The sequence below is a fragment of the Amblyomma americanum genome, chromosome 3 (assembly GCF_052857255.1).
Source record: "Amblyomma americanum isolate KBUSLIRL-KWMA chromosome 3, ASM5285725v1, whole genome shotgun sequence".
NCBI classification, from domain to species: domain Eukaryota; kingdom Metazoa; phylum Arthropoda; class Arachnida; order Ixodida; family Ixodidae; genus Amblyomma; species Amblyomma americanum.
In genome coordinates, this window is record NC_135499.1 from 61,299,706 (window position 1) to 61,370,547 (window position 70,842).

At 50.0% G+C, this 70,842-nt stretch overlaps 3 protein-coding genes across 3 annotated transcripts in view; 1 reads left to right on the forward strand and 2 right to left on the reverse strand.

Annotated features, from left to right (window-relative positions):
- Positions 1-11,454: 11,454 nt before the first annotated feature.
- Positions 11,455-16,924, reverse strand: LOC144122997 (uncharacterized). The gene is made up of 2 exons (XM_077655926.1): positions 15,650-16,924; positions 11,455-11,646 (listed from the first exon to the last, which is right to left on the reverse strand). The coding sequence occupies exons 1-2, from the start codon at positions 16,820-16,822 to the stop codon at positions 11,503-11,505; spliced, it is 1,317 nt and encodes a 438-aa protein (XP_077512052.1). The 5' UTR covers positions 16,823-16,924; the 3' UTR covers positions 11,455-11,502.
- Positions 16,925-23,108: 6,184 nt separating this feature from the next.
- On the forward strand, positions 23,109-31,496 carry LOC144123770 (uncharacterized). Its single transcript, XM_077656527.1, has 4 exons — positions 23,109-23,148; positions 24,023-24,436; positions 24,951-25,197; positions 31,334-31,496. The coding sequence occupies exons 1-4, from the start codon at positions 23,109-23,111 to the stop codon at positions 31,494-31,496; spliced, it is 864 nt and encodes a 287-aa protein (XP_077512653.1).
- Positions 31,497-61,839: 30,343 nt separating this feature from the next.
- Positions 61,840-70,842, reverse strand: part of LOC144123771 (uncharacterized) — a 29,385-nt gene continuing 20,382 nt past the window's right edge. Inside the window, exons 5-7 of the mRNA XM_077656528.1 lie at positions 63,614-63,826; positions 62,080-62,428; positions 61,840-61,955 (exon numbers count right to left, since the gene is read on the reverse strand). Of these exons, the coding sequence (XP_077512654.1) occupies positions 61,840-61,955; positions 62,080-62,428; positions 63,614-63,826 (678 nt within the window). The remainder of the gene's footprint in view (positions 61,956-62,079; positions 62,429-63,613; positions 63,827-70,842) is intronic.

Consider the following 70,842-nt stretch of genomic DNA (forward strand, 5'->3'; position numbering starts at 1 on the left):
GACCTAGAATTGTTCTGCTTTCGCCCACATGTTTTTTGCACACTATACTGCAAACATTGGAAGGGGCAGGCGCAGCTGATAATCATGCCAACACGTCGACAATCACGTTTGTGACGAACGATACAACTAAATTATTTTTATAACAAATCTGCATAGTAGCCTAGGTAAGGAAACAACGATATATACGTTATAAACTAGCGGAGCCTCAATAGTGCATGTCTGAAGCATGTAAGGGAACTTTTCCTTCAACGCCCATGCAGCGCGAATGGGAGTACAAAATGCAGCAGCTGACAAAACACTCAAATGTGCAACAACGCGCACAGTAGTCGCGAGTCCTACAGTAGCTGCCGGCCGTGAGCTGGCAACCAACAATATCATAGCAAAGGCTGAAGGCAGGCGCAGATGGTTTTCATGTCTTAATGACCTGCTATATATATATAGTGATTAACCAACGCATGCCGGTTGAACCTTGCATAAGACTTCACGGTTGCCGTGGAACGCACTAGAAAAAGCGCTATCAAGGGACCTTTTTATATACCTAGCAAGCACAAATTTACCTCATAATTCTGCCTTCATACAGAATAGAAAAGGCTTAAAGCAGTGCCTTGAGGCAGCTAGATTTTCCCCCTGCATGCGCATCGTATTGAAAGGCACATAGACAGTGATAACAATGTGTATGCCTGAAGCGGCTCTGGGCGACCGCCCCGTAAGAACATGGTCTCAATTCAATACTCACTAATTCAAAATGTGATGAAGTGCCACCTATATTTTAAATCACTTCGAAGTGAAAGTTACGCAGAAAGGGCTATTCACACTCAGATGGGATGAGCCCAAAGCAGAAGCGGAAGCATTGGATAGCACGGCACACGAACTCCCCAAGCTTGGCCCAAAGCTGCGTGTACAGATTGCTGCACAGCCGCACAACGATACCACAAACTACACAACGGCGCCTGCCTGTCCAATGCACCTACGCACTGGGGAGCACATCCATGTTTTTGTGCGCAACGCTTCATCGTCTAACGTTACACAAGTGGCTGGCACCGTCATAAAAGAAATACCAGCTCTGCGCCCAAACCGGTACCACCTGATGCTGGCTGGCGCGCCTAAGTCTAAGTACACAACCGCCACCCCCTTAAAGCGGTGATAAGTAACATGTCACCGCTGCTACCGTTCAAAAAGATACTGCGCCTTAATAAAGGAAGCGCGTCTTAATAAAGCAAGAGGCGCTCAGGCGCCCACGGGCGATCGGCCGTTGTTGCAACATTCCAGAGCGTTTTAAAACCGATAAGAACAAACAAAATAAGCATTCCTAGTATGGTTGGCTAGCTCATTTACCACCCAGACACAAAAACGCTATTTGTTTTCAGGCACAGACTCACCTTGTAGCACGATGGCGCCGAATTCTCAAAACAATTCTAAAAGCAGCACATGTTGAAGCGAGCGTGCTTCTTCGGCGCGTGGGCGCATGGATACCTTTCTGCATCTAATCTTGAGCCACGACCAGAAAAACTGCCATCGTGGCTTCGAGCCAAAAGAGCTTGATAATAGCGCTGGCAAAAGATTGTTTTTTAAACTTCGATGTAAAACCACGAAAGGAACTTTATGTATATATCGCCAACAGTCATGAATGGAACCAAAGCGCAGTGTCTAGGTGCCGTTGCAAATGTAGCCTGGAGGTGCATATAGGCTCTACATCGGGCCATCTGTTTGTGTTCAGCTTTTTGAGGGACTGCTCGTTTTACGTCAGGGCTGAAGTTTGGCCCGACCTTTGACGGCAGCCTTCAGCCAAGCAGCGTGGCATATGTTCGCGGCCTAATCAGTTTGTGAGATTGTTTTACCGATCTAGTCGGCTGCCGACCAGGAACCACTGAACAGCCGATGTTCGGCAGTCCTCCAGCACCACTTGGGGCAAAGGGGCAGTGTCATACTGGTTGGAGTATTGTAGAGGGGCAGCCAGCAGACATTATGAGGGATGTCCAGTTAGATTACATGCACCTCGTTTGCCTAGGTGCGGGCACAAATTGCTTTTGTTGTGGTTCTGTGGCCCGAAAGCTTTAAAGCTTGGCAGCAAAGATTGCATGGAACTCTCAGAGAGAAATGTCAAAGACGTACAGTTTGTTCTTTGTGAATTAAACAGAAGACCGCGTAGTCTCTCGCATGTGGATTGGCGGAAGCCCACAGAGATTGGTTTCTTCTTGCTATAAGGGGGTGTGTGCTGCTGTCATCAGAGCTTCTGTCAGAGATGTATGAAAATTTTATAGCTTTCCTTTCAGTGTTACCTTTCTTTCAATGCCTAATGGAACAAAAAAGTGAAGCGCAGTATGCAGGGGAGCTTTTGAATCATTTCACTAATGTCGTCACTAACGTATATGGCAAGCTACATGCTTCGCACAGTGTAAATAGATTATGGCCTATGGCATCCTATGTTGAACTCCTGGGACCAATGGATTCATGGAGCGTGTTCTCATTTGTGTTCGCATGTGTACACTGAAAAGGCTGCTCGGAAAACCAGAGCGTCCACTTGAGCAGCTGCCTAACAGTCCATTGGAGCGAGGAGCTGTACGGAAGGAGGCTCAGAAGGCGCCAAATTTCCCACTGCTCACTGGAACACAAGAGTCTGGGCCCCTTATTGCTCCATGTCAAGGGCCCTAGTTAAAAAAAGTGAAGCTTCCAGGCAACGTTCTTCTTTGGCCTGTCAAGAACAATTGCTACATTCTGAAAGACGGATCTATAATTGGTGATCGAGACTTTGCTAATCTGCCAAATGGAACACCTTGTATTGTAGAAAACAAGTTCATTCAGATCGAGGACCTGTACTCCTCTTTATGCCCAGCATCAATGCTTTGCATGCTTCACAGCTGCCTAGCATGCGCAGCTGGCATTAGAAAATGTTTCATGCAAAGCTTCGAAACAGTTTTTATACGAGACGGCGTTATTTTTCTCCTCCTTCATGCAGAATTATTAGCGTAACAGACTGCATAAAGCATCAGTTTATGCGATAGTGGCTGAGGATGAAGGATTAATCTATGGCTGGTGGCATGTTATTGTTGTCCAGCTCTAAATGTATGCATTTAAACCGTATCTCTCGTGATAGCATTTCAACTTGGCCAGTACTATTTGTGAGCTTCAGAGTTATAAATGCGGGAGTTCATTAACTTTACTGAGGACTTTCTCAATTTCCTGGTTCTTGTAAGTGGGGCACTTGTACACAGAAAAAGGAGAAGTGGTCTCCTTACTGGAGGAAATATTGCGCCAGACAGAAATGTAATACTTGTCGAGGGGCTAGCTGATGCATATTTTTGTAAAAGGACTTAGCACAGAAACAGACAGTACTTCACTTTAATTTAATACCTTAAAGAACCACGTTAGAGGGTATTACTTAAGGAGTGGGGGAGAACAGCAGTAAGAGAGAAGGGATAAGCGCTTGTGCTTTCTCTCGTACTATGTGCTGTCTGTTTTGGCACTAAATCTTTTTAAGGAAACAGAAATTTAAACACAAAGGGAGGGAATAGGTTACGAAATGATCGACTAAGCAGTTCAGGTATGGGTGGATGTTTTCTGCAGTACGTTATGGTATGGTATGGTATGGTGCATGCTGCTTAGCATCCCAAAGCGACACGTGGGCTACAATGAACATGGTCGTGGAAGGCTTAGTTTATTCCTTACTGTCTGGAGTTTTTAGTTCGAAAGCACTTCTAGGCGCACTCCACCGGGTTTCAGCGGTGTGAGTCTATGTATGTGGGTATGTGGGTAAAGCCTTGAACAGCAAGTGTGACTGGTTTACTGGGCTAGCGGACACTTCAAGAGCGCTTTGAGTAAGCGGTGGTGGCCTCCTTCAAACTTCCATTCCTTTTCTCAAAAACAGGATAACTGGCTCTTCGAGTCAGTGGACACCTCAGTCACGCTTTGGGGTACCTGACGGTGGTGCTGACCTGCAAAAAAGTGGCTTCCTACAATATTTAGGATCCGGTGTTCCCGGGTTAGAACCCGAACACGGCGGCTGCGTTTTTGTGGAGGCAAATCGCTAAGGCGACCGTGTGCTATGCGATGTCAGTGCACGTTGAAGATCCCCAGGTGGCCGAAATTACTCCGGAGCCCTCTACTACGGCACCTCTTTCTTCCTTTCTTCTTTCACTACCTCCTGTCCTATCACCATTTCTGTTTAATGTGGCCATGTCGGTGGTGCCGGCCTCCCTCCCCACGAGCGGGCGACACCATGTGTACATGTCCATATATGCAGACGACATAGCTCTGTGGGGCCGGGGGCCACAGGGCGAGGCGTTCCGCGTGCGGGGGTGCCTTCAGGGAGCCCTGACCGCAATCGATGCCAGCTTGCGCGGCCTTGGTCTGTCGCTGAGCGCGGACAAATCGGTGGCCATGGCCTGCGTTTCGCGCTCGCGCGCGCACCTTGCGCCACTGTCACTGGACGGGACTCCGATTCCTTGGCGTAAATCGGTGCGGTACCTTGGCCTGGACATCGACTGGCGCCTTTCCTTCCGCCCCGCGGCGACCAAGGCCTGTCTGCAGATGAAGAGGATCACCGCCGCCGTGTACAAGCTCACCGCTCGAGGCCAGGGCATCTCCCAGCAAGCCGCGCTGCGTCTATACAATGCCGCAGCTTTGGGGGCGGAGCTCTATGCGCTGCCGCTCGTCACGGTGCGCAAGCCGTGCTGGAAGAAGCTCGAGCTTCAGCACCGCAAGTCCCTGCGCGTGTGCCTAGGCCTGCCCAAAAGCTCGCAGTGCGCCGCAACGTTGGCCGAGGCAGGAGCGTGGCCCCTTGAGCTCCAAGCAGCGCGCAGGGCACTGAATCACATCGACCGGCTTCACCGCGCACCGGACGGCGGCTCGCTGCTGCAGCGTATGCGCTCGCACCCGCGCTCACGAATGGGGGCGGCGCTGCTCGAGTATGAGCAATTGACCCAAGGCCCACCCCCCTACGGCTCCTGCGCGCCCTGGCCTGCTGCCTCGGAGGTACAGCGAGAGATCGTCGGCATCGCGGGAAAGCGGAGCACACCCCTCTGTGCTGTGCAGCAGCTGGCCAGAGCCGTCATACACGAGGAGCTCCAGGACCATCTCCTCGTGTACACCGACGGCTCAGTGGCCCGCGACAGCTGCTCCCTTGCTGCGGCGGCCACCATCCCCGCCCTGCGACTGCACAGCCAGCAACACGCAACCTTCCTGGGCTCCTCCACCACGGCGGAGTTGATGGGGATCCGGCTCGGGCTGGACCTGCTGCTCACCTTCGTCCCTCTGCCGCCCAGGAGTGCTCTGCTGTGCGACTCCCGCGCCGCCCTCAGCCGCCTGCAATCTAACGGCCGCGGTACCCCACTAGTGCGGGAAATTCGCTCGCGCATCGAGCGCCTCGCGCAGAGAGGTTGTGCCGTGCGTGCACAGTGGGTGCCCGGTCACTGCGGCATCGCCGGCAACGAAGAAGCTGACGACCTCGCGACCGCTGCACACCAACTACCTGCCAGCGATCTGCCCCTTGCGCTGGAGGACGTGCGTGCGGCCATTCACGACCATCTCCGAAAGCAGCACCCCGACCCACGCATCGCGGGAGGTGAGCGCATCGACAGTGTCACCGGCTGTCGCGCACTTACACGGTCGCAACGTGCAATGATCCTCCGTGCGCACATTGGCTGCGTGTGGCCCGGGGAACGACGGGTGCGTCACGGAATCGCGACGAGTGATGTGTGTGACAGATGCGGTGCAGTGGAAACACTAGAACATCTGCTCCTTCGCTGCTCCGCGTTCGCCGATGCTCGTCGCGATATGCTCGCGGCCTATAGGGCGCAGGGCATACTACCAGACTCCATCAAGACGCTATTGTGGCCGCAGGGCAGTGGGCGCACTCGTGAGCGAACTTTGGTGAGCCTCTGTGCATTCCTCGAACACACGGGCTTGACGTCCCCTCTGTTCTCCGTCAGGTAGTAACACGCAGTGACCGAACGCTCCGCGAGTTCTACCTTGAACGATTAATAACTGGACGCCCCACTCCAGTTATAACCTACACAGTGCTGTGCGCGTATGTGATTTAATTCCTCTTAAATGAACTAATCACGCACACAACCTGGACACATTACTTATTGTGTAAATAGTTTGTACATATTACTTCTCCCCCTGTCCTCTATTCCTGTCTCCTCACCTCTTTCATTTCATTTCTCCATTCTGCCTGCGGTCCTTTATTTCCGCTGCCCCAGCTCAGGTGCTTCAGTATCGATGGCAGATGCCGGGGCTAGCAAAAATCTTTTCCTTTTTTTTACTATTATTTTTAATAAAACCACTACCACCACCTACCTCCTTTTTCTTTAGGAAAGGAAATGGAGCAGTATTAGTCTCAATTCTCGGCGAACAGCTGAACCGAGTCGTAAGGAAAGGAATAAAAGAGGGAGTGAGAGAAGAAAGGAAAGAGGTGCTGTAGTGGAGGTCTCCGGAATATTTTCTACCACCTGTTGATCTTAACGTGTACTAACATCGCAGAGCGCCCATTTTCTTTAATTGGTTTTGGGGGAAAGGAAATGGCGCAGTATCTGTCTCATATATCGTTGGACACCTGAACCGCGCCGTAAGGGAAGGGTAAAGGAGGGAGTTAAAGAAGAAAGGAAGAGAGAGGTGCCGTAGTGGAGGGCTCCGGAATAATTACGACCACCTGGGGATCTTTAACGTGCACTGACATCGCACAGCACACGGGCGCCTTAGCGTTGTCAGTACTTTATTATTTCCACGATGAAAAACAATTAGTCACAAAGTAGAACTTATTGTTCTTGCTTGGTCTCTGTGCTGCAGACTAGGTCTAACCACATAATTAGCAACATCGAGCAGCTTTTTTATCGTAACAACAGGTTCCTAAGAATATTTGGGACAGTGTTTTGTAAATCGTTATAGCTGTTGTTCATTTTGATGTTTATTTTGTCAACAACTGCCCAACGAGAAGACGATGAGGAACGGAGTATTGCCAGATTCCTAGTGCACTTGCCTAAGTCACAGGCGGTGTGTTTCTCGCCTCTTCATACACAGTAGTTGACTCTGCGGAAACGCAACCACGGCGGAAAAGAGATTGCCTGCACGTCGCTTCCTCTGAGCACCTGCTTTAGTCTGACCTGGTGAGTACCGGCCAGGTACATCAAAACGTCTAGAAACCCATAGTATGTGATGTTCCCCAGAAGCTAACCTGCATGTCAAGCAAAAGGCTACGGCTCTTGCGTACCCAGCAATTGCGGGGGGAAAAAATTGTGTATAACGTTTCATTCGGCCTCACTAAAAAACTGAAGCTGACTGAAGGGCTCTGCTTCTTGAGTGCTTATTTGAGACCTTGGCCCATCAGTCTATTAATAACAGCAGTGAGGTCAATCATCCGTGTTTATGGGGGTCGTTTCTCTGCGCGTGTTGCTTAGACCCACACTTTGAAATCTGGATAGGGGGGCCAGGCATCCATGGGAATCCGTATTGTGTATCTTAGAAAAAAATTGCAGTATAATTCGCTCTTAGAGAATTGTTGCAGATTTTACTTATGTTTGGCCCCACGGTTAATGGTTCGTTGACTTTCCTTTCATGCATTTACACTCTATCGCTGATTAAAATGCTAACGAACTTGACCCAGGTCGCTGACCAAACTCGCCTATTAGTGAGCGGCCGTCACTGGAGATGTTGGGACAGTCTAAAGGGGCTCGGAACGCGCACTTCCCATGCCGCCACGTGTTCTTAATTAGTTCTTAAGAGCAGTCCAAGTGTGAATATCGACTTACGAACATCTTCACATAGCGGCGGGAGTGAGCTTTACGAAAATATTTAGAGCCCCTTAGGTGTATTTTTGGCACGTTTCATCAGGCCCATGTTGTGGGTCGGTTTAGGAGCCTCTGAAATTTTTTTCAATAGTTTCGCTTAAAAACATGCTGACAGGAAACCTTTGGGGTGTAAACCACTCAGATAATATATCCGCTTGCACTAGAGTTTTTGTTTTGTCTCTATGCGTTCCAGAGTATAGCACGGTGGTCTGAGGAAAGCTGTATAGAGCATCAAACTGCATGGATTTCTCTCTCGTGGTATGCTTTAATCAACAGCAAAACTAATAAACTCTTCCACCAGCTTTCCGGGCATTGTGACTCCAACTCACGTGTCGAACATACGACCTGTTCAACACTACCATGCCTAAGCTGCTTAGTCATCGAGGCATCCGTAGTATTCAAGTTTAAATGAAAACCAGGACCAGCACGAGCGATATTGTCTGGCTCTAAGTTATCGGAAAAAGTTCCAGCAGACCATTTCAGATAATTATAATTAAAATAATAATTGGTTTTGGGGGAAAAAAAATGGCGCAGTATCTGTTCCGTATATCGTTGGACATTTGATCCACGCCGTAAGAGAAGGGATAAAGGAGAGAGTGCAAGAAATGAAGGAGCAGGTGCCGTAGTGGAGGGCTCCGGAATAATTTCGACCACATGGGGATCTTTAACGTGCACTGACATCGCACAGCACACGGGCGCCTTAGCGTTTTTCCTCCATAAAAACGCAGCCGCCGCGGTCGGGTTCGATCCCGGGAACTCCGGATCAGTAGTCGAGCGCCCTGACAACTGGGCCACCGCGGCGGGGAGACCATTTCAGATCAGTCTTCAATTTGTCTCGCATACTTGTTACAGCAACGCCCGAGAAACCAGTCCGCCTTCAAGGTAGCAAAAGGCACTCGAGACCTCCGTCAGTGCTGAGATGGGCACTTGCGCCAGCATCGCCGCTGCTCTTCACGTGGTCTACCACATGAAAGAATGCCTCCCTCCCGGGTCCCTCATCATCATTGTTCCCGTCTTGCTGAGCCTGATCTTGACCAGGTGTGGTATGGTGTCAATTGCGCGCGGTCCTGTTTCCAAATGTGCCCGTGTCGGAAAACGTGCTCAGTGTATTCCTGAGATTTTGTTGTAAACGCAAAGCAGAAAGTCCGACACTGAGTGATTGATTTGCTGAACTTTGACGCAAAGGAATGGTTGATATTCCGTGCTGTCATTCTTAGGCGTTGATCACGTAATCTTGAAAACGCACCTTTCAGAAATCGCAGCTCGTGCGGCCCGCCGCAGCGCGTGTATCTGCCCAACGAGCAGAGGTAAGGGCAGGGCAGCCCACACCTGATATGAAGCTGCTCAATCTGCGAGAGAAGAGAGATCGCGCAGAGCGACGGGCGCGACGGACTGACAGAGCCGCCGACTGGACTGTCTACAACCGCTTGGACGCAGCAGCGCGCCGCCGCGCCAACAAGCAATACCGCCGGCAGTGGGCTGCACTATGCCAAAGGATGGAGGAAGATGTCAGCTCGCGGAGGCTGTTTGACACCCTGCGGCGCATCACCGAACCACAGGCAAACCGTCAGCCGCTGGCCGCCCTCGCAATCTCCAGCGGGCTCAGCTTTGTAGAATTGGCAGAGCGGTTTGCCGATCGATTCGCGCCGCCCAGCCCTGCAAACGCCGCTAACATAGCTGCTCCTGAGAGCCCCAGAAGCGACGCCAATCCCTCGCCCGTCGCCTCGGAAGGTCCATGTGATGCGCCGTTCACCGCGGCGGAATTGTACAATGCGCTGCAGCGCTGCCGCCGCCGCTCGGCCCCCGGACCGGACGGGGTGACATACCAGATGCTGCGAAACCTGGATGCGCAGCAACGACAGATCCTCCTGCAGCAGATCAACCTGGTGTGGGAACGCGGGGAACTACCGGAGGATTGGCGAACCGCGGTCCTTTGTCCCATCCGAAAGGCAGGGCGCCCACCTACGGAGCTGAGCGGATACCGGCCAGTGGCATTAACCTCGGCGGCAGGTAAGCTCATGGAGCATATGGCGTTCCAGCGTCTGAACGAGCGGGCTGCGGAGGCTGATTTGTTTGGCGAGCGGCTGACGGGTTTCCATGGGATGCGGTGCACGGCTGATTCTATATCTGACGTTGTTACAGCGCTGAAGCATGCCAGGGTGGCAGGCCAGGTTGCGCTGCTGCTACTACTGGACGTCTCGGGCGCTTTTGACAACGTTCACCGCGCACCAATTCTCGCGGTGCTTGAGTGGGCTGGTGTGAGCGGGCGCCTTTTGCGATACATTCATGGCTTCCTGAGCGGGCGGACCATGCGCATACGAGTAGGGGGTAAGCTCTCCAAGCCTCGCCCGGTCGACATGGGCGTGCCACAGAGCTCTGTCCTATCACCATTTCTGTTTAATGTGGCTATGTCGGTGGTGCCGGCCTCCCTCCCCACGAGCGGCCGACACCATGTGTACATGTCCATATATGCAGACGACATAGGTCTGTGGTGCTGGGGACCACCGGGCGAGGCGTTCCGCGTGCGGGGGTGCCTTCAGGGGGCCCTGACCGCAATCGATGCCAGCTTGCGCGGCCTTGGTCTGTCGCTGCGCGCGGACAAATCGGTAGCCATGGCCTGCGTTTCGCGCTCGCGCGCGCACCTTGCGCCACTGCAACTGGATGGGACTCCGATTCCTTGGCGTAACTCGGTGCGGTACCTTGGCCTGGACATCGACTGGCGCCTTTCCTTCCGCCCCGCGGCGACCAAGGCCTGTCCTTAGATGAAGAGGATCACCGCCGCCGTGCACAAGCTCACCGCTCGAGGCCAGGGCATCTCCCAACAAGCCGCGCTGCGTCTATACAATGCCGCAGCTTTGGGGGCGGAGCTCTATGCGCTGCCGCTCGTCACGGTGCGCAAGCCGTGCTGGAAGAAGCTCGAGCTTCAGCACCGCAAGTCCCTGCGCGTGTGCCTAGGCCTGCCCAAAAGCTCGCAGTGCGCCGCAACGTTGGCCGAGGCAGGAGCGTGGCCCCTTGAGCTCCAAGCAGCGCGCAGGGCATTGAATCACATCGACCGGCTTCACCGCGCACCGGACGGCGGCTCGCTGCTGCAGCGTATGCGCTCGCACCCGCGCTCACGAATGGGCGCGGCGCTGCTAGAGTATGAGCAAATGACCCAAGGCCCCCCCCCCCCCCCCCTACTACGGCTCCTGCGCGCCCTGGCCTGCTGCCCCGGAGGTACAGCGAGAGATCGTCGGCATCGCGGGAAAGCTGAGCACACCCCTCTGTGCTGTGCAGCAGCTGGCCAGAGCCGTCATACACGAGGAGCTCCAGGACCATCTCCTCGTGTACACCGACGGCTCAGTCGATTGCGACAAGCTGCTCCCTTGCTGCGGCGGCCACCATCCCCGCCCTGCGACTGCACAGCCAGCAACACGCAGTCTTCCTGGGCTCCTCCACCACGGCGGAGTTGATGGGGATCCGGCTCGGGCTGGACCTGCTGCTCACCCTCGTCCCTCTGCCGCCCAGGAGTGCTCTGCTGTGCGACTCCCGCGCCGCCCTCAGCCGCCTGCAATCTAACGGCCGCGGTACCCCACTAGTGCGGGAAATTCGCTCGCGCATCGAGCGCCTCGCGCAGAGAGGTTGTGCCGTGCGTGCACAGTGGGTGCCCGGTGGTGGTGGTGGTGAAAAACATTTATAAGCAATAAATTTTTTACAGAAAGGTGATTGGGGTAGGACCCTATTGGCCCTTTCCCCTCACAGTACTAGGTGGAGCCCCTATTCCGGGGCCCCATTGGCAAGCAACGCCGCCCGCGTCCGTTGAACCAAGGCCTTTTGGCTCTTCAGGTCTTGACAGCCGAGCAGGGCCGCCTCCCAGTCCTCTCTGGTGGGGTTGGGGTTGGGGGGGATAGATGGGTTAGATTGACACGCCCAAACCATGTGGAAGGTGTCAGACACCTCCCCACAGAACTGGCACGTGCCATCAAAGGATGTATTGAAGTGTTTAAGCACCGCCGGGCACAGTACAGTGTTAGTGAGAATTTTGATGAGGAGGCGCTCGTCAGCGCGATCCAGACCCTCACAAGGGGCCGGGTAGCGCCGGTGCTCCTCCTTGTAGTAATCGGTGATTTGTTTGAATGTAATGGCCAGATTGTCTGATTGGGAGTACCCTTCCAAGGACAGGGAGATAGCCCGGGGAGAGAGTGCGCGGGCGGCCTGATCGGCCTGTTCGTTTCCCTGGAGGCCCTGGTGACCGGGGGCCCAAATCAGGTTGCGTGGAGTTGGATCTTCAGATCGACAGCGATATTCCAGTATGCGCCAGGCAAGCGGGGGAGCCCAGCCCAACTCGTAGTTCCGACAGGCCCCTCGCGAGTCGGTGATGATGTGTTTTGACTTGGGATTCGTGAGAGCCAGAGCAATGGCAATCTCCTCCGCGTGTGTTGCGCTGTAGGCTTTGAAAGTGAGCCCGTTAACTGTGTTTGTGTTGTGTACGACTGCGGCCGTGTACCACCCCCGTGGTGTGGGCCGGCAACGTCTACGTAATACACATGTTCTTGGTTACCATAGTATCGCGCCAACGCTTCCGCGCGCGCCTGGCGACGACCGCTATGGTCTTCACTGGACATGTTGCGGGGAAGGGGTCGGACCCGGAGGGCGCGTCTCCAGGGTTCTGGCACTCTCTCCCTTTCCTCAATGTGGTAGTCGTGTTTGATGTGTAGCCGGTCCAAGAGGCGGCGACCGGACGTGGTCTGTGCAAGACGCGTGTATTGGTTGCATAAGTGGGCCTCTCGAAGCTCCCGAAATGTGTTCACCACGCCCAAGGCCAGAAGCCTCTGGTTGGACGTGGCGATCGGAAGATCGAGAGCCCGCTTGATGACTTTCCGCAGGATGACCTCCAGTTGGTCATCATCATGTTTGCGCAGGTGCAAGTAGGGAGTTGAGTAGAGGATTCTACTCGTTACGAAAGCATGGGCAAGCCGCAGTGCATCCTTGCTTCGTAATCCGCCCCGCTTGTTTGAGACCCGGCGGACCATTCGGCCCACCTGGTCTCCCACCGTGCGAAGTTTGGCTATGGTGGTGTCGACTCTGCGTTGGTGGTGTATGAAGAGGCCAAGGACGCGGATCTCCTTGGCCTCCCGGATCGGTCCCGAGGGGAGACTGATGCGAAGCGGAGTTGTGTCCCGGGGGGAGGGACGTAAGTGCACAAATTCTGATTTAGCTGGGGCGCACTGGAGTCCGCAGTAGGCCGCGTAGTCGTCGACTAGGGTCGCTGCTGCTTGCAGGCAGGACTCCATGTGGCCCAGGTTGCCTTGCGTGGCCCAGATTGTAATGTCATCCGCATAAAGAGCGTGATGTATCCCGGGCAGAGAAGACAATTTTGAGGGAAGGCGAAGCAGTGCCAAATTGAAGAGCAGGGGAGACAGGACCGCGCCTTGAGGTGTTCCCCTCGAGCCGATGGTGTATGGCCCGTGTTCCGCATCTTGTATGCGTATATAGGCTTGACGGTCTGTAAGAAATTGACTTATGTAATGGAATGTTTTGTGGCCACAGTTGGTGTTACTGAGGTGGTCCAGGATTACTGCATGTTTGACGTTGTCGAATGCGCCTTTAAGATCCAAGGCCAGGACCACCTTGTCGTTTGGGGACATTCGACAGGATCTAAGATGTCGTGGTGGAGCTGCAGAAGTATATCCTGTGCTGACTTGTGAGGACGAAAACCGAACATGGTGTCCGCGAAAATGTGCTGTGTTTCGAGATAATCGGAGAGTCTGTCGCGCACCATCGTCTCCATCAGCTTGCCGACACAAGACGTCAGAGAGATGGGGCGAAGGTTCTCCACATCGATAGGTTTGCCGGCCTTCGGAATGAAGGTCACGAGAGCCGATTTTCAATCGAGAGGGAGAGGAGTCTCTCCGTCCCAAATGCTATTGATGTATTTGAGGAGCGCGGTGTAGGCTGCGTCGGGAAGGTTGGCCAAAAGCTTGACCGTAACCTTGTCGCGCCCAGGTGCAGTGCCCCGCTTCATCTTGCTTAAGGCCGCCCGGAGGTCGTGGAGCTGGAACGGCTTGTCCAGCTCCGCGTTCTCTTCGCCTGCATACGAGTACGCCGCCTGCCGGGGGTCCTTAGTGGTACAAAGGTATCGATCCCTGAGCGTGTGCGCTAGCTGTGTTGTCGTTCCTGTAAAGTTGTGCAATGCCCTATGTAAGTGGCGTTGGGTTTCCGTGCGTGTTTGTATTGGATCGATGAGAGCGCGGAATAGGCGCCACGTGTTGCGGCCAGACATCTGGCGCGCAGCCGCGTTGCACCGGTCCACCCAGTTAGTGTCGGCTAGCTGAGTAGCATATTCCGCTGCTTGTTGTGTGAGTTCAAGGATGCGTTTCTTTAGGCGTCTGTTATGTTTCTGTTTCTTCCATCGTTTGGTGAGGCTGCGGCGGGCCTCCCAAAGGTGGAGCAAGTGGTTGTCCACGTCCGTTTGTGTTTCTGTGAGCTGTATCTGCTTCTCGTGTTGCGTGAGTGTAGACGTGAGCGATTTGGACCATGCGTCGTATCCCGACTGGAGGGGATCTACGATAGGTAGAGATGTGCGGAAAGTCGTCCAGTCCGGTACACGAGCTTGTGTTAGTGGGCGTTTCAGGGGACGCATGTAAATGGTGGTGTTGATTATACAGTGATCACTACCCAGAGTGTCCTCTGTATTCAGCCAGTCGGCATGGCGTATGTTGCGTGTAAATGTGAGGTCCGGGCAAGTATCTCGTTGAATCGAATTTCCGACTCGTGTTGGGTTGGCGGGATCAGTGTGTAAAGTAAGTCCAAGTGTGGAAAGAAGTTCCGCAAGCTTCCGCCCACGTCTGTCCTCCCGGGGGTACCCCCATAGCCTGCTCGGGGCGTTGAAGTCGCCGACGATCAGAAGGGGATCCCTTCCCGCCACCTGCATTGCTTGGGTGAAAATTTCATTGAACGTGACGTTCTTAAGTGTAGGTGGGCAGTAAATGTTTAGAATGTGTACAGGTGGGTCAGACCGCTTTAGGGGCAGCACGGACACCATCGTGTATGGGAAAGGCGGTGTTGTGGGGAGCGTGACTTCCTGCGCAGTATACTGCTTGTGAACAAGTATACATGTCTGCGGGTTGTGTTGAAATGTAGTGTAGTTTGTGAGTTTGGCACCGGCGCCGGGTTCCTGAAGGGCAACCACGGCGACGAGAAACTCAAAGGTCTCAAGATAGATGCGCAGATGAGTCCGCTTCGTGCGGTTCTTGAGACCTCGGCAGTTCCACTGCGTTATTGTAAGCGGCTGAGTTGCTCTTGCTCGCGACTTAGGGTTGGGGGCCATGGTCGGAGGCAGAGGGTGGGGTTACGTTGTTAAGACTCCCCAGTCCGCTAGTGCCCGGCGCAGACGTGGAGGAGTCTTCCGAGAAGTCAAATTCATCGGGAATAACTCTGTTGAATTTGGAGGGGCGGTTATCGTCCCTGATGGGCCCTACGCGTTTAAGGACGCGCGGATTGTCTTTTATCCATTTTTGGATAATGTGAGTTACTGCTTGGGTCACCTGTGCGATGACACTCTCCACCTGACGCGCAATGGTATCGTGGATAATTTGGGGGAGGTCAGCCAATTGTGTTTCAATTGCGGTCACCCGGCCCTCCAGGGCCGCGGCGCGACTCTCCACATTAGTAGGAATCTCCCTGTCTGTGATATTTTCTTCCTCTTCGCTCGACGCGGGCTGAGTAGGGAATTTGGCTTTGAGCGAGTTAAGCTCGCTGGCTAGTTTTTCGTTTTGAGCTCGCAAGAGGGCGAGCTCGCGCTTGAGTTCTTGCGTCTCGGCGGTGCTGGTGGGGGAGGAGGGAGGAGGGGAAGAAGAGGAGGCGACCCTCGCCCAGCTGCCTACCTTGGGTTGGTTGCAGGCGGCTCCGCCAGGTGAAGCGCCGAGAGCTGGGAACTCCGCTGCTCCGGGTGGTGGCGTTACCGTTGCTGTCTTGCCTGGGGGAGGCATCACGCCACGTCGTGGCGTCTTCTGGTTGTTTTGCTGCCGCCCTCCCCGTGTAGCGCCGGAATTGGCTCCCTTGGATGGCGTCCTGGGCCCTGGCTGCGGCAGCTTGATGAATTTGGCGGTGCATTCGCGGGAGCTGGTGAGGTGCGGGCCCCCGCAGATTAAGCACATAGGGTTGCAGACGTGGGGGGCCATCCCCTCAGTACCAAGCCCCACGTTTTGACCACAAAGGCCGCATCTTTCCTTGACCGGGGTGGGACAGTTGTCCACCCGGTGCCCCAGTGTGCCGCAACGGTAGCACGCTGGCACCGTTTTTTTATACTCCTTGACGGGAGTCAGTTCTGCATTATAATGGACGTAACGCGGAACGCTGCGTCCCTCGAAAGTCAACACAGCTACATTCGATTTTCCCAGCTTGCGCACATGGACTAAATCACCACCACGCCACTGCACACTATGTTTCAAGGATTCGCTGGTTTCAAGGTTATGCACATAAATCACACCACGACACACATCACCGGTGAGCTTGAGGTGTCCGTGAAGCGGGAGCGATCCTTTGCTGGTTGTAATTTGGATGTCCGTCAGAAGCTTTTGAGCTACCTCGGGGTTCTGCGTGCCGCAGACGATAATGTTTTGCTCCCAATTGGGAGAAATTGTAATCGCATTCATATGCTGTCTGCCGATGAGTTCCGAAATGGCAGCGCCGAGCTCACCTTGCTGGAATGCTGTCTTGAGGGCGACCGTACTGCGTGGCCGCAGCACGATCACGTAATCGTCAGGGTTCATCCTGACCGTCGGCTTCGGCGTCCACTTGGAGACTGGTGAAAATGACTTTTGTGGACCTTTAGAAGACGGAGCGCGAGCGTCTCCCGTTGCTGATTTGTCGAGAGGAGTCTTGGGCGTTGCAGCTCCTCGTGCGTTCTGCCGGCGGCGGCGCCGGCTTTCAACGACTTGAAAAAGGGCAGCTTGCTGCGCCGAAATGGTGGATGGGCCATCCTCTGGTTGGCTTGCAGGGACAGACGACCACGACAGAGTCGTGGGGTCGTATCCGCGTTGTTCAGGCAGAGCCATGTTGAGCGGTTGACCGGCGGGCGTCTCCGCAGCCAGCGGCGGGGGAGCCGAAGCCGTTAGGCTTAGCTCGACCGCTACGTGGTGATGCGGAGGGTTGCTCGAAATGGCCGAAACTTGGGCGTACCTGGGTCAGATCGGTGTCTCCAGGATCCTGCTGACTTCACAGATGCAGTCGTACAGGTTTGATAGTTGTTACACCAGATTGCCGCGGTTCCAGTCGAAAATCGACGGAGCCGATGTGCAACGCGTCCGATCGCTGCGTCTCAATGTTTTTTTCGGGTGCCCGGTCACTGCGGCATCGCCGGCAACGAAGAAGCTGACGACCTCGCGACCGCTGCACACCAATTACCTGCCAGCGATCTGCCCCTTGCGCTGGATGACGTGCGTGCGGCCATCCACGACCATCTCCGAAAGCAGCACCCCGACCCACGCATCGCGGGAGGCGAGCGCATCGACAGTGTCACCGGCTGTCGCGCACTTACACGGTCAGAACATGCAATGATCCTCCGCGCGCGCATTGGCTGCGTGTGGCCCGGGGAACGACGGGTGCTTCACGGAATCGCGACGAGTGATGTGTGTGACGGATGCGGTGCAGTGGAAACACTAGAACACCTGCTCCTTCGCTGTTCCGCGTTCGCCGATGCTCGTCGCGATTTGCTCGCGGCCTATAGGGCGCAGGGCATACTACCAGACTCCATCAAGACGCTATTGTGGCCGCAGGGCAGTGCGCGCACTCGTGAGCGAACTTTGGTGAGCCTCTATGCATTCCTCGAACAGACGGGCTTGACGTCCCGTCAGTTCTCGGTCAGGTAGTTACACGCAGTGACCGAACGCTCCGCGAGTTCTACCTTGAACGATTAATAACTGGACGCCTCACTCCAGTTGTAACCAACACAGTGCTGTGCGCGTGTGTGATTTAATTCCTCTAAAATGAACTAATCACTCGCACAACCTGGACACATTTCTTATTGTGTAAATAGATTGTACATATTACTTCTCCCCCTAACCTTTATTCCTGTCCCCTTACCTCTTTCATTTCATTTCTCCATTCTGCCTGCTGTCCTTTATTTCCGCTGCCCCAGGTCAGGTGCTTCAGTATCGATGGCAGATGCCGGGGCTAGCAAAAATCTTTTCCTTCCTTTTAACTATTATTTTTAATAAAACCACTACCACCACCACCAAATCGCACGGCATTGGCAGTCGTTGGGCACCTCTAGAACGTGAGACAAGTTTAATGACTCCAGCTAAAATATAGCAATTTGGACTTCATTCACAAAAGAGAAAAACTAATCCATCAAGACGAAAACAATAAAAGTTTATAGTGCATATAAAGAAAAAGTATGCAATGCGGTCACAAGATGTTTTTCTTTCAGTTCCCGAGAACTATGCTCGGTCAGATAGTTGGAGCAAGCATAAACCTACCGTTTTCTCTGTTGTGTGTCGCTCCCCTTAATTGCGATGGATCAAGGAAGCCGCTGCTCGTACTGAACAAAGTGCTCTGGAACTTGGAAGTGCGACAAAAGTTACGTCTGAGTTCTTTTAAGTAGAAGGTACTCGAGGGAAGTAGCCTCAGCGCTTGAGTGTTTGATCCAATTACTTGTATAAAGCATCTACTCTGAAGTAAACGCCAGACGCATCTGGAAACTCTCCACAGGGAAAATGAAGGTGAATAAAAATCTTATCGAGCAGAAACTCTTGGTCTCTCTGCACCAAAATAGCGCGCACAAGTTGGCATGTTACCGGCTACGATGCTTGAGATGTAATTTAACTTGAGTGTTTGCCTGGATTCTCTGAAATCGTTGAGAAATTGCTGCGGATTTTAGCTTTGTTTTGCGTCATAGTAAGCAGGGCAGCAAAGTTTACAAGCGATGCCATCTGCCCGTCCAAAAGGCAGCCGACGCAAAGAACAGGCGGCACACGTGGATAAGCAATTTGCATTGTTGCTTCACCATCCTGCAGGTGGTTCCACCCGTTGAATTCGCGACTCAGCTCTCTTCTCTCCAAAAGAAAACCCCAGTCAACACTCGATTTTCAATTATTCAAGCCATTGCCAATGATGATTTAGTTATTTACCAACATCAATAATTATATGCTACCGCAGCGGTGCCGAGTGAATGAGCATCTACCTCGCATGCGGAAGGTGCGGGGTTCGATCCCCAGTGCCACCGGGTACCCATCGGTGATACAATGGGCACAAGCTTTCCCCTCGTCTGATGCCAAGCTTATTTAGGTTGAAATGCTTGGGAAACGGGTCATTGACCCAATCTTGACATGTTGATAATACCTTGTGCCATGGCGCTCTTTTGCCATAGATGCCCTTGCGCCATAAAAATCCATAAACATCATCAATTATAGGCTTTTTTGTGCAGAACACCTTGGCGCAGATGAGGCCGTGTTTGTAAGAGTGGAAATTTTATTTGAACTCGCCTTTTAAATAAGAACTTTCCATGCGGGCCTAGCACATGTAGCCGCATTAACATGAATGCGACCGAAGTCGACTCCAGCCCACGTTTTGAGGGACAGTGCAAAAACGTCAAAAAAGAGAGTAGATGATGAATCACGCCTGACACCTTTCCTTTTCAAAATCGGCTCTTTCTCTCAGACAGTCACCTCAGGACGCAATCTGTGGCATTCCTTTGAACGCGGCTGATGAGGCCTGCGTGTGAGCGTTCTCATATCAGGAGGGAGTAGAACAATAGGCTTGTCGCCATTTCTTCATTGCATCACAGCTAGCGCGAATTTGCAATGCCTGAATACCAATTAAACTTGCGAGTTTTCTATTGCGGCGTCCTACAACGCTGCCGCCGCCGTTAATCTCAGAGAACGCTCACGTGCAGCCATTTCCTGAAATAAGGAGCGGCAAATGATGACAAAGAAGTGAGCGTGCCATACTACGCTAGCTTCCGCCATCCACAAAGAATGGCGCCAAGGCCCGTCCTAAGTGCGCAATCCTCCATGCTGCGAGTGACCTTTCCCCAGGCTTCGCCGTACTCAGGAGTCCAGCCGTCCTGCCTCCCCCATGGCGTGCTGAACGTTTGTTACGCCGTTCCGGGACGATGTCCGGTGGGCCAGAAGTCGCACCGAAGAGGACGCAGCGATAGGCCGTAAGTTGTGCTCATGCGTTATGCGGCAGATGGAAATGCTTGCTGGCATCGCTAGTCATGTTTGCCTATGAATGGGCTAAATTTGATGCTCCATTTTGTTCCGCAGTGCAGAGCGGAAAGAATATGATGTCAAGCGAGGCATCAGCATTAACGTGGCGCTGTTTGTGCCAATTTCTCCCTTTCTTCCCCATTAATTGCCGCTTTGTTTTGTTTGTAAATAATAACCAAGGTAAATTATACCACCTGGCCCTCATATAAATCCGTAATTGATTGCAGTGATACGAAAGGTCCTGTAGAAAGCTCAGGGACAATAAATGATAATGCACGCCGTAAGCTGTAGAGAAGCTGAATAAAACCGTAACTCAGGTAAATTCAATGAGATAATATGATTTTATTCGCGCACTAGTGTCATTTTTCTGTAAGAGTAGGATGAACAAATGCCCCTGCGAAACGGAAATCGGTTGCGTAAAATTGTTACCTTCCGCGCCCACAGTGTCAGTTCAGGATGGTGTACGGCATGGGCTATCGGTCCCAGCCCCTCCCGTGGGTAGGACAGTAAATGCACTCTTTCTTCAGCCCTGGGCCGGTTCTTGGCTTGGAAGTTGCGGGCCCAGCTGCGCTGAGACCCGCACATGGACGGGCCTGTGCGGGCTTTCGATTCACTGTTGTCGGATTGTGTACACTTCCGGTCTTTTCACGGCAAACAGGACCCATGATGCGAGCTAAGAAAATAATGTTATCATTTATCGATATTTGTTCGTTTGGTTCCTGTCATAGTTGCGTTGTCCTCACGTGAGGAATGTTACGGAGGTTGCTTTTGATTGCTCATTTTTATTTTGGATTGGAGCTGGAACGTGGCGAAAAAGGAAAATGCTAGCTCTAAAATCTGAGTTGAGTACTTCGTTCAATCAGAGGGAGGGAAGGTTTAACCTCATCACTTGTAACCAGAGTTTATGCAGAGTGATTATGAGTGCAATAAACATGTAACACCGGAAACGCCCGCTTGGCCGCGTTGAACGATAAATAGGCAGAAGTTTAATGGCACTTTCTAGCTGTAGAAGAGCAGCAGCGATAGATCGCTCTCCCCTTATCTGAAATGCAAAATAAAGCGGCCGTCCGGCGGCCTCTGTGCCGTTAGAAAATAATATTAAATCGCAAGAAATTAAGAAATTAGAGCAAATTAATTTCTCTCACTCGCCTTGCCATGAAGGCAGTCTGAAAGGTTTCATCTGAAGCCATTTTATATATTACATTTTTGTATTCTCGGCCGCCATATCACTGAACTGCTTGCATTTACACTCATGAAAAACAACCTGTTTGCCTCTTCTGCGCTCAGCAATTTATATTAGATTACATTCTCCCTTACGTTCGCCTGCATTCTTGCTCCCTAATTTCTCTGTTGCCTAAACCAGCTAACTGGAGCTCGCCTAGGTGAGGCCTAGTTAACCTGTGAAGTATCCTCAATACCTACTAGCACATCTTTTGCCATGTTACATGTTTTACCGCCTTGCACGCGTAGAGATTCCATAAGTAGTTTTTTTAACCTGCTCGTAAGCTTAAACGGACGAGTAAATATATCTACAAAGTAACGTAAGGCACAATTTTTTTGATGGAACGCCTTTAATGCTCAGCGAACTTCCTGAACCCGCGACGTTTTCGGAGAGAGGGTCACATGGTGCCAGCCTTTCCCGCCGAGTGGCAACACAGTCGCAGAACAGTGTTTTTACCTCGCGTTTGGGGCTGATAGCCTTGCCCACTTATGAATCATGAAGCCCAACCCAGCAGCATCCTATTGCGGGGAGGTAGAAGACGCCGCAGGACTGTCAAAAGCTAGTCGGATGAGTGTCACCAACCTTATAAGACGGGGAAGTTGTCTTCATTACGTCTCAGCAGAATCAATTCTTCGGCTTCGGCCCTCAGAGCTACGGACTGACCAGATTATTGCTCAAGAAAAGAGATGGGCGAACCCTCCTCATGTTGTCCCATTTTCTCCATGATATAACAATTTCTTGATGCGTACCTCCGATCAGAGCGCCTTTGGCAGCCCGCTTTTACTTGTGTTATTTGTGCATCGGTGCAATGAGCAATTCACCTATTTAGTTGCTTCTTAAAGCGGGTCCAGGAAGAGAACAGGTCCGGGCCGGCCACTGGCTCTGGTGGGTAGGGCTGGGATTATAAAAAATTTAATTCAGCGAGTCCGGTCCGTGCCCGTGCTTGAAGCCGCAAGCCAGGGCCGTGAGTTATTTTGGGCCTCAGCTGCGGACCTCGCAACAAGTCCCTGCACTGCACTGTTCAGGATCCGTCTGAGAAAATGAAGATTTCTTCCAGAGGATCTCTGATTGGTTCATAAAACTGCCGTGAGGGTTTTTGTTGAAATAAAATAATACTCGTTGGTGATGTAAATAACCTCCTGACAGGAAACAGCGCGGTAGTCCAACAAGGACGCACGAAAGAAACAGACGAGACCAACCCCTACTTCCACTCAAAATAAATACATGCACCGGAAAAACGTTCGTTGTGCAAAGGTGTACAGTACATTCCCTTCATTCTCCATCCGCGCAGGACACGTTTGCGAATGCTTCCAGTGTTTTCCTCGCCTCCAGAGACAGCTACATCGACTTGCCTTTCTTCCGGAAAAAACAGGCGCGGTACAATACCGAAATATATCTGCGTGCGCTGCACCACTTTTCTGTCTTCATAAGTTCTTCCTGCATGCATTGTTGCCGCGTGGCTCGGACAAGGACTAAAATGGCCAGCATCCAGTTGCCACAGTGTCAGTTGCCACACCTTTCATTTCCCTATAACCTCCCGTCTCCTTCATCCCGACACATGGTGTCGCTGAAAGGCGACCCGGTATCCTATTGGTTACGTTCGGTTGCAGGACGGGAAGAAGAGGGATCAAATGGCTCGTGCGGCGGCGGCGGCGTTCAGGAGGAGACGAAACGCAAAAAGGCGCTTGTGTGCTCTGCGGTGTCAGCGCGCGAAAAGAACCCCAGGTGTTCGAAACATATCCAGAGCCCTCCACTACAGCGCCCTTTTTTCTTTAATCTTCCACTTCTTTCTTTCGCTACGTTCATTCCTTTCCTCAATAGCTGACAGAGTTGTCGACGGAACATGAGCAAAGAAAACATTAGTTTCTTTCCTCGAATAAAAAAGGCGGTGTGATTTGCGTGGCAGGACCCATGGCCGATGATAAATCAAGTGAAGTAGTCATGGAGGATGGTACGCCCTGCCGGAAAGAACAATTAGAAAAATTTGCAGGCGGTCTCATATCTGCACAATCTGCATGCTGGCTTCAACACCACTAATTCAAGTTTTCTTCTTTCGATGGAAATAATGATAATGTAAACATTACGAATTCTCAGCTATGGACCATTTTCCTCATAAGCCAAGTTCCATCTATGCATATCATGTAATTTTGTCCTTAACCAAACTGGTATGGTGGAATTGGTCCATTGGTGTCTTACTAAGGCAGCCTTGAATGGTTCAAGCTAGCACTTCTAGTGACTGCGAATTAGTGGTTGTTTTATTACGCGGCTGCAAATCGTAAGTGCGAGCCTTTATGTCTTTACATTAGGGTAAGTATTACATTGCGGCTACGAACGTGTCATGCTGTAACCAATAATTTCCGGTATGGTTTAACCATCAATATAAATTTGGTATCAATATGATAAATGGACCAGATTTGAAAGCACCATTATTTAGTGCTGTATCATTGCTTTTTTTTTTGAGCCTCTGTGCACATGTCAATTTCATGCTTTCTGTGTTCTTGAACAGACCTTCTCGTTGTTACTTATTTTTTCTCACGTATTGTCTGCTCATGTACGAATGTAATCCTTTTGTCCGTGTAAATCATGGCAGAATTTGGTAGATATTTCGAGATATGGGCCTCCTTTTCCTATTATTGATGTATTGAAACCAACCAGAAATAAGCTCCTTAATTACGAGCCGTGTTAGGAAGTGTGCATACTAAGTACCTGGCAGCTTGAGTACAACCGGTGTTACTCTTGAGTAATTATTTTCTGCCTCCAGTCAAAAGCAGTCCTTCCGCCTAAACGGCATTAATGCAGGCCTAACCGTTTCCTCTTTTGCGCAGCGCCCCTCGTGCCGACGGAGAAGCGAGAGCTTGAAGACTCTCGGAAGGCACAGCGTTGTTCCTTGCATAAGTTAAACAGGCATCGCCCCAGACGAAACAAGAAGGAGTCGGCTCGGACTGGCAGCTCCGGAAACCATGGCGCCAGTGGAATCCAGGAGCAACAACGACCACACTCCGCACTAGCGGGAGAATGGTTGGCAAGCTGCGATGGAGGAAAGGAGAGCAGGTTGCTTTCGACAGAAACTGTCGGCAACGGGTTTCACGGACGGTCAGGCCACGGAAGAAGTGCTAGTCAAGAGAGCGTAGAAGTCGCCAGACGCCAGTGCAACGATGACGACGAAGAGATAACAGACCTGCCCTCGGACTCGTTTCACGTCGCTGACGACAGCCACCCGTCCGAAACAGCAGACAGCTGTGAGCCCAATCAAAGCCTCCTTGATTCCACTGCCAGCGCAATCAGTCAGTTTTGGTGAATAAGGCCTTGTTGCTAACCATTCCTTCGTATTACCATTTGTTAGCCTTCATGACTGCTCCATAATTGCGGCCAAGGCACAACACCCCTTAATATACTAGTGGCATACCAAAGGAAATGGGCAAAGAAATTTTCGCTCTCTTTCTTCGCGAGGCAGCGTTTTGCAGAGTAGCTTTTGCTAGAGATACTACCAGCTAGGTCGCTGATGAAAGCCACTGTTTCCTATGAGTGGTACCATATTGTGACTGGTAAATCAAGCGAGGCTTCTGAACTGGGGCTATTGCGAGGCGATCTACGTCGCATTCAATGAAGGTAGGAAGACGTCGTTTCAACGGGGTACAGGTGTATACGGGTTAGTGGCTTAATCATAATGTTCTACGGCACAAAACGCCAGCAATATCTTCTGTAAATTATTGTATTCGCAATTTTTTACGTACACACTCTCGGGAACCGCAGGGCTGATGGCCATCAAGACCCACTTTCCTGAGCGGATGAGCGCCATGCCAGCCGAGCCACACGCTGTCGCCGATGGTGATGGAGAAGAATTATCTGGCGGCCTTCCCGGAGACCGCTGCTTGACAGCAGTTGCGAAGCCCGAGGTCGGGACCACTGCCGAGACCATTGGTGGCAGGGCGTTCGATGAAGTGCTCACACTATGCGGGCAGAAAAAGGCGGCTACGTTCAGCGATCTCTTGAAGGAACTGTAAGCGCACTTCTATGATGTTCGATGCTGCTATGCCCTTAAAGCGGCACTGAGGGCAATATCGTGTTTGTCTTTATCAATCTTTTACCCCTTCGTTACAAAAAAGGCTGTTTGTGCCAAAAAAAAAACTTATTACGTGTTAGAAGAGGTTAATAAACCGAAAAAATGTCTCTCGGCCACCAGCCGTTAACGCTACGACCATGCAGTGGGTGCAGAAAACGTTTTGGCACGTATCCGTGACACAGGCCTACACTGCAATTCACTTCCAAACTGCGATCACGGAGTACTTCTCAGTCCTGCCGTACCGAGTTTGCATCGATCGCAATGAAAAAATGCGATAGGTTTGAAAGGGTCAGCAAACACGATTGTAGCACATTTGGTCTCGCTCTATAGGATTAACGTCCAAAGTTACTTACGCTATTGGGGACTCCATAGTGAAGGGCTCCGGACAATTTCGACCACATGGGGTTCTTTAACGTGCACTGACATCGTACAGTACACGGTCCTCTAGCATTGCGTGTCCATAAAAATGCGACCGCCGCGGCCGGAGTCGAATCCGACCCTGCACTGTGCTTTGCGATTTCAGTGCTTGTTAAAGAACCCCGGGCTGTCGAAATTACTGGGAGCCCTGCACTACGGGGTCGCTCATAGCCTGAGTCGCTTTGGAACCATAATCACCTTAATCTTACAGAGTCAAGCCGAATCTGCCATAATTCTATTTTCTCACCAATTCAAGCCTCTATAAATTTTACAATAGGGCAGTGGCAGGAAAAACAATTTGAATCAGATTTTTTCATCTATGTAAGCATCTTTTTAGTTGGCGGAAAAACATGGCTGTAGAGACAAGCGGGCTCACCCCTGTGTTCCCGCGAGGTCGATTTACACGACGCGCCAAATCGCTGACCGCGTCGGTGTGCTTAAGGGCTACCGTGTGGTGTCCCACCCTAATGAACCGTCCCAGGACGTTTTGGCTCCGCAGAGACAGACGATTCTTGTTGAGTCTAAGGACGTGCACGGTGATTCCGTCTGCCGTCTACTGTATTTGCCTGGCTTCACGATTATCCGTCTCGGCTTTCTTTTCTCAGCAAGGCTAGCCTTTCGCTTTCGCTGAGTTTTCGCGGAAAATCGGTGTTTTTGGGGCAGGTCATTGGGCAACATTTCGAGTACCGAAGGCTTGCAAGCCACAGATGGGGAAATATTGCGTTCGTCAATATTGGAACAATCCCACCAGGTTGCATGACTTCAGAATTCATGCCTAACCCGGGTACAGAGTACGAAAAGGCAATTAATCCTGCATGAGCAGAAAATACAACACATTTTCGCCAGTCTTGGTAACACTCTACGCGGTCTAATATTACAAACGCCTGTAGAACGCTTCAGCTATGAGCTGACGTCCGCTACACATCACCATACATGCACTGACAACAGGCAGGGCGCTGTATATTTTTGTATTTTTTATGTGTGCATTTATTTGTTTATTCAGAATGCCTACGTCGCCATTAAGGTCATATTCTAGCTGTTTTTGAATGCAGGGGGCTCGCACAATAGTAGTACAGTTCGCGGTAAACCACACAAATTATTCAGGTTATGTGGCAACGAATAAAGACTACCTTTTTAGCCCAGCGTGCTCTTCAGAAAAAAGACATACGCAGTTTAACAAATGTGAAACGGGAAGTCTGAAGCGGTGAAAACCATTGAAAGAAGGAACTGGCGCTTTTCACACCATAGCAATATGGTGGCGTTATGGAGGACAGCTTTTGTATGCAGCCAAGTTATACGATCACGCTTCAGGCGCTTTATCCTCAACACAATGACTATCTCGCCATATTCTGCTGATGGTGGTAACCTCCTATATTCCAAATTTTTAAGTTGCACGCAGTGTGAAGGAAAAAAACAGCCACAAGAGAGAAATCCTTGGCTATTGTTTGAAACAACCGAGCGCGAAGGCGTTGGAGCGTCAGCGGGCGCTTTAGGGAAAATTTAAACGCAATGACAATGGCTACAATGACGTCTCTTGTGCAGCAAGTGAGTTGTAAAACATGCCGCACAATTGTTGGGATTTATACCTTAAGAAAAACAGCAGCATACATCTATCATCGCTCGGCATGCGGAGAAAGCAAGTTTGATTACAAGTTGGCCAATCAGTGTCGCTAATACTGTAAATTGTAAAGGTCCGTAGTCATGAATATTATTGTCCGCGTGTGACTATAAATGTGAGATTTCTACTCCTGCATGCAAAGGCAAAAAACAAGGTCGCCTTTTTCCCCGCACTGTCAACTAGAAGCAACCGCTCCTTCTAGGCACACATTGTTCATAAGAAGTGTAAGGAATGTGTGTAACAACTGTTAGGCTGCTATTATAGCATTGTCTGCGTGCGGGTCTATACGACACATAACATTTTGCAATCCGAACGTCTCAGCCTATACTGACTGCGAGTTTATGGGACAATGAAGAAATATAAAATAATAAGCATGGAAAAGAAGTTGTGTCAAGCTAACCACTTCCCACCCCCACTGCAAACGGAGCACTATATCACCTTGCACTATCGGCATACTGTACAATTCCAGGTGGTCAAAAATAATTCGGAGCTCTATAGGGCGGCACATGTGCCGCGTCGAGGCGTTAAGCCCCATAATTTACCATTTATTTTATGACATGTTTTATGTCATAAGCGCTCCCACTTCTGGGACAGTCAAGGACAATGCTACTGGTATTTGAGATGCGCCCGTCAGCCATGTGTTCCCAGCTCTTTTTCAGCAAACAACACTTCTTACTTACATAGAACCGTCTTGTCCGGCGGAATCGTACGTTTAACATTGGCTTGGTACCTGACGAGAACGGCGCGGCTATGTGGAATTCCAGCACAAATTAGGTTCCATATCTGAAAACAACAAAGGAACAAAACGTTTGTGTCTTGTCCCCTGGTTGTTTTGCGCTATCGAACCTAAGGGGCATTACCCACAAGCCCCGACTCCTATCCTTTCAAGACGTTAAAGTCGCCCACAGACTTGTCTAGACCACTCGAAACAACGTCCTCTGTTGTACATTTGTAACAGCTTCCGTTGTCGGGCGGGCCCCGGAACAAGGTTCAAAAGTCATGAGGATTACACGCGATCCATAGGGATGTGCCTGTAAGATAAAGTCAGTTTTGGAGAACTAGGCCACTTGTAACTGACACAAGTGCACTCTCAGTTGGCAAAGCTCAAGCGCTCTAGACAGATGTGTGGACGACTGTAGAAAAATTTATACTTGCTCAATGCTTATACAGGATATCATGACGCTTTTAAGGCAGGGCGCTCTGGGTTAGACTCAAACCCCTTGGGTTTTTTTTACTCGCTGCGAGATATCTGAACGAGATAGGTTTTTACTTCTCGCATAGACTGTGTTGCTGCTTCAGCAGTCGAAATCGAACCCACGACCTCCTGTTTAGTGTAAGTCAGCTACTGAGCCATCACGGTGCCTTTGGCTGGACGAAAGTGCATAAAGGCATTCATGAGGCCTATTCAGGCGCTGTCTCCAAGTGCCACGTATATTCTTCTTTAACCGTACCGAAAACGAACAAGGTGCTGACGTAACTATCATGGATGGTAGCGCCGAGTGGCGATCTGCAGAAAACGGGAACCAGGTCCCAGATCAGGTTATGAGTAGATAATTCTAATTACCTCGTTTTATAATTGTTAAATGCATCTCGGTTCACCAAGTGCTGCTTCTTCTTGCTGGTCCAGACTAGCCCGTAGAGTCTGACGGCGTTGCGGAAAGCGAAGACGCCACTCAATGCGACACTGATAATGAACTTGATTATAAAATACAAAACAAATAGATACAATACATGATTTATTTCATTTATCATTGAATTATGATGGAAGGGGAGAATAAACACGGTTACAGCTTAACGAGGTTCTTGACCCCCTGTACAGTTAGGAGTGGCATGCGACGGCGTATCTATCACTTTGGTATACACATTTCTAATATACTTGCACGCTTAATTCTGCGATGGAAAGAGAAAAAGTGACAAAGAAGAGCCGAGACAAAACGCATCAGCATAATATCAATCATCATCATCATCATCATCATCATCAGCCTTACTACACCCACTGCAGGGCAAAGGCCTCTCCCATGTCTCTCCAAGTAATCCTGTCCTTTGCCAGCTGCATCCACCCTTTGCCTGCAAACTTCGTAATCTCATCCGCCCACTCAACCTTCTGCCGGCCCCTGCTACGCTTACTTTCTCATGGAATCCACTCCGTTACCCTTAAGGACCAGCGGTAATCTTGCCTTCGCATTACATGCCCTGCCCAAGCCCATTTCTTTCTCTTGATTTCGACTAGGATGTCATTAACCCGTGTTTGTTCCCTCACCCACTCTGCCCGCTTCCGGTCTCTTAACGTTACACCTATCATTTTTCTTTCCATGGCTCGCTGCGCTGTCCTTAACTTAAGCTGAACTCTTTTCGTAAGCCTCCACGTTTCTGCCCCGTAGGTGAGCACCGGTAAGATTATGCTGCTGTACACTTTCCTCTTGAGGGAAATTGGTAAACTGCCACTCTTGATCTGCGAGAACTTGCCATATGCGCTCCACCCCATTCTTATCCTTCTTGTTATCTCCCTCTCATGATCCAGATCAGCGGTCACTACCTGACCTATGTAGACGTATTCCGTCACAACTTCTAGGCTCTCGCTGCCAATTGTGAACTGTTGTTCCCTTGCTAGGCTGTTAAACATTACCTTGGTTTTCTGCATGGTAATTTTTAGACTCATCGTTCTGCTCTGCCTGTCTAACTCATTGATCATGATTTGCAGTTCACCTCCTGAGTGACTCAGCAAGGCAATGTCATCAGCGAATCGCAGATTATTTAGGTATTCTCCATTTATTCTTATTCCCAACTGTTCCAAATTCAGGCCTCGAAATACCTCCTGTAAACATGCGGTGAACAGCATTGGCGAGGTCGTGTCTCCTTGCCTGACGCCCTTCATTATTGGAATTTTATGATATCCATACAAAGACAAAAGCGCCACTGTGTACAAGGAAAAGAACAGAGAAAGCGCGCTTATAACATGGTTGCTCTACATGAGAAGGTTTATGGGCGCATAAAAGTGAATAGCCAGAAAAGAGGGTTTCATGGAGAAAAAACCTGAGCTAGATTGAGTGGCTAATGCTCTCTATGTCATTATTTCTATCAATGAATTGATAACAGAGTGATGAAAATTGATATGTTGCCATAAGACTGGAATTACTGCAAATGCCATTGGGGCAGAACTCTCAGCATTGCGGTAAAGTTGGGCATGCTGTCTTCTGTCGGTGAAAATTGTATAAAAATCTTCCTAAGCGTAACTATAGCTCATGCGGTGACATTTAGCGGTTCTCCTGTTTCATTACTGTGCAAAAAAGTGTGAAATAACAGTTAGAAAATTAAATCCCGCCGGGAAACGGTGGCAAAAACGCATAATTTCGCCACCGAACCACTCTCGCAACAACACTAATGCCACGGATCCGCACGCAGCGATCTTTTATTACCCCGCCGCAGTGGCTCAGTGGTTAGGGCGCTCGACTACTGATCCGGAGTTCCCGGGTTCGAACCCGACCACGGCGGCTGCGTTTTTATGGAGCAAAAACGCTAAGGCGCCCGTGTGCTGTGTGATGTTAGTGCACATTAAAGTTCCCCAGGTGGTCGAAATTATTCCGGAGCCCTCCACTGTGGCACCTCTTTCTTCCTTTCTTCTGCCACAATGCGGCGCCCAATTCATGAAAATCACCACTGTACTAACCTGTACCCAGCGCACTATATCAGGGCAGTGTTTAACAGGTGAAATGAAAACAGCGGGTCGTCTGTTCATTCTGGGTGAAACATTGAAATTCTCTGGCTGAGAGGGGTGCACCATGAGCGGCACTCTATAAATATACCCCCTATTACCATTCAACACGCCGTGGTAAAGCGAAAAATCTCAATGCCGTCATTCACTAGGCATTTCTAAGCTGATTTTGTTGCAATTTTGCCATGCACTGCAAGTTTGTCCGACTGCCTTTTGAACTCTCGACGTTCTTTCGACTATAGTCTTGTGACGTAATGAACTAGTCATACGTAAATAGTATGTAACGCTCTAGTAACGTAGTGATGTTTGCTTCGTGAACAATGCAGTGGCGTAGAGAAATGCCTGAAACTCCGAGAGGGGGAGGGCGAGGAGATCATCCGCGTGAGCACAGGCCGCGGAGATGCCCTGCTGATGGTGCTTCATGACGACTGCGTCATCCGGCATTGGAAGCACACCCTGGACGACATAATGGCGCATTCTGGACCGTAAGTGAGCGACCGGCTTCGCCATTCAGATTTCGGCCTTTTCACGATTATATCATGCCAGAAAACTTATGTTACACAGCCTAGAAATCGTCTACACTAAACACGAATTTTCTGTTGCTACGCGAGTAGGCATGAGAGCGCTCCGTAAAAACGACATGCGCTGATAAATACATGAGTAGTTTAAAGCGTCCTCTCGTCAGATGCAAATCAACACTATCATTAAGATAACGCCCTGGCAGTTAAACTTGGTATTATAGAAATCTGTGGGCGAATCAAAATTAGAACAATGCATTCGCCGTAAAACCCGGCACACAAAGAAAGAAAACAGGGCCTCGTTATTCACAAATTTACAATCAGCAGTTGTGGCATATATAAAATGACGCCGTGCTGTCGGAAGAATGGTGTTACTAATTCCTCACATAATTTATATTTTGTCTTGAGTCGTACGAAGACAAATTTTTAAGCATTGTGTCGCCCAGAACAAGTACAATCAGCGCCGATGATTTCGATTTTTTGAGTTTTCATTTGGAGGTGCTTAGTGCAGGCACACTTGATGCTAACCATTGTTGATCTCAGAAAAATTGTTAGCAAGGGTCGGAGCAACTATGGAACGAAAATTCTGCGGTTTTTTTTATTAATAGCAAAATAACAGAATACAGAGTGTCTCTTAAATAATGGTTTTGGAATCATAACAATATTTTAGTTCATTTAATAAGGGTTAGACTATTGAAAATTGAGGAAAGCGAAATTGTCTTAGTTGCTTTGAACAGGCAGTAACGTTAGCATTTTGGACTGTACAAAAAACCTCTTTTATTTGTTTCATAGGGGGGATGACGTGAACTTAGAATAACGTTAAGCATATTGTTAAGTACTCTATAAAGTTTCTTGCACACCGAAATGAAACTGTCAGGAAGCAGAGGGCTTGGGTAAAGAAATTATCATTCTAAAGCACAATATAAGCCATTGAAAGGGCAAGAGAACAAACTTAAAATGGTATTTCCGTGTCTCGTTACTCTTAAGAGAAGTTAGTGGCAGGGCAGGAATATATTGTTCGGAAAAGGTCGCGCATTTATGAAGATTTCTCAAGAAGATTTGGGCGGCAACTTTCACCCTTATATTTATTAAAAAACAAGACATAAGTCTGCCGACGGTTCTGTTCCTTTCTATAAATTCAAGGGCAGTGAAGTGTAGCACTGTCTTACATGCCAGATGTTAATTTGTCCGAAAAAGGTACATTTTGTATAATCATTATTGAGACAGGAATGTCTGGTACTCTGGACTCAATTCCAAATGAGTCCCTGAGGCGATACGCAATATAGCTGGCTAAATATTGATCATGATATTTAAGGCATCCGTGGAGCAAGATTCGTTGCCATCTGAGTGGCTATGGGCCACGCTACCACCATGCACGCAAGTCTGGGAGCAAGAACAGTTCTGATATATACAGGGGGTTCACGGTAAGACTTTATGGAGTTTTCGAAAATAGGTTTTATGCGATAATATGCTAGTTCCTGGCGGGCAATGCGACGGCACTGGCGGACGCCTTTAAACGTGGGAGATTTGTTTATTCCAAAAGTAACTAAATAAAATCTACTAAATAACTTTGAAGTTTACGATTCCGGCGGTTGATTGCAACTGTAGAATTGTAGCGGCCAACTGTGCACCCAATATCAACTACCAGATGTGGAAAAATGTAATTTCTCTTGGCGCTACGATGCAAGAATTTTATGCTGTCCAGACGTATCGAAAGCGCTTGCGGAGACTGCTCGGCCAGCAGAGTCATGCTCATGTAGTGACGCTGTCAGAAGGGATGCATTCCACTCCTTTCGATCTTTCCGTCGGCGGAATGCAGTCCACTTTTTGCGCTGTATTTGCACCTGGTGGCTGTGTTTGCGCATCAGGTACAACTGTGTCACTCTACTCCTGTTCAATTATATTTGATTATGCAACGTTTTGTATAATATACATGCTTGTGCATATGAACAGTTGTTGAGGCTTATTCACGTTTTGTATTTTTATCTCACCCGGTATAAGCCATACAGCTGCCAGTATCAATGTCAATGAATAAAATAGTTGCGTATGGCAGGAAGGAAATACAACTGCTTCATAAGTTACGTCTCTAAATTTTCACAGCTATCAAAGGGAAGCGTACCTTTCTAGGCACGCGTAATATCTGACACTGTTTGCTCCATAAAATGATACCTAAGCCGGTTTATCTATTTTTTTTCTTTTTTGTTCAAAAGATCAGCTGAAATCACTGCAGGCAGCTTCAATAACGAAGCGGGTTTAGATCACATCCGAAACTAAGTTTTTCACTTTTTTTTTCGACACTGTGGCATTGACGTCCGCGTTAACTAATTAGACGTTTTTCCTTGTAACAATTTTTCCAGGTTTTACTGCGTGCAGGACAAGTACAGTGAAGTCTTGAAAAAAGCCTGCATCAATTACTTTTACCTGAAAGGATGCACTATGTTCGGAGAGGGTACGAGCACTATCACCGTACTTAATTTCATTCTCCTCCACCTGTATTTTATGTAAAAATTACTGATCAGCCTTCGTGAATCCTTATAACGCTTGTGCATTGTAATAGCACGCATAGATGTTGTTTCTCTCATTCTCTCACTACTCCACGCACTCGGCAAATATTTATTGCTGGTGCGCCGCCTTTCACGCTTAAAAATTCCAAAATTCAGCTTATTTTGAATGCCATGTCACTCACTTCCTACTACCAGACATTCGATAAAAATTACATTCATTGTCGACTTGATTCGATTAAAACGTTCGGCTTTGTTTTGGTTTCGAATGTGTTCTCTAGACGGTGAGGCTCTAGAAGGAAACGAAACGCTAATCCATGAAATATTTTGATTTGTACCTATACTAACTGCATACCTTTGGATATTATAAGCTGTAACCTCTTCTTAGGCTTGTCCCCAGCGCCATGCAGTTACACCCGACGTTGTAGCTTTCTGCGGGATGCCTCTATGAACTCCTGTTAATCATAGGAAAATCAAACGGCCCCTGGCGGAGCAAATGTCACATTTTGCAAGAAAGATGCCGTTGCGCTCTCCTGGCTTCGGCTATTCGAAGTTAATGACTGATGGCATTGTGTTTACATTCGTCAACGGCTGTGCAGTTTTGATTTTTCATAGTAATTCCATCGGATTTCTTAGCCCCTTTATATAATAAGTTGTTTTCAACCATGTAAAGTTCTTGCGTTCGTTTTCCAAAATATTTTAAGCGTAGTAACATTCGCTTTGCAGCACTTCATTTTTGCTGTGCACACATTTGTCGCAAGCGGTATTTTTCCCATCGTTCGTGCCATTATTCGCAGATGACAATATTTTCGTGGTGAGGCACTGTACAGAGCTAATGGGGTTATGTTTGGCGCTCGTTAGTTCGTCACTGGAAATCAAAAAATAATGAAACAACATTAAGCTCATTACATACGACGGGCAACAGCCTTTCACTTTAGAACAAGCCCGCTTCTCACAATTTTCTTCTTTTCTTTTCATTTCGAATTTCAGAAGGATTGCGTCCTACATTAAATTAATTTGAACGTAATTGCTCGTTAATTGTGTTTTTGGCGAAAACTCATGTCGGAGCTTAAAAGCAAATACTGATAATATGACTGGTATAAATGTGTTTATAAATGTATTTATCGGTGAAGACTGGGATGCACGTGGTATTTCGCACATGAACGAGGAATGATCTGCCCATACATCGTTGTCGTCAAGCCCATCCCTGGACATGCTTCTCACTACTTTTAAAGGTAGGTGTAGTCTTTCATTTGCAAATTACTCTAATGTAACGATGGCCAAATTCCTATGAGCTACCCACAGCACGCTTCGGTGCCGTTTTCTATTTATTTTCCGGTTTTCCTCGGAAGTACTTGCGGTCCGCTGTGCCGTCAGACCCCCAAGACGAAGGAGTCAATTCTGCAATGTGGTTCACCTTCCCGTGTAACCTCTTTTCTATTAGCGGCCCGTAAGCTAGTACTGCAGTGCGCTATGCCTCGTAAACAACTTATACACGAGAAGGCTTATCTGGAAAGTGTCCTCGAACACATCTGTCACGCTCTTGCTTTATCACAGCATACTGGACAGTGTCCCCAGTCTTAGTTCGCACACTGTGCATTACCTTGACGAAAATTCTCCGTCATGCCCGTGAATGCTGGACGAGGCAGATAGGTACGAAAAAACTTTATTTGTTCATGAAGTAACCAAGTGAGGGGGGGGGGTGAAGAGGAAGCAGGACGACGATGATTCCACGGGCCGCTCTAGATGGCCGGGCATTGTTGAGCTTCGTTGACCCCTCGGGCCCAGACCACTGTCAGAATCTGTATCTCCGGCAGCGAGCTGCGCAGAGTAGCCTCCCATCGCTCCATATGTCCTAACCCTTGTCACGGGGGCTTGGGTTTGGGCAGTTCAGAGAGGTGTGATTAAATTCGGCTCTGGTGCTAGGACACAAGTTGCAGCGAGGAAACAGAAGAAAAGAATGCGTTTCTCCCTTCTCGTCCTCACGAAACGTAACTATCCTCAAGTTCCCCACGGTGCAGTTAACAATACGCGCCAGGTTTACCGCGCCTTTCCCCCTTCTTCGTAAGGCAACTGACTTCAAGTTCATTTATTCTATTGATGCTTCGGATGATGCTGAAATCGACTAACATTTCCGCTCGAACTCCAGTAATAAATGAGTGTTTTAATTTGTCCCCTGCAGCATACTTAAAAGTTTCCAGCTATCTTTAAGTTTAATTCAGGGTACTACTTGATTGAAGGCAAATTGTTGTCAACGCCGATGTCGGTGAAGAGATCGTCGTGTCTGCAGTAACTGCCAAAATACACTATTTTCACTGCTAATAACTTCCTCCCGAAGCCGAATTCGTGAATTTCCGAAAACGGACACCGCCACAGAGTGTTGGTCACGGAAGATATCACTGTTGTGTATCATGAACCCTTTGTGAAAAAAAGAACTGCGCAGCATACTGATGTCATGCCCGGATTCATGCCATGCTTGATTAGCTGAGATTAAATGCGATTCATAATTCTTGCCTTCATTCCCTTCAGTTTTGGACGCCTGATGCGTCCGCAGGAACCCCTCTGCACAAGAGTTATTTACCCCTTCGAGTTAAGCAGCTCTGAACCAAGGTCCGGTCGTGACCACTGGCAGTTTCATAGAGGTTAACGGATCGTGGCGTCGCCTATGAGCTGGCAGATCCAATACTGAGAGTGGCCTGCCAGTTTTGTGTCTGTCCTGAAGTCGGCAGTTTAGTAGCGCTGAGCAGTTCCTCTGAATGCGGCAGGTGGCGTTCACGTCTGCTAACCTCCGAGGTTGATGCCAGCACCAGGGCCAGTTTTGGTACATGGACACTGTTTACAACTGGCATTGGTGAATAACTCAGCACTGGTTTGCCTAGCGCCGGCTTTCGCCATGCTCGAAGTGGGCTCTGCAGAGAACACTCGACTGCTGCTGTCCTTCCTTCGCAGGCTCAAAGCGCAGAGACCGCGAATGGCGAGTTCCCTCACCACGACCTGAACATCAGACAGCTTGCGACGGAAGTTAGGACATCACGTTTTTCTCGGCGCCCAGGAATATCGAGGAGAAAGCGTCAAGAGATCGCATACAGTGGTCATGCTGTTTGGACGCGGTGTGTTTTAATGAACTGTTATGTGTTCTAATTCTGCCTATGTGTCTGTTTGTGCATGCCAATAAAAATAATGAATGAATAACACCTTTCATGCAAGGGAGGGATGCCTCTTTGTCGCTGTTCGGGAGTTAGGCGGGATAAGGGTGCATTTGCAGAAGTGGCATCTTGTCGGGACTAGAACACGGATATTTGTGCACACGCATACTCGCCTCGGTATCACAAGAATGCCTGCATAATAAATTCGCCATATCGAATGCGTATTTAGGTTTCGTATGAAAGAGTGAATAAAATTGAAAGGCTGTGCAGACTGACTTACAGTACCTTAACGGGCAGGGAAGCTTATTTTTCCAGTAGTTCGCGACAAGACCTGCCATCTAAAAAATGTCACCGCTCGACCACGTTCTGGTCAAAGACGTTCATTACGTGGCACATATACTTGTATCAAAGATAACTACTGCGATGTTATATTGAAAACTCTCATTCCGTTTTTCTTTGAATCCTCATCCAATGCTATATTTCGTCATGCCAAACGTCGCCAGTAGCCCGTGAGCGGAGACGGTACGTAAAGAAAGGAAAATGAAATGAGGCTGGATCGTCAGCGGGTGTGAATTTAGCTGGACCACACGTCCACAAATAGCAATTACTTGAGATGTACGATTTTTCAATCAGAAGTACAGCAAGTGAACGCAGGGTTTCCAATGGCGATGCACAAAACCGAAATCGACGACAAGCGGTTGTCCCAGAGGAAGTCTCTCACGCAACCATCGGTGCAAAAATGTTCTTAATTGTTTTTTCTTTCTTCCACGGCTGAAAGAAGTGACCGTAGCTCTACCGCGGAGAAATTACGCTCTGCCGACTCCATGGATTGATAACTTTGCCTCACAGCTCGCCTTGCCGCGTTGTATACGCGGCAATTTTGCCTTCAAATAATCTTTTCTTGACCAAAACGCAAAACATGCTCATGAGACATAGCAAATAATTTGCTAAAGACGGGGTTTTGGGCGGAACATAAAGGGTTAATTCGGTCAAGGAGATTCCAGCTTCCATCCATCGCGTGTTATATGTGTTTTATGTGTTGTGTCGTGTTACCCATTTTCATCAAATGCTTCTGTATAGAAACTATGCAGCGCAGCCTATCCGGATATTGGGATTTTAGTCCAACGTGTTTAAGGGTGGTCCCTAAAGGGAAGTTAAATTCGTAAATTATATAGCAAATACTCATTATAATCCATCCAAGCGAAGCCATACGGCCCCAAAGAAAAGATATGTAGAGCTTTCACAGAACTTTCACAGTAGGAGAAAAATTCGTCCTGATCCGAGGACCAACACGACCAGGACCTTATTACAAGTTGTGGCTCTATGCCACTGACAGAATGGCAGCAAGCTGCAGTGCCCGCCGCCACGCCCACACGGCGCCTGTCACGTGCTCTCTGTCCTGTCGCCGCTCTCAGTCGGGCGCTGCGAACGTAACCCCCGTGAAAGCCAAAGCGAAAGCGAAGAGCACGAGCCTGCCTACTGGCTCAAGCCGAGCCACGCGCGCTGCCGCGTGCTGAAAGTAGGAGGTGTAAAGGATAGGAGAGCAAAGATAGAAAGAAAAGGCGCGTGCTATTATGCCCCAGGAGGGAGAGAGAGAGAGAGAGAAAAACTTTATTGTTGGAGAGGACGTCGGGGCACGCACCTGGGTCTCCGCACGACCCCACTGCACTCAAGTGTTTATGTCCCTAAGGTCCATAACACTGGCAGACCGGCCGGTGGCGATTGTCTGCACGGCCGGGTCCTCCGAGCGCAGCAGGGTCTCCCAGTCCTCCCCGGTCTTGAGGTCCTCTAGGCCGCGCGGGGGAGGGTCCGCCGGGCAGAGGGAGAGGATGTGGAGGGAAGAGGCGAATGGTTCTGGGCGCAGGGTGCAGGCAAGAGTGGGGAAGGAGGGGAGATAGTGGGCTAGCGTCAGGGGGGAGGGGAGTGTGTGTGTCTGTAGTTTGCGCCAGAGTGTTGCGTGTTTATTATCTAGGGAGGGGTGGGGAGGGGGGTAGAGCTGGCGCGAGGCTCTGCAGGCCTGTGTCATCTCGCTGAACGAGTGCATTCGCTCCCTCGCGAATCCCCGATCCGAGGCCACCTGAACCGGGTTTAAAGAACCTCGGGCTAAAAGGTTGGCGGCCTCGTTTCCGGGATTTCCGGAGTGCGCAGGCACCCATATAAGCTCTACATGGCGGGGGGGGGTGCATAGGGCGAGCCCAGTATGCCAAAAGCAGGGACGTGGACTCGGCCTCACGCAAAATTTAGAATTGCAGTTTTAGAGTCTGTTAAAATGTACTGGGCTTCCGTGCGGGTGATGGCAATTGCGATGGCGGCTTCCTCTGCAGCCTCTGGGGTGGTGTCAGGGGGGGAGAGGTATTGTGAGGAGGGCGGATGAAGAGCAGTCCACCACGGCTGCGGTTGCTTCGTCACCCGTGCAGGCGTTATCCACCCATACGGCGTCCGGCTCGGAGCCGTACACTCGGTGGATTGCCTTCGCACGGGCTCTGCGGCGCTGCTCATGGTGGGAGGGGTCATATTTTTTGGCAGTGGCTTGATGACCAGCTCTCGGTGCAGGGATCGAGGAATGGGGAGGAGGGTTGGGTCGTTGGTCGGTATTCTGATTCCGAGGGAGTCCAGGATATACCGGCCTGTGGAGGTTTGTGTAAGCCTTATGTATTAGGCCTGTCGATGGGTCTCCACGAGTTCCCCGATCGTGTTGTGGAGGCCCAGGCCTAGTATTCTGTCTGTGGGGGTGTTGAGGGGAAGATGAAGTGCGACTTTGAATGCCCTGCGGATCAAGGCATCCAAAGCATTTATGTCGTGTTTGGATAGTTCTAGGTATGGGGTAGTGTAGAGCACACGGCTGAGGACAAAGGCTTGAATGAGGCGACAGAGGTCGCGCTCTTTCATGCCTTTATGATGGCCCGAAACTCTGCGGATGAGATGCGATATCGCGCCTGCACCCTGCTTGAGTTTCTTGAGGGTGGTGGTGTTTTTGCCATCGTTCTGGATATGCAGGCCCAATACGCGGAGGGTGTCAACCTCCGGTATCGGGTCCCCTTTCAGTTCGATGGAAATGGGGGAGCGGGGGGAGCGTTTGTTCTTTGGCCGGATGAGGAGCAGTTCGGACTTCTCTGGGGAGCAAGACAGTCCGATGTTCTGTGCATAAGTTTGGGTGAGGGTGGCTGCTTCCTGTAAGGTGTTCTCTATGCCGCCGTCACTGCCGTGGGTGGTTCACAGTGTGATGTCGTCGGCATAAAGAGTGTGATTAAGGTGGGGGAGAGTTGCCAATTTTTGGGCGAGGGGGATGAGGGTGATGTTAAAGAGGAAGGGGGAGAGGACGGACCCTTGAGGGGTCCCGATTCTCTGAAGCATGTAGGAGGGGGAAGAGAGAGGTCCAAAAGTATCTCGGCCGTGTGGTCAGTGAGGAATGCTTGAATGTAGGTGTACGTGCGCGTACCCACATTCAATGGAGATAGGGCAGTCATAATCGCCTGATTTTCGATGCGATCAAAAGCTTTGGAGAGATCCAAAGCTAAGACTGCCTTTGTGTGACCAGGTAGAAGCGGGTCGAAAATGTCATGTGTGAGTTGCAGCATGGCGTCCTGTGCGGATAGATGGGGGCGCAATCCCACCATGCTATTGGGGTATAGATTGTTGTCCGCCATGTGCGTTGTGAGTCTTGCTAACACAACATGCTCGAAGAGCTTTCCGAGGCATGAGGTTAGCGAAATCGGGCGAAAGTTTTGAAGTGTAAGTGTTTTGTTGCGTTTGGGTATGAATATTACCTTCGCGTGGCGCCAGGACTGCGGGAGGATACCCTCCCTCCAGCACTGGTTGAAGTATTGCGTAATTTGGGTGATCGATTGGTGGTCCAGATTACAGAGCATGGAGTTTGTGATTTGGTCTGCACCAGGGCCGAGTTGGTTCGGAGAGTCAGAAGGGCCGCTCTGACTTCCGTCTCAGTACCCCAAGGTTCTGTACTTGCTCCCCTCCTATTCTTAATCTACATAAACGACACCCTCAAACCTGGTTTGTAATGTTCGTCTGTTTGCAGACGACTGCGTTATTTACCACACGATTTCCAACACCTTTGACCAATCACAGCTGCAAAACGACATTGACACAGTGCATGCCTGGTGCGATGACTGGCTAATGTCGCTTAATCCTAATAAATGTAAACTCGTATCTTTTCACCGCCGGCGTAACCCCCATATTTTCTCTTACTCCGTTGCTAACGTTCCACTAGAATCTGTATACTCATACAAGTACCTAGGTGTCACCTTGTGCCAGGATCTCTCCTGGCGCTCTGATGTAACGAACATCGTCGCATCAGCTAACCGGTCATTGGGTTTTTTGAAACGTCACCTACGGCACGCCCCTCAAAGTATTAAACTTCTCGCCTACCAATCACTCATTCGACCAAAACTAGAATACGCATCTGCTATCTGGAGCCCGCAACAAGCATATCTCATCAGTTCACTAGAATCTGTCCAAAATCGCGCCACGAGGTTCATTCATTCTGCCTATTCATACGACATCAGTGTATCGTCACTTAAACGACAATCAGGTTTATCAACTCTTGCCCATCGTCGTCGCATTGCTTCTCTTAGTCTGTTTCATAAGTTTTTTTACAGTTCCCTCGGACAACCACCCTACATCACACCGCCCGCTCGCATATCTCATCGCACCGGCCATCCACTGCAAGTGTCATGCCAACGCTCCCGCACCGTCACTTTTTCCGCATCCTTTTTTCTTCGCACTGCTAAAGACTGGAATGGCCTTCCCCACGACGTTGATGCCATCACCTGCCAATCAAGTTTTGTGAACAATTTAAATATGCATTTCATAAATATCATGTAAGCAACCATATTCAACCCATATTTGTACTCCCACCCCTTATGTAACACCCCCAAAGTGGGGTCTTTAAGGTAATAAAGTGAAGTGAAGTGAAGTGATGTCTGTGTCGAGTGTTAGATTGGCTGGTCCTGTGTAGGTGGTTAGAGGCGTGGGGGCACCCGGAGAGGTGTATGTGTTCTGAAGTGTGTTTATGAGGGCCTCGGGATCGTCAATATGTTGGTGTGTGAGGCGTGTCACGTGGTGTTGTGTTGATTTGGTGTTTGTGGGGTCGATGAGGTGTCGGAGGAGTTGCCATGCTCGTTTGCTGGACAGGTTTCCGGCGATGCCGTCATATATCTGTCCCCAGTTGGATCGGCAGAGCTCCTCCGAGTGTTGTTGGATTTTTGTCTGCAGCGCGGCCAGCCGCTTTTTAAGTGTCTTGTTATATTTATTGCCTTTCCAGCGTTCCAGGAGGCTGTGATAAGCCTCCCAGAGGTGGGCTAGGTGTGTGTCCAGGGTAGGGGTTTCGGAGGTCGTTTCAATGTGTTGCGTGTAGTGGTGAACGTCATGTTTGAGTGATTGCACCCAGGCGTCGATCTCTGTGATAGGAGTGTCTGGGTAAGCGGTGCGTGCAGCGCGAAGTGCGTGCCAGTTAACCAGTTTATGTGTTGTATATGAGTGACGGGGTAGTTTGTACGGGACAGTGATTTGTATAATGTAATGATCACTGCCCAATGTATGTTGAGTTCTGTTCCAGGTAACACCGCGGATGTAGCGGCTCAGCGTCAGGTCCGGACTGGTGTCCATGCTGACACTGTTGCCGATCCGCGTGGGCATCTGAAACGTGCTGTGAACAGTGAGCTGGAGGTTCTGCAGGAGCAGCCACAGCCTGCGACCTCGATGTGTCGTGGTTGTGTATCCCCAGTCAGTATGTTGACTGTTGAAGTCCCCACCAATTAATAGAGGATGTTTCCCTGCTAGGTAGTGTAGCTCTCGCAGAAGGGATTCTAATGAGGCCATCGGGTGGGACGGGGGGTGGTATATATTTGCTATAAAGATTGAAGGAAGTGTATGTGTGTTATGTATAAGTTCAGTGATGATGCAGGGTGTCTCAGACGTGATGTGAAGAGTTTTATAGGAGAGGCTGCGGTGGATGAGTGTGGACGCCCTGGGCTTGCTAGTGGTGTCTGAGTGTGTAGATGTGTAGCTGGGGAGGGTTGCCCGGTGTGCAGTCTCCTGGAGAAGAAGTATATGGGGAGTGGGCGTGAGGGTGGGAAGGAGAAGTTGCAGAGGTGCGCGCTTGGCCCGGAAACCGCGGCAGTTCCAAGTCAAAATAGGGAGAGAATTAGTGTTCCACCCCGCCATATTGGAGAGTCGGGGGGTTGAGGAGGGGAGTGAGACGGGTGTCAATTGGTATGTGTTCAGCAAAGGGGGTTTGTGCTTGCAGAGGTAGGGGGAGGAGTGGAGGTGGTCTGAATTTAGGTGAAGCGATGGGTAAGGTTATGTTCCATGAGCTCCATCATCTTGGTAAGCATAGCGTCTATGCGCTGCTCAAGTCTTTCGGTGAGGGTGGCGGCAAGCTGATGGAATCTGGCCTCAAGGCGGGCGTCTAGCTCTTTTAGTTTGTGGTAAAATTTGGCATCCAGTGCAGCGAATTTAGTGTCTATTTCTAGGGGTATGGGAGGCGGTGTGGCGTCTGAGGTGCGCTGCTTCTTTGCAGGAGGGGTGCCCGAAGTGTCTGTGGATGGGGATGTCTGGTTAACGAGAGGGGGTGCGACTTGAGTAGGCAGAGAAGGTGTGGGGCTGCTTAAAAGGGAGGAGAGACGGCTTACCTCGTCGCGCAAGGCCCGGAGTTCCTTTTCTCTCGAATCTTCTTGGGAGGACTGGGGTGGCGGGGGATGATGGGTGGCGTTGCCGGAAACGCGGTCCGCCCAAGTGAGACGTGAGGCGCTTTTGCTGCTGTTCTGTCGGTTTATGGAACTTGACCGGGAAGCCGTCGAGCTGCGTGCGTTGGTTGTGCTTTGTTGATCACGGCGAGACAGCCGCGATTTAGACGGAGGAGAGAAAGCGTTCCTCGGGGACGCTAGTTTACGGCCCCGTGCTTTGCAGTTCCCAGTTCCGGTCATATGTGGGCCCCCACAGAGAATGCAGCTGGGGGTACATGATGGCACATCTTCTTCGGGATGGGATTTCCCGCAGCGGGGACATTTATGAGATCTTGGGTGGACACACACATCCGCCCGGTGGCCTGGGACGCGGCAGTTCGTGCAGGCGTCTATATGCCCTCGGTACGGTGTACACCTGTGGAGGGCTCCTCCCTAAAGAATGACGCGTGGCACAGGTCCATCACGAAAGGTGACTAGAATGGAACGCGTGGCCCCCATTCGGCGGGCGTCCACGATGGGGGCTTCCGGGTTGCCGGTGATGAGGTCCTGGAGAAGAGCTGTCGGGGTCTCGTTCCAGTATGCATTGGAGATTACTCCGCGTACCGCTTGGTGTTGGATTAAGGTTATGCGAACTAGCGCGAGTGCATCAGCTTGTAGGGGCGTGCTTACTGTGCACGTGTTGTTGACTGGGTGAACCCTGATTTGGGTACGCGTTGGTTCTTGAAGCTGGGACGCCGCTCGGAGGATGGTTTCCCGTAGTAGGCGGGCCGGAAGCAGGTTCAGCTGCAGCCCGCCTCGAGACCTGAAGATGATCTTGTAGTCAGCAGCCGGGAGCGGCGGCTGCTGCCGCGAACGCTGCGCAGCTGCGCGCGTTGCTTGCAGGTGCGACTTGTCAGGGCCTGCAGTAGGTGAGATGGCGGCACCGCTTGCAGACGCTGCGGTTTCCTGGCTTGTTGACGTACAGCGGTCCCTGGAGCGGGCAGGCTCACTAAAGATGTGAGTCCAGTCCCTTGGCCGATCCCGGAGGCAGTGCAATATCGGGCCGACCTATGCCAGAGTGCTTCAAGTCAAGCACACCGCCATAATTCAAAAATAAGTTTAATATCTTAGATCCAAGGACCAGCTGCAGGTATTAAATCAGGTAACAGGTATGAGCCATAGCATGAGCCATCGCTGAAACGCTGTTCTCTCGCGATTCTTGCTGTTCTCGCGATTCTTGCAACTACATGCAACACTGGAATGTAAACTTTACTTACAAGAACTAACTTTTTTCTCAGTGCATCTGCACAGCTTGAAAACAATTTTAAGCGGCGTTTCCTCATATCACATCCTGCGTTCCTCTTTATTTTCAACTTCAATTTCACACCAAAATTTTTGGAAAAGTACTCATATTCTAAAAGGTAATGCGCCGTTTTTTCCTGTGTGGCAGATTCAAAAGCTAGGGGACGCTTTAGCAAAATTGGACAAGTGTCGACATGCTTTTCATTCGTTTTTTACTAGCATTGATTTTTGCTACGCTGAAGCAGATAAAAAAAGCATAGCATGGTTAGAGCAAGCAAGAAACTTACAAAGAAATGATATCTCCAGATAGACCAACTAAAGTAAAGGAAGAAGAACCAGTTTCATTATGCTGTTTTTACCTCTTTACTCTCTTTAGTTCTTTGCCTCTACTCTCTCGCCGGAGAGCACGCCTAGAAATTTACATTACCATGTCGGGTCTCACTTTCTCGGTTCCCCTCCTCCTTTCTTTCGGCGCGAGCGCCAGGCGTTTTCCATTGCATAAAGTTTGCGAATTCCACCACAATTACATAATAGCTACCGGTAAATTCCCTTACTAAATGCGGCTACGTTTTTATGGAGGCAAAAAGCTAAGGCGCCCGTGTGCTGTGCGATGTCAGTGCACGTTAAAGATCCCCAGGTGGTTGAAATTATTCCGGAGCCCTCCACTACGGCACTTCTCTCTTCCTTTCTTCTTTCACTCCCTCCTTTATCCCTTCCCTTACGGCGCGGTTCAGGTGTCCAAATCACTTGGACTCCTGGGCACGAGGGGCTCGAGGGAAACGAGGCCGCGGACAGTCTAGCTCGAGGATATACTAACAGAGCGACTAACCTCCCCGACCTCACCCCTCTCCCCTCTACGTCCGGCGAGCGCCCCCTCCTTCTCCGAACACAAAGACAAGTCTATCCCCCACCACACCGTAAGCTAACGGCGGCAGAGGCGAGGGAATGGCGACAACTACAGACGAACACCTTTCCTAACCTACACAAGTACGACGTCATCTTCCCCGACAGATATGACAGCATCTGCCCCTGGTGTGGCGGAATTCCAACAATATATCATGTAACATGGGGCTGCTCCGGTCCCAAGCCCCCCGAACTGGACAAACATCACTCCGAGGAACAGTGGGAGTCTGCCCTGCTCAGCTCTGACTTGGCGATGCAGCGAAAGCTGATATCCCAAGCAAGAGCAACTGCTGTGGACATTGGGGTCCTGAAATAAGGACTCCACCCAAAATCTGTATTTTCGCCTCTCTATCCTACCTTTTTGGAATAAATGTTTTCACTACTACAGGTGTCCAACGATATATGAGACAGATACTGCGCGTTTCCTTTCCCCCAAAACCAATTATTATTATTATTGTAAGGAGAGTGCCATCTACATCGTCTGAAAATCGATGCCAGATTCTTGCGCGTCCACGGGGCACGTCAGAAAAACAGTGGTGAGCTCATATATTAAAAGGAGGGAGATTCGAACACATCATTCGGTCGAGTAATTTCCCCATCTACTTCGCACCTTCTTCCGGACTTCTTTACCAGCGTAACCCCATTAGATTATGGTTTCACGTTGGCGTTGTGTATTTTATAAAAAAAAATGACGAAAAAGGAGATAAAGACGAAGTATTTTCCCTGATTTTATCTAAAGGAAGAGAAAGAAGAATAGATGACTTTAACTAGTAATTGTTGTTTATTTTTTAAAAGAAATAAGCGAAGAAGATGAGAATTGCCGGTAGTTACTGTTTATTTGGCACAAATAAAAGCGCTTACTCTTCTGGTCGCAAAAGATTCAGAAGAGGACGGCGAAGGCGAAGATTAAAGACAGTGTCATCTTGGTTAAATATTTTACAACCTGGCTGTTGAGGCATGTGGCCGTCGATTTTATTAAATCTGCTTTAGGGAAAAAATATTAGGGGCCATAAAAACATTGAAGATCCGCCAAAGGTTTTTAGGCTCAAGAATTTTCAAGGAAAGCACAAAATATGGGGCAAAAGTGTGACACACTGTAAAAAACTAAGCATGACGGCAATAACCCATCTGAGGAACACGAACACAGCCATCGTCCTGTGCGTACATGCACACGATCTCAAGTCAGAAAGCGCGTGGATGTCGGCGTGCTTTCTTCTTATCTGGCACAGCTGTCCAAATTCCCACAGTTGTGAACGCCCAAAAACAAAGAGGCTCAGTGAACCAAGAAGCAACGCGACTGTTTATTTGCACGGAGTGCATGAGGCATGTACTCAATTACGGTGACTTGTGTAGCTGGGTGCATGGGACCAACTTCCCTCTGGACATTATTATTTTTATTTCTTTTCATTGGTTGGTTGGTAACAACTTTATTCAAAAGTCCTGTAGAGCTTTTGCCGACGGGGTCTTAGGTTTCCCACGTGGGGACGTCGAGGTGTTGCCTCGCCGTCGCCTCGCGGGCTTGCTGGACGGCCCAGAGTTGGTCACCGAGGCTTGGGCTGCGCAAGGCAGCGGCCCACCGCGGCGGGAGGGTTCCGGAGTTAGCACCGTCAGGGTTTTTGCTACAGTCCAGAGCATGTGGGGTAAAGTTGCTATAGCAGTGTGGCAGTCCTTGCATATATTCGTCGGGTATGTTCCGGGGTAGAGTCTGGTATTGTGCCGGGTTGGGGTACGTGAGCGTCTGCAGTTGTCTGAGGGCCATCGCGTGCGCCCTGTCCAGCTTGTCGTTGGGCGGAGGGAAGGTTCGGCGGGCCAGGCTGATGGCCTTGGTAATTTCGTTGTAGCTGGTAAAACAGTCTTTGGTGGTATCTCATGGACGACGGCCGCCGGCGCGGCTCGCGAGCTCACGTGCCTTGGTGTGTGCCGTTTCGTTTCGGTTGTGATATGTGTTCGATACTTCTCCCATGTGCGCCGGGAAAAACTGGATTCTGGTTTGTAAAGTTTCCTCCCACTGGACTTTTCGATTGCTCAGGATTCGGGCCGCTGTCTGTGAGATCCATCCTTTGGCGAAGTTTTTGACCGTCTGTCGCGAGTCGCAGAGAACTGTGGTGCACGTCGGATCCGTGAGGGCGAGGGCCACCGCCGCTTCCTCCGCTTCTTTTCATCTGCGCAAACTAATTTATGTATCCGTAAACATTTATCACACAATAATGCAAGAAATATCTCTGAGCCACTATTATAGTTTGTTTTTGAGGAAATAAAAGGGCGAGTATCTGTCTCAAATATCGGCGGACACCTGAACCGCGCTGTAAGGAAAGGGATAAAGGAGGGAGTGAAAAAGAAAGGGAGAAAGAAGTGCTGTAGTGGAGGGCTCCAGAATAATTTAGACCACCTGGGGATCTTGAACGTGCACTGACATCGCACAGCACACGGGTGCCTTAGCGTTTTGCCTCCATAAAAAAGCAGCAGCCGCGGTCGGGTTGGAACACGGGAACTCCAAAAATACTGCCTCACAGGAAAAAGAAAAAGAGACAGGTACTTTACATAGAAAAAACTCTAATAAACTTCTTTAATCTAGAAAGCTGGGAAGGCATGCGGAATCAGAAGACTTTGACAAGATGGTGAAGACCAGGACACCGGAAGCAAATGAACAGGCCACGAATACATACACAGATAATATAATCAGGTTAGTGATAGCAAGGATATGTTGAAAGATTTTACTTCAAGACGACATCCCGTGAAAATGCTTGTAAATCAAGAAGTGCAAGGTTTTTTAAAGTGGAGAGCTGCTAACACGATTATAAGATGATTATTGTAAGTAGAGAATTAGTGCAACAATTTTTCTGTAAGTCAAGATTTAGTAACACAACCGTATTGTACGAAATAAAAAGCCATTAGCCGAGCCCCCCTGGGCTGCGAACCTCTGACGATTGTAGTAGGTCCCCCCCCCCACCCCTCTTCTTTCTTTTTTTGTGCCATGCAAAATTTTGTTTTTCATTTCTATTATATCTTTAAATTTGTTTAGGTACGCTGTGCTGTAGGCGGTGCGGGAAGGCCATCGTTATTTTTATTCCTTTATATTGCAACCTCTAAAGTGTGTCTCATCTATATAGCCGTGCGGGCGAGGCAAATTTGCTTTCACGTGTTTTTTGAGCTTCCCCCTAAAGACTCTCTGAGGGAGCATAAAGAAAAAAATCGGCATGCGTGTCAGCCTACCTTTGAACGCACTGCCGAGATTGCCTCTGTCAATTACAATTTGAGGCCACCATGGTGGTGTTCGAGTGAAACAATGGTCCCACAAGACCATTTTGTAGCACATCCAATTATGATAATTGGCGATGATTGCACGAGCAGCCCGTCCGTGTCCCTGCCATAAAAGCAAGCAGCTTTTTCTTAACATGCACAAGAGGATGTGGTGACGTTTGTGCGGCTGTTGTGGTTACTCTAGGCTTTCATTTCATAAGGGTAACAGTTAGGTCCGATTTAACGATAACACTTGTGTGCGTGGCTCAGTGGTTAGGGCGCTCGACTACTGATCCGGAGTTCCGGGTTCGAACCCGACCGCGACGGCTGCCTTTTTATGGAGGAAAAACGCTAAGGCGCCCGTGTGCTGCACGATGTCAGTGCACGTTAAAGATCCCCATGTGGTCTAAATTATCCCGGAGCCCACCACTACGGCACCTCTTTTTTCCGTTACTATTTCACTCCCTGCTTTCCCCCTTACCTTACGGTGCGGTTCAGTTGTCCAACGGTATAGGAGAGAGATATTGCGCCATTTACTTTCCCCAAAAAACCAATTATTATTATTATTATTATTAATATTGTTGTTGTTGTTGTTGTTGTGTGTGCGTGGGGCAGCGAAAGCTATTATAGAGACACTATCTGTGGAAAAGCATCCCGGTGCACACTCCTTCCCCCCTCCCTTATGTCACACTTAATTTATCCCTCCTCATAATAATAATAATTGATATTTGGGGAGTGAGTGGGTTAAAACTTTATTGAATCTTTCAAGGGTTTCGCGGTTATGAAGTCTCCGTCGTCTTCTCTGGCGCTGGCGACTTGAGGCTTCTCGTCAGCAAGGGTGGGCCCCTATTCCAAGGCTCCACTCAGTCGTGCTGCATCATTCGCGTGCTGCACTAAGGCCCTTTGGGTCGTGAGCTCGCCGCTGGTGATAATTCAGGCAAAAGTTTAACTCACTTGATAATACACCCATTTCCGCGCAAGGCTACACAGTATGGTCCCAACAGCTGCTGGCACACCTTTCCTCGCATGAAACACACATCCAGCTCTCAGAGGCGGTCACGGACGTGGATAACCACCTTCTACACCTCTGGGAAGCCCGTCGCAGCCTCGTCCGCCGTTGGCGACGCCAGAAACACAACAGAAAGCTTAAAGCTCGAATTGCCGAGCTTACCCAGAAAGCGGCAGAGTACGCGGCCCAACTCGCCGACTCCAACTGGGTAGATAGATGCAACACGGCCGCGCGACAAATGTCCAGCCGAAACACTTGGCGTCTCTTTCGAGCCCTACTCGACCCAACCCAAACACGAACCGAAACACAAAAACATTTGCAGCGAGCCATGCACCATTTTCCTGGCAACACGACTCAACTGGCACAGAAACTTCAGGACCAGTATCTGTGTACAGCCCAAGAACCCCGTGGATCTGCGTACTCTTATGCAGGCAGAGAGAACACGGAGCTGGATCAACCTTTCCAGCTCCATGATCTGCGGGCGACTCTCGCCAAAATGAAACGGGGCACTGCGCCAGGACGGGATAAGGTCACCGTCAAGCTTTTGACGAACCTGCCCGACTTGGCATACCAGTCCCTCCTGGAATACGTCAATGCGATTTGGCGCGGGGACACCCCCCTGCCAATCGAATGGAAAACGGCTTTGGTGACTTTTATTCCTAAAGCTGGCAAACCAATTGACACAGATAACCTCCGCCCCATCTCTCTCACCTCATGTGTGGGCAAACTAATGGAGACGATGGTGCGGGATCGGTTATCTACATATCTTGAACACAAACAAGTCTTTGCGAGCACCATGTTCGGATTCCGCCCACGCAGATCCGCACAGGATGTCCTCCTGCAACTCAATCGGGAAGTCCTTGACCCCCTCGAATGCCCCCATAATGACCCGGTAGTACTCGCCCTGGATCTTAAAGGGGCATTTGACAATGTAACACATGAGATCATACTCACTAACCTAAGTCACACCGACTGTGGCCTCAACACATTCCAATACATAAGCCAATTTTTAATGGATCGTCAATCCTACATTCGAATTCAAGATAGAGACCATGGTCCTTACCTACTCGGCACGTGGGGAACCCCTCAAGGTGCGGTACTTTCCCCGCTGCTCTTTAATCTGGCCATGATGCACCTGTCGGCCCAGCTGAGTGGTGTCGCCGGCGTGCAGCACGCCATGTACGCCGATGACACCACTCTGTGGGCCACACAGGGCAGCACAGGAGACATTGAAACCAGCCTGCAAACAGCGGCGACGATAGTAGACCGCCACGCCCGCCGCTGCGGTCTTCAATGTTCCCCTCAAAAATCGGAATTTGTGCACCTCCGCCCCTCACAGAAGTGCACAACTAAAATATCTCTCTCTCTTGAGAGCGGTCCCATACGCGAAAGTGATGAGATACGGGTACTCGGACTCTACATCCACAAACACAGGCGGCCAGACACTACATTGGCCAAACTCCGTAAGGTGGGGGACCAGGTGGGCCGCATGGTCCGCCGGGTTTCCAACAAACGCGGAGGGTTACGAAGTAAGGATGCCTTGCGGCTGGCAAACAACTTCGTAACTAGTCGAATTCTCTATTCGACTCCTTATCTCCACCTACGGAAACAAGAGGAGGACGCCCTTGAGGTCATCCTTCGCAAAATTGTTAAACGTGCCCTTGACCTCCCCATCACTACTTCAAACAGCCGGCTTATGGCTCTTGGGGTGGTGAACACTTTCCGGGAGCTCCGGGAGGCGCACCTTACAAACCAGTACACGCGCCTGTGGCTAACGGAGTCGGGTCGCCGCCTTCTTGCTCGACTCCATATCCAACACACCCCTCCAATGGAAGACAGGTTTCGTATCCCGGAACTGTGGAGACGTGCCCTCCACGTGCGGCCTCTTCCAGCAAACATGTCACACGAAGCCCATAATGGTCGGCGCCTGGCACGAGCGGAAGCGCTAGCCCGATATTATGGCAACAAAACAGGTGTCTACTACGTGGACGCCTCCGGCCCTCACCACGGGGGATGGTACACGGCCGCGGTAGTTCACAACAGCAACACAGTTAACGGCCTAACTTTCAGAGCCCGCAGTGTAACACAAGCAGAAGAGGTCGCGATTGCTCTCGCGGCCTCACATTCCAATTCAAAATACATAATCACCGACTCGCGAGGGGCCTGTCGGAACGTCGAACAAGGCTGCACTCCCTTCCTAGCCTATCGAATATACCAAAATTGCATACGGGATACGGACCCCGCACACCGTTACCTCATATGGGCCCCTGCTCATCAGGGGTTGGCAGGAAACGAGGCAGCAGACGCAGCCGCCCGCGCGCTCTCTCACCGGGCTGTTTTCTCCTCCCCATCCGATCAGGAACCCGATTTTAATCCGGTCTATATATTCAAAGATATTACAACATATTATCAAAATTGTCATCGCCTTTACCCTAGTCCATGTAAAGGCCTGAAGAAGGCGGATGAGCGGCTCCTTCTCCGCCTTCTCACCAATACATTGCTGTGCCCGGCAGCGCTAAAACATTTTGACCCCTCCATTAGTGGCAGCTGCCCACACTGTAGTGCAGTGTCCTCTGACACCTATCACATGGTTTGGGCCTGCCCCTCCAATCCCGCTATTCCCCCCATCCCCAACCCAACCCGGGAGGACTGGGAGGCGACCCTGCTCGGCTGCCACGACTTACAGGCCCAAGAAGCCTTAGTCGGGCGCGCCCGGGCGGCGGCAACCGCCACTGGGGTCCCATACTAGGGACCTCCACCTAGTGCTTGTACGGATCGGTCCCTTACGGGCTGATCAAACATACCTCCTATTCATCCGTAATAAATGTTTTCACCACCACCACCACCGCCGCTGGTGAGCCGACTCTCCCATTGCTCCGCACTCGGGTGTTCGTGTTGGTGGAATGATTTGTTGCGTTCGCACTCCCACGTGATATGGTAAAGTGTAGGTGTGGCATCGCACCAAGGGCAGGTGGCTCTGCATTGTGTCGGGAACAGCTTATTAAGTATGTATAGGATAGGAAAGGAGTTGGTCTGTAATCTGCGCCAGCCGGTCGCTTCCTCCTTTGTTAGGGCTTTGTGTGGTGGTGGATATCTAATTCTACCTCCCCTATGCAAGTTAAAGGTCTCTGCGTATCCCCCCTCGCAAGCCTGTAGGCTGAGCTCGGGAGCATTTGACTGCCCTGCTCGGAATGCGTTACCTCGAGCTAGGCTGTCTGCCCTTTCGTTGCCCCCTATGCCCGCGTGGCCCGGGATCCAGATTAGGTTATGCCTGGGTTTCTCCTCGGCGGAGGTTACCCCGCTGAGTATTGTAAGGGCTGTTCTGCTGATCCTGCCCCTCGTGTAGTTCCTGCACGTCTCCTTCGCGTCCGTCAGTATGTTGAGAGATCGGCCCGTTCTGTAGCCTTCTGCTGCCGCCAGCGCAACGGCAATCTCTTCGGCCTCCGCTGTGCCGGCGATCTTTGCCGTGGCACACGTGATCATGTTTCCTTCCTTGTTTACCACTACCGTCGCGGCTACGCGTTCTCTCTCGCGCGGATATACGGCAGCGTCCGTGTATACGGTGTTGTCTAACTGGGCTAGCGTTCTTTCTACGTACTCGGCCCTCGCTTTTCGTCTGTTTTCGTGAAGATTGGGGTCCATGTTTTTCGGCAATGGTCCCACGTTAATGGTTTTCATAAGGTGGTCCTGTACGTCCGCGTATCTGGCTACTAGTCCGCTCGTGTCCCGACGCAACCTTCTTAGGAGCGCTCGTCCTGGAAAAGAAATGGCACGGTATCTGTCTCATATATCGTTAGACATCTGAACCGCGCCGTAAGGGAAGGGATGAAGGAGGGATTGAAAGAATAAAGGAAAAAAGAGGTGCCGTAATGGAGGGCTCCGGAATAATTTCGACCACCTAAGGATCTTTAACTTGCACTGACATCGCACAGCACACGGGCGGCCTAGCGTCTTTCCTCCTTAAAAACGCAACCGCCGTGATCGGCCCTCCTGCATTCGCGATTTTCAGGACCTAGACGGGGCGCCTCAATTGATTCAATATGGTGACGTTACGGAGGAATGCTCCAGACATCAACCTAGGTAGAGTCGTGTTTGTTTTAAAATATCACGAGAAAACTCGTGCTTGTTTGTCGATGTTTCCATCCTCGTACGAGCAAAAAAGTCTTCTTTCTCGAGGGGGTAAAAAAAACGACGCGCAAGGACCCCCCCCCTCTCTCTCTCTCTGGCATTGAAAACGTCCGGCGTGAAACATTAGGGGTACGAGGTCGACGCGGGACTCGGAGACAATTTAATATCGATGACAATGACGATGGAAGCTCTTGTAGAAGGGCGGATGACAAAACTGGAAGTTCCTCAAAAAGCAATGATTATCCATTTGCCATGCTGATCCACAAAAAAAGCTAGAAAAGTTTGCCAGTCGCTATAGCTTAAGTTTTACCTTATAAACATGTGCCTTTTTGTGCTTTTATGTGGTCATGAATTTCATTAATGAATGAATTTTGAATAACCATGCGTTACTTAAAATGTGCTTTTCAGAGCAGTGTGTTCTTAGAGCAGATAACCACGCCTCGTGCTCTATGTTCATAAACGGGGGATGGAAGGAATATGAATGAGTGAAAAGCTGCATTGACACAATTATTTTTGTCGAATTACAATCTTCTTATCACCCGCATCTGACTGATTGCAGCGACAGCGAAAGCAGGCACTCGTAAGCTGAACAAAGCACCACTCAATATAAATTTTATTCTTGCTGCTGAAGATGCTTTCGCATCGCATATATGGCAAGAAAGTCGTAAAAGATCTCCCGCAGCATCTTAATGTTTTGGAAAGGAAGTTGATGTTATTTTGAAGTGAGCTATAACACTAAATTAAACCGACATTGATTTTTCTGGGCTTAGAATAACAACGGATTAACCGCACAGGGACAATATTCAATAAAGGTATTAAAAACATTGGATATATTCAAGAGACCAGATTACACAAGTCTTCCTTCGACGTCACTTTTAGCACTGGTTGCGTGCACTGTCTTTTCACACTGCTCTCTGCCAAACCGCAGCTCTTTCATCCACCTTGCGCCAGCGTATGGCTGCCTGGCTGCCTCTTCTTTTCATTTCAGGTGATGTAGGAGAATATTATGCAAACACCGCTTCCACTACGTACTGATAAATTTCGTTGATCATATTGTGGAATCTAGTTTTTTTTTGTTAGAAGAGACCACTCGCATTGCGAACGCAAGCTACAACTTCGCCTGTTGACCTTTCTCGCCGAAGTTCAAATGTTTAGGTGAATACCCAAGGTGAGGTACATTTGTAACTAAGGAGCAAATCGGTGAGTACCGGTAAGATGCAGCGCGCCCATGGGGCAGAAACATGGAGGCTAACATGGAAGGTTCAGCTCAAGTTAAGAGCAACGCAGCGAGCTATGGAAAGAAGAATGATAGGTGCAACATTAAGAGACCGGAAGCGAGCAGAGTGGTTGAGGGAACAAACGCGGGTGAATGACATCCTGCTCTAAATCAAGAAGAAATGGCCTTGGGGAGGACATGTAATGCGAAGGGAAGATAACCGCCTGTCTTTAAGCGTAACGCAGTGGGATCCAAAAGAAGGCAGGCGTAGGAGGGGGGGCAGAGAGTTAGGTGGGCGGAGGAGATTACGAAGTTTACGGGCATACGGTGGCCGCAGCTGGCAAAGGACAGGGTTAATTGGAGAGACATCGGAGAGGCCTTTGCCCTGCAATGGACATAGTCAGGCTAATGATGATGATGACTCACTGAGATCCACCCAAGCGCAGTGACACCACGCCGCGCACGCCTCCTGGCTTCATATGTTCTCAAAATAGCAGACCTCTATTAATATTCAACCACTAGCGCCATCGCGGCTACTGCTCGCAGAGGGCATTGCTTCAGCATTGTTTTTTGCAGGGCTGAAGCAGGTAAACAAACAGTATCGTTCGTGCAAGCTAAAATATTACAAAAATACTTTTATAGCCAGATCGAACAACTTACGTAGAGGAAGAATAACTAGTTTCATTATGCAGTTTTTTTTTTCCTCTTTGAGTGCGCGCGATCTTCTCGCGTCTCCGTTGTAGTGCGCGTTCACGTTGGTCTCGGATCTTTGTCTGAGAGCTCTTCGGGATTGGTTGAAGGAAGCGTGAGGAAGGTCGAACGTCGTTCCGTTCCTGCTGTTGCTGCAAGGAATTCTTGGTGCTGAAGTGCTTCGTGGGGCTGCTGACGGCCTCGGCGTCTTCTGGCCTATCGTCAACTACTGGTGAGGCCGTTCCGCGAGTGGGGGATTTGGCCCGGTCTTTCCCCTTCTGAGCGCGTCATGCCTAATTAGGCTTAGCACAATTGCACAATTAGCACAATTCGCCAGTTTGCCGGCTGAAAATATGCCGTTAAAGTCTTTCCCAAAATGGTGTGAAGGACATCCCGGTGGCGCTCGTGCCCGTAGGAGATAGTTTCATTAAAATAAAAAATTCACGTCTGATCCAGGAGCAGCTGAAGGCTGCGACCAGCCGCTACTTTGAAATTGCTGAAGTTCGACCTTTCGGCAAGAGAAGAATTCTGTGCAGATCACATGGTTTGGATTGCATTGCAGACTTGCTGCAGTGCACTTCTTTCGCCTCACTCCCGGTAAAAGCGTTCATTTACTAGCAACTTGCCTGCGTAAAAGGAATAATACGCGGTGTGGATCCCTCCGCTACACCAGAGGAAATTCTTGCAGATTTCCATGAGGCCGGTGTTGGTATCCTCTCAGTTTACCGCTGCAACAGGGAGCCTGGAGGCTCTCGTATTCCAACTGAGTCAGTTATAGCGACTTTTGCGGGGTCCTCTTGCCTATGTGAAATCAAAGTATGGCCCATTGTCTACAGTGTCGACCCACTGCAGCCCCGTCCATTACAGCGTAAGAACTGCTGGCGTTTTGGTCACAGTGGGAAATCTTGCAAGCCCACAACGCGCTGCCGCATACGCAGCGGTGATCATGCTTCCGAGGTCTGCTCTTGTGAGTCATTTAGCTGTTGCCTTTGCTACTCTAATCACACAGCTGACGATCCCACCTGCCCGAGGCGTGCCGATGAGCAGTCTGTCTTGCACATGAGCAGTCTGTCTTCAACGCGAACGGTGCTCACGCGCAGATGCTTATGCCCTTCATGCCAGACGGCAGAACTCGTACGCAAATGTTGTCCGCACGACCGCTGCCGATGTGTAGACAATCTTAACAAAGTCGGTCGTCGCTGCGATAGAGAAGGCTGTTGCTGGAGTACTTGACCGCATGATAAATACGTTCAATGATGCATTATCTGATGTAATCTCCGTGCAGGCTGTTTCATCGGCGTTAGGTAACCTAGCCTCGTCAACCAGTTCTCCATTCAATGTATCTGCTGCTAATATTCAACCTATCGCCTCTTCTGCCTCCACGCCTGTGAGTGTAAATGTCTCTGACCTAGTCTCCCTCTCTAATGCTTGTGAGTCAGATATTGAAATGACAACTCAATCTCAATAGCGTCGTGCTTCCTCTTCTCCATCTAAATCAGATCATCTGCATGTCAAGACCAAGAAAGGTTCCTCAGGAACTGCAAAGAAATCAGATGCGTTGAAAGAGGCTGTTGCTGCCTCATTTTTAATGCAGTAATCATGGCGGGTATTTAGGTTCTGCAGTGGAATTGTCCATCCATCGCATCTTCTTTCCAAGATTTACACCAGCTTATTCTTCACTTTTCTCCAGACATTATTTTACTACAAGAATCGTGGCTCTCTCCAAATCGTCCTTTTGCAATTCAAAGTAACTCTGTTTCTAGAGCTGATCGCCCAAACGGCAGGGGTGGAGGCTTGGTAACATTGATTTCATCAAAACCTTACCATCGTGCTTAAGTGTCTCATACATTAATGCAACCTGATTGTGAGATTCTTGCAGTTGACATCGTTGTGCCGCAGTGTGCCCCTGTTACAGTGGCGAACATCTAATTCCCCGCCGGTGTCCGCAGCACGGACGGGCTAGATCCTTTACTGCGCAACAGCAAAAATGTAGTTCTAGCAATTCGCACCATGTTATATGGGATATCAGGACAGACTACAGCGGGCAGTTACTTCGGTCTTGGATGTCAGCAAATGGTGTGTGCTGTTATAAAAGTCGCGCCATAGCTTACATGAGGAGAAATTCTCGGTCAAATAATGATTTAACCTTAGCTGTCAATGGTATTGGCGTATCTTCGTGGTCTACTATTGACCTCGGTACGTCAAGTGACCACTATCCAATCCCTTTCACTACTGCATGCAGCCCGTTTAGGGCGTCTGGTAACGCACATAAATTTGTCAATACTACGCTATTCAAGAGACTTCTAGGTGAGGCCTTCTCGTCGGTAGTTTCCTCGAATAATTCTGACCGCGGTCCTCAAGTTTTAGCTTCCGTGTTAGACGGCACTCGGTGATCAGTCTTTACGGTTCAGTCAACCGTTAAAAATAATACTCCTTCGAACTGGTGGAATGAAGCATGCGAAAAAGCTTATCGTCAGGGGAAAGCCGCATGGAAGAGCCTAGCGCATAACCAGTGCCCTAAGAACTGGATCGATTACATATTCTTTGCAGCATCTTTTAAAAGATCAATATCTAAGGCTAAGGATGATTACAATGCAAATCTGAACACTTATTTGTCCAACCCAGCCAATCGCAAATCTCTCTATAGATACATGGAACGTACTAACGTGCTGCCGTCTTCTCATATCGCTCTATCCACTGTGTTGCCTCCTCGGGATGAAAAACAACAATTGGAGTCCATAGCTCAGGGCCTTGCTGTGCGTTTTCACGCTCGCACTGCCTTTCCTTCGACCCCATCATATTCGAGTGGAGATTTTACTGAGGTCACTGTATCTGATTTAATGTCTATAGTGAATTGTCTGCAGTATGCTGCCCGTGGCGTTGACGGAGTGACTGTTGGCATGCTGAAGTTACTAATGCAAGACTTTGCCCTGGAACTCTTGCAGATAGTCAACTCGTATTTGGGAAAAGCCTGGATTCCACAAAATTGGAAAACAGCGAAAATAATTTTATTGCTAAAAGACCAGACAAAGGGGTATGAGCTCGACAATATTCGGCCGATTGCTCTTACATGAAATTTGGTTAAGCTTGTAGAACGGGTAGTCTTCAGCCGCCTAACAAATCATGTTCAGTCTCTTCGAGGCTTCAGTGAGGCTCAGATTGGTTTTCGCAGTGGGTGCTCAATATGGACCGCGCACATAGACTTGGAGAGCGGTATTAGGGTTGCTATGATGCAAAAAGAGGTATCTGCTTTGGTTACTTTAGATATTGCTAAGGCGTATGACAGCGTAGAACACAGCATTTAGCTTCAAAAACTAGCTGATGAAAAACCTCCTTTGTACCTCTTTGCGTGGATAAGAGAGTTCCTAAGGACCAGATCTTTCTTTTGCTCTAAGGGTACGTTAAATTCTAACACATACGTCCAGTCTAGAGGTGTCCCACAAGGCTCCGTTCTTTCGCCGTTGTTGCTTAACATATTAATGTGTGATATCCCTATTCACCCGGAGGACAAAGTTTATGTGTATGCTGATGATATTGCTTTTTCACTTCTGCCAAAATATTCATATCCTGTATCAACTGTTGCAGGAGTATTTAAATGCTCTTGAAGTTTGGCTCGACAGCCTGATGTTAACCTTAAATGTCAACAAGTTTGCCGCCCTTGTCTTTCCACCGTCATCCCCTTTCTACATTTCTTTGTCGTATCATTCTATCCCAAGCCCGCAAGTTGATTCGGTTAAATATTTCGGTATACTATATCGCCCGCAGTCGGGCTGGCGGCCCCATATTGAAAAGCATAGTGCTTAAAGGTGATCGTGCTCTTGGTCGGTTGGTCAGGATCAGCAACAAAAAATTTGGTATGCGTCGGGACACTTTGCTCTTTCTTTATAAGGCCTATGTGCGGCCAATACTTGAATTCGGCTCTGTTCTCTTTTCTGGCTGCCCGGAGTAGAAGCTTCAACCACTGTTTGATATGGAACGCCGCGCTCTGCGCCTTTGCTTAGGTCTGCTTAAATCAGTGGCGAATGCTGTGCTGTACTTGGAGGCGTGGATACCTGATCTTAATTCGAGATTTCAGCTTCTTACTGTGCGGACGTTTTTAAGGTCTCTGGAGCATGTTCCTGGATTGGCTAACCCCATTTTCACAACGAACCCACCTTTATTCTTTTGTACTTTTTGGCCCAGGTACATGATTCCTAAGGTTGTGTTCACTAATTCCCTGCTTTTAAAAGTTTCCATGTCATTAATTTCTGTAGTACCAGTTATCCCCCGCCGCGCTGACCCTGTGATCTCCTTTGATGACACCCTCCCCGGGAAGGCGAAAGATCTGCCTTCCAGTGTATTAAAAGGGCTTATTGAGGAGTATCTGGATAATTTTCCTGACCATATAGCCGTTTTTACAGATGCCTCCCAGCAAAATGAAAAGGCAGCCTTCGGCATTTACTCAATGGATGTCGATTAGAGTTACTCATTTCGGGCCCCAGACTATACCCCTATTTTTGTAGCCGAGTTTCTGGCCATTGAGGCGGCCTTAACCAGGATTTCTTGCAATATATCTCAGGTTATTATACTTTCAGACAGCCTTTCCGTCTTGACAACACTCGAAAAATCGAGGGCTACCCCTTTGAGCCGCTGCCTTCGATTTTTTCTTCCACCACATATTACAGAAGTTTGTTTTCACTGGGTCCCTGGGCACTGTGGCATTATCTGTAATGAGAGGGTTGATTTCTTAGCTAAGTCCGGCTTTGGGGGACCTATTGTCCCATTCGTACCCAATACGGTCTTCTTGACTGCAGCACGCTTCCAACGGTTCCAGCGCCTCCAATACTTGAGCCATGATCCTTTCCTTGCTGTAGCGGATTTTCAACACCTGGCATTTGCTTGGGGAGTGTGGATGTGCACTTCGAGGAAATGTGAGGTGTCCATGACCCTCTTGCGTTGCAGAATATCGCGACTAAACCTCTATTTATGCCGATCAGGGTTATCGCTGACCAACCTTTGTGAGTCTTGTGGCGAAATAGAGTCTACAGATCACTTTTTCCTCTTTTGCCGGCGGCTCACTTCACTCCGTAGAACATACTTGGAGATCCTCCTCACTCGATTGGGGCTCCCTCTATATATTCCGATACTACTCTCCTTTGGGGCAAGCGCCAAGGGGTATGCCTTGAAATCTGTGTGCGATTTAATTCACCGGTATATAATTGCATCAGGTCGACTCTTATGCTAAAATGTGAATTCACGGCTTTTACATTTCTTTTCTCTTTCACTTTGTTTCTCCAAATTTGCGCCTTCACAAAATTATTCAATTATTCGACTCCTTACCCATGTGTGTATTTGTATCAAAAACGTACACTGCCAATCCCCCACCGTGGGTACGTGCCATTCAACCAGAGGCCATCATCATCTTCTTCTTCGGGTATACGTCGGTCACAGCACCTTTGAACGCGGCACCATACAACACAGTTATTCTGTTCCTGCGGCCGCCTTGCTGAGTGTCCGTCATGGACTCCTCCTGTCCGTCATGGACTGTGTCAGCTGTGCCTGGGCTTCTATGAGCTTTTGCTGCATCGCTCCGAGTTGTTCAGCAGCTGTAGTGTTGATTATCCTAGTTATTTCTGAACGAAATGCAGCGGAACGTATGTATTGCTTTACCGCCTCTTGAGGTGTAATGGGGGGGGGGGGGGGTGTCAGGGGCTGGGTAAGGGGTATTAGCGGAGGCTGCTTGGATGGACCACTCACTCTTTTTAGCAGGGCCGGCTCTTTTCTCAGGTGTAGGGTTCCGGAGCGACTGCGCCTCCCTAGCCTCCTGGATGCGGGCTGCGGATTCACTGGCTTTCAAGGTAGAGACCCGCTGCTCGATGGCGTCCGTCTTGGTACCACTAGGCTCCAAAGCTTTATGTCCGGCGTTCACGGTGTCCACACTGTGATTTTCCGTCTGGTTTTTGTTATCTTGTTCGTGCGACGATTCCGGGTTCTCGATCTCCATGGCCTGCTCCAAAGGTGTCTGGGCGGCCGTGGTGACCACTGGGTTCTTCTTCCTGAGCGGTGGGAAGGGTGGCCATTCTTCTGTGCTTTGGTTGCAAGGTTTCTTTGGGTGGACGATGGGTGCCTTGCTTGGACCGTTGGTATGATTCACTTCCATGGGCAGTGTTGTGCTGTTGCTATATCTTTGCTGTTCTTCCGGCCGGTGGACATTGGTTTGGTTCAATTTGGCCGATGCTCATTCCTGGGTCCTGGCTCCTGCTCAGTCTTATGCTTCAGCGAAGTCGTTTGCTTCTGCTCAGTCTTTTGGTTCTTCTGCACATCTAGAAGAGTGCTCTGTGCAGCAATTTCTCCATCAGGATGGCGTCGGATTGTGGCTTCAACAGTTTTGCCTGTCTTTTCCCCTCTTTTGCTGTAATTATTCTGTCTTTCCAGACAGTTCGTGTCAATGGTGGAGTGGTTGGATGTGTTACAGACGATGCAATGCTTTTTGCAATCGACATGTCCTGGTGGAGGATTGCGTATTCCGAAAATGTAGCACCTATTCTCCTGCGGAGTGGGGCAAATATCAGCTCGGTGTCCTGTTTTAGGCAGCATCCGTAGACCTGCACCACTGGTCGGAATGGTTTGCACCTGTATTCTATGCCGCTGAGGTAGACAAACCGTGGTATTGTTTTGCCTTCAGAGTTATATAGACATGCCCCCTTTGTGCCGAAAGGCCTTGCTTGAATGATGTTTATTTGTTAGGGATATGTTTCTGTGCAGTTTATCAATTCTTCCGTTGGTATCGGTAAGGCGCCGGTAATGATGACTTTACATGAGTTGTCTGGTGATGCTGCATAAGCATTCATTGAATATTGCTTTCCTCCTAGATTGTTTGCCTGGATGTTGCATATCTGTTCAGTGAGGTCCGGATCCGGGGTGCTCAGAATAGCGATATTTTGCTGCGGCTTGACTCTGACCTGGGCATCGTGTGTTAATTGGCGGCTGAGCTTGAATTGATAAGCAGCAAGTAGTGACCTACCGGAGCTGTTATGCAGCCTCGACCCTCCGCGTAGACGCATCACTATTTTATTCCTTCCCTTACGGCGCGGTTCAGGTGTCCAACGATATATGAGACAGATACTGCGCCATTTCCTTTCCACAAAAAACCAATTATTGTCTTGTAATCATCATGCGGCTGCCTCGGTAATTTGACGGGGCGAGCGGGTCGTGATCTTTCCGCAGGTTTGTGTGCTTCTGCCTCCGTTATAGGTTCCAATCGTTTTTTTCGTGCGTCGATTATCCTGACCCATGGCGTGGTCTTCAGGCTGGCTTCAGTCTTGTCTCGTGTCGTCCAGTTGGAAAACGAGTTGGAGTACGGGTCCTCCTGCGGCGTCCCGTGCGGTAGGCCCTCCTCCGGTACGTGCGTGTTGGAAATTCCGGGTGTGGAGCCCTGAGTTTCCATGTCGGCAAGTTCGTGGACTCCCTCCGAGCCGTCGGCAGCGAGCACGACCCGCTGTGGCTGGATTGCAAGGCATCGGCGTCGGCCATATGATGCGTTGACGTGGAACGCCGCTTCGCCGTGCGCCGCCTAGGCGGCGTTCACGTAAACCGCCGCTCCGCTCCTCCGTGCGCAGCCAAGGGGAATTAGGCTTAGTGCAGCGACTACGCCTCAGAGATCTTTGTAAGCTGCTTGTGGAAATTAAAGCGTACTCACGGGGAAAGAAGTCCCCGTGAAGGTCTCTTGGGTGTTCACGAAGCCTGAGGTAGGCATTTCGGGCCCTATGAACGGTAATTGGTAGAATAAAGCAGCAAATTCACAGAGCAAATGTGAAGCGCGTCCGCTCCGCTCGGCTCCCTGGCTGGTCCTTCCGTGTGCTGTGCGATGTCAATGCACGTTAAAGAGCCCCAGGTGGTCCAAATAATTCTGGAGCCCTCCACTGCACGTTAAAGATCCCCAGGTGCTCCAAATAATTCTGGAGCCCTCCACTGCGGTAGCTTTCTTCCTTTCTTCTCTCAGTCCCTCCTTTCTCCCTTCCCTTACGGCATGGTTCAGGTGTCTTCCGAGATATAACACATGCTGCGTCATTTCCTTTCCCCTTAAAGAGATTTTCATTTTTATTCCTTTGTCAAAATTTCCACCCTTGATCATTCAAAATCTGCCACAGTGATTGACAGGGGCGCGCATTTGAATTCTGTGAATGGTATAGCGGCCCACCTTTAAGTTTAGCCTGCTGGTTTTTCTGGACCAGACATTCACCAGCGCGAGAACTTGGGTGCGCCTGCGTGAAAAAAGAACACTTGTTAAAACGAGAAAGAGCACTATTAAACACCCTCATTTATATTACTTTTATGATGCAGTAATAAGCTCTCTGATTTAAAACGCGTAGACGCGTTTGCAGATAATTCCATAATATCATTAATTGGTTTTGGGGGAAAGGAAATGGCGCACTATCTGTCTTATATATCGTTGGACACCTGAACCGCGCTGTAAGGAAAGGGATAAAGGAAGGCGTGAAAGAAGAAAGGAATGAAGAGATAAAGAGGTGCCGTAGTGGATAGCTCCGGAATAATTTCGTCCACCTGGGGATCTTTGACGAGCACTGATATCGCACAGCACACTGGCGCCTTTTCGTTTTGCCTCCATAAAAACGCAGCCGCCGAGGTCAGATAATTTTTATTGAATTATTTTCTCGAAGGTTTAACAACTCCCAAGTTATTTATCAATTCACCCTTAAATGGTGAATGAATACACCTCCTCAGCATCAAAGTGCATTAAGCTGTAAATAGTAGGAGGAAAAAGCATCGAAGTAGAGTTTTTGTACAACCATTTTCGCGAAATTGAAAATAACAAAATTTGTTAAAGAACGCACTGCCAGAAAACGAACACCAAAGCATGCATTATGCATAAACCCCTCCAATCAAGGACGGCGAGAGAAGTTAGAAGACACTCAGCTTGAGCAAACCATTAACTAAATTTCTTATCCGAAAACAATACAAACATCGGGTAGGGGCTATTGGAAAAAAAGAAAGTGGGCAACAATATGCCGCACATAAGGGTTAAGTAAACCTAGCCCACCCGCGCTATCACCGCAGCACCACACCCATGAGCTAAATTGCCAGTCTCTCGCACTGGGTTAGCGTATCGTCGCCTTTATCAACCTCCACCTGGGCGACACAAACGGATGATATTAGGTGGCCACTACATTGTAGCAGTTCCCTAACGCCGCAGCCGAACACCCGTGTGCATGCCTATGATGGCGTAACTGAGCGAAGGAAACCCGTGTCAAGCAATTTCTTCATATTGTGTGCATGCCTGACACGTAGAAACCTGACATTGTTACTGTTATCTTTAAATCAGGGGACCCATCCCCATGATCAAATTATAGGCCCATCTTCTTATCTAGCATGCATGCAAACTGTTAGATCATATCATATATCCTTCTTGATTACCTACTTCTCCAAGCAAACTTTCCCCTCGGCAGTAAGTCTTCTTCCGTCGTCATTTCTGTAAGACGCACTTGTGAGATTTATAACCGACCCTCGTTATGCCATCCATGCTCCGTTAAAAAGTGGCGCCATATTTATTATTTTTAGACGTCGGCTGCCTTCGCCCACGAGCTGTCGGGCGTTTTTTAACTCCGCCAAACAATGTTTCGTGGGCTTCACATTCGGCGGCGTCGGTTTACTTCCTTAAAACAACAGTTTCTTAGCTAGAAACGCAGCGCCGTCCTACGTGACGTCCTCGATGCGACCTCTGCCCGGCGCTGTGCACTGTAGAGAAGCCTGACCGTCTATGTGGCTTTATTTTGCGATTATTTAACCATTTCAAATGCTAGCACAAAGATATATCGCATGCTTTGCTTACATGATTAACACATTGCACCCTTTTAAACTCGTGAGGTGGTGGTGGAAACTTTATTACATACAGGGGAGTTTAGGACGCGCAGGTCCTTGGGCCCCCGCACGGCCCCACTGCACTCAAACGTTCATGTCCCGGAGGCTCATAACGCTGGCAGCACGGCCTATGGCGATGGCTTGCTTGGCCGGGTCCTCGGAGCGCAGTAGGGTCTCCCAAGCCTCCCAAGTGGTAAAGTGCTCCAGGCCCCGCGAGGGAGTATCCGCCGGGCAGAGGAAAAGGATATTGTCACGTAGTGGTGACGGCAGTCGAAGCAGCGATGAATACGGACGAAAGGATCTTCTAAAAGAACTGTTTATTGGGCTGACTTGCACCCAAAATGGACTGAATCACTCGGCGGCGGCGAAGCGACAAGCGTGCTCGGCGGTCGTCGAACAGAATCCCTGCCGCTGTCGGCCGTGCTCAATTTAAAGCTGATAGCGAACATTCGAGATAAAGGGCGCAAAGTTACTAGAACATTCCGGAACAACGTAGAATCAGCTTTGCCTGGCTGCGATCAATCGAGATAAATCTAGTCGCGTCTTGCGTCGCAAACAAAGCGATAAGGTGGCGTCGCGGCAGATTTGAAAAACGAACAAACACTGCAAATAGTGGCGGCATTACTCCCCTCTCAAAGAAGCATCGACCCGACGCATTAAAACAAATAATGCGACTAGTAAGGGAAAAAAACGAATCTTGCGAAAATAGAGCATGGAAATGCAGCGGCCTTTAGCGCGCATAATACGGCTTCAGACGGACTACATGGACAACTTCTGGTCGTACGCGGCGTCGCTGGGATGCAGTCATTGCGTCAGGGATGACTTCATAATCAAGTTCACCCAGCCGACGAAGAACCTTGTACGGGCCGAAATAGCGGCGCAAAAGCTTTTCACTCAATCCACGGCGGCGAATGGGCGTCCACACCCAGACTTGGTCTCCTGGCTTGTATTCCGCGTTGCGTCTTCGTAGGTTGTAGCGTCTGGCGTCGGACCGCTGCTGATCTTTGATCCGTAATCGGGCAAGCCTTCGAGCTTCTTCTGCGCGTTGAAGGTAGGCGGCAACGTCGACGTTCTCTTCTTCTGTAACGTTGGGCAGCATGGCGTCTAGCGTGGTCGTGGCATCCCTGCCATGGATGAGCCTAAAAGGCGTCATCTGGGTGGTCTCCTGCACTGCGGTGTTGTAGGCGAAGACGACGTAAGGCAGGATGACATCCCAGGTTTTATGTTCGGCATCGACATACATAGCGAGCATATCGGCGATGGTTTTGTTCAGGCGCTCGGTCAGTCCGTTGGTCTGCGGATGGTATGCAGTTGTCCTCCGGTGGCTGGGTTGGCTGTAGCGCAGGATGGCTTGCGTGAGTTCCGCCGTAAATGCTGTTCCTCTGTCCGTGATGAGCACATCGGGGGCGCCGTGTCGAAGAAGAATGCACTCCACGAAAAAGTTGGCCACTTCTGCTGCTGTTCCGTTCGGTAGGGCTTTCGCCTCGGCGTAGCGGGTCAGGTAGTCGGTCGCTATGATGATCCACTTATTTCCAGATGTTGACGTTGGAAAAGGGCCAAGCAAGTCCATGCCAATCTGCTGAAAGGGTCTTGAGGGAGGTTCAATGGGGTTCAGAAATCTTGCTGGTCGTGTGGGAGGAGTCTTTCGTCGCTGACAATCTCGGCATGTTTTCACATAGTGTGCGACATCGGCAGACAGTCGGGGCCAGTAATACTTGTCTTGAATGCGGCGGAGGGTGCGAGTAAACCCGAGATGTCCAGCTGTCGGCTCGTCGTGTGAAGCCTGTAGAACTTCTTCGCGGAGACAAGTAGGTACAACAAGGAGGTAGGCTGTTTTGTTCGCTGTAAAGTTCTTCTTCACAAGGACCTCATTCTGCACACAGAAAGAAGACAGTCCTCGCTTGAATGAAGCGGGGGGTGAAGAAACCTTGCCTTCCAGGTACTCGATGAGGCCTTTTAGGTTGGGGTCCGAGCGTTGCTGCTGAGCAAAAGAGCTTGCGGTGATGGGTCCCAGGAAGGCGTCCTCATCGTCGTCCAGCGGCGGTGCATCTACAGGGGCTCGTGAGAGGCAATCGGCGTCAGTGTGCTTGCGTCCGGACTTGTAAACGACGGTGACGTCAAACTCCTGGAGACGCAGACTCCATCGAGCGAGTCGGCCAGAGGGATCCTTCAAATTGGCAAGCCAGCAGAGCGCGTGGTGGTCGCTGACCACCTTGAACGGCCGTCCGTAGAGGTAGGGGCGGAATTTCGACGTAGCCCAGATGATGGCAAGGCACTCCTTCTCAGTGGTCGAATAGTTAGCCTCGGCCTTAGAAAGGGAACGGCTAGCGTATGCGATGACCTTCTCCAGCCCGTCACTTTTTTGAACGAGAACGGCGCCTAGTCCCACGCTGCTTGCGTCGGTATGAACTTCAGTATCGGCGTTTTCATCAAAATGCGCAAGGATCGGTGGGGACTGTAAACGACGCTGAAGTTCCTTGAAGGCTTCTGCTTGCGGCGCTTCCCATTTAAACGGCACGTCTGCCTTCGTCAGTTGGGTCAGGGGCTCGGCGATGCGCGAAAAGTTTTTCACAAATCGTCGGTAATATGCGCATAGTCCGAGAAATCTGCGCACTGCTTTCTTATCGGCCGGCGGTTGAAACTGTTCAATAGCGGCTGTTTTCTGCGGGTCTGGGCGTACTCCTTCCTTGCTAACGATGTGGCCTAGAAACAGCAGCTCTTCGTAGGCAAAGTGGCATTTCTCTGCTTTCAAGGTTAGGCCAGACGACTTGATTGCGTCTAGTACTGTTCGAAGTCTTTTTAGGTGCTCTTCAAAGTTCGAGGCGAAGACAACGACGTCATCTAAATATACCAGACAAATCTGCCACTTCAGGCCTGCCAGCACTGTATCCATTACTCGCTGAAACGTCGCTGGTGCGGAACAGAGACCAAATGGCATCACCTTGAACTCAAACAGCCCATCCGGAGTTATGAATGCTGTCTTCTCGCGATCTCTTTCGTCGACCTCAATTTGCCAGTAGCCGCTCTTGAGGTCCATCGATGAGAAATATTTGGCGTTGCAGAGGCGGTCCAGTGTGTCGTCGATGCGGGGGAGGAGGTAGACGTCCTTCTTTGTTATGTTGTTCAAGCGGCGGTAATCCACGCAGAATCGAAGTGCGCCGTCTTTCTCACTAGAACAACCGGTGCCGCCCATGGGCTGTTTGAAGGCTGGATGACGTCGTCGCGAAGCATTTCTTCGACTTGGTCCCGGATGGCTTGTCGTTCTCGCGAAGACACACGGTAGGGGCTTTGACGGAGAGGTCGGACGTGTTGATCCGTTATAATGCGATGCTTGGCAATTGGCGTCTGTCGCACCTTCGGCGATGTCGAAAAGCACTCACTGTAGTTTTGAAGCAGATTGCGGATCTGGTCTTGTCTGTTCCGGTGCAGGGCTGGGTTGATGTCGAAAGTGGGCGAGTTCTCTTGGTCAGGCGGATCTTCTGCGGAGGGGTCGGAGAGGGCGAAGGAATCTCGTACGTCAGATATTTCGTCGTAGAAAGCAATCGTCGTTCCTCTGTTAATATGCCGGTATTCTTCGCTGAAGTTAGTCAGCAGTACTTCGGCCTGGCCATTGCGGAAATGTGCGATGCCTCTTGCGATGCTGATTCCTCGGTCTAGTAGCAACTGCATGTTCCCCTCGATGATGGCTTCAGTGTTTATGGCTTTCGTGGCGCCTACGGTCACGATAACGCTTGAACGGGGTGGGACGCTCACTTCTTCCTCCAGGACACTTAGGGCAACGTGATTTTCCCGAGTTTTCATCGAAGCAATGGCTTCGCCCGTCGAAAGCGTGATCAGCTTGGATCGCAGGTCGATGATCGCCTGATGCTCATTAAGGAAATCCATACCCAAGATCACTTCGCGGGAGCATTGCGGTAGCACAACAAAGATCGCAGGATAGGTATGTCCTTTGACAGTCACTCGCGCTGTGCATTGTCCTGATGGCGTAATGAGGTGGCCCCCAGCGGTGCGAATTTGTGGGCCGTCCCAAGCCGTTGTGATTTTTCTGAGCTGCGCAGCGAATGTTCCATTCATCACCGAGTAATCGGCTCCTGTGTCGACTAGAGCGGTAACTTTCCGGCCGTCGATAGTCACTTCTAGGACGGAGGTCCTGGCTCTTGCATTGCATGTCGCTCTCGGCGTCGGGTCACGGCTTCGTCGCGTATGCGAGTCACGGGTTGGGCGTGTGGTCGAAGCTCCTCTGGGTGGCGGCGTCGATTTCAAGGTAGCTTGCGTCGTGGTCGAGGTTCTCATTGTGTGCGACGTCGGTGCAGCAAGTGTCGGTTCTTCATGCGGCGTCGCGGGTGCAGCGTCTTCATGGGGCGTGGTCGGTGGAGGATCTTCGGCGTTTAGCTCGTGAGCAACCTCACCTCCAGAGGTTGCTGCCTTTAGTTTCCCCTACGGGGGCTGGGCGACCTTCCTCGTACCGCGGCTGCGTAGCTGCGGCGTGGCGACGCAAAGCGCGAGGTTGACGGCGATGGTGAGCGCGAAAAGCGGTTTGGCGTGTACTCTTCTCGACGCAGGTACTCGTCGATTTCGTGCGGACGTTGTCCGAAGCGTGGTCGTGGGGCGTTAACGGCAAATCCTCGAAGACCGATACGT

What these genes read in the sequence shown, in the direction of transcription:
- LOC144122997 (XM_077655926.1), bottom strand. Translation starts at nt 16,822, where the DNA reads ATGGCTCTGCCTGAACAACGCGGATACGACCCCACGACTCTGTCGTGG. An exon ending in CCGCCTGCAACCAACCCAAG is followed by an intron (nt 11,647 to 15,649) that starts GTAGGCAGCTGG and finishes CAACCCCACCAG; the next exon opens with AGAGGACTGGGAGGCGGCCC.
- LOC144123770 (XM_077656527.1), top strand. Translation starts at nt 23,109, where the DNA reads ATGGCCGATGATAAATCAAGTGAAGTAGTCATGGAGGATG. An exon ending in TGAAGTAGTCATGGAGGATG is followed by an intron (nt 23,149 to 24,022) that starts GTACGCCCTGCC and finishes TCTTTTGCGCAG; the next exon opens with CGCCCCTCGTGCCGACGGAG. An exon ending in GTCCGAAACAGCAGACAGCT is followed by an intron (nt 24,437 to 24,950) that starts GTGAGCCCAATC and finishes CGGGAACCGCAG; the next exon opens with GGCTGATGGCCATCAAGACC.